This window comes from Rhyacophila brunnea, unplaced genomic scaffold, assembly GCF_057557595.1.
Source record: "Rhyacophila brunnea isolate RB1 unplaced genomic scaffold, BYU_Rbru_1.0 scaffold_4, whole genome shotgun sequence".
NCBI lineage: Eukaryota > Metazoa > Arthropoda > Insecta > Trichoptera > Rhyacophilidae > Rhyacophila > Rhyacophila brunnea.
The window spans coordinates 53,976,196-54,048,284 of record NW_028233068.1 but is presented as its reverse complement, the minus strand read 5'-3'; the positions used below and the strand labels follow the sequence as shown (position 1 = coordinate 54,048,284).

The following is a 72,089-nucleotide window of genomic DNA, read 5'->3' as shown; positions in this document are numbered from 1 at the left end:
AACGCTCGGCGTGACATTATTGGCATTAAAATAAAATTCTGTGCACAAAATTCAAATGTAACGCAAAATGCTACCAACCGAACGGCTGATGGTTCTCGTTCGATCACCGAAGTTAAGCGACATTGCGGGCGGATAGTACTTGGATGGGTAACCGCTGTTGTAACATGCAAAATAACATTTTTACATTTTACTATTAATATGTTAATGCTATAATTCATCGATACCTGCTTAGGCTAAACAATAATTGACGATAAAAAATATTCTTCTAAGTATCTATAAAATATCTAAAATTGTATATGGTTTATTTATGGCATAATTTTAGATATTTTTTCACATGAAAAAATAACGCGCTCGGGTGGGTTCGAACCACCGACTTTTCGGTTAGTTGCCAAACGCCCTGCCTTTGAAACACCAACGGTTGCCGCGGATAAACACAATTTGACGGTATAAATATTAACTGCAAACTTACGCTTTTTTTCGAGAGCTGTCCCCCATATCTTTGATCCATCTATGAGAGGCATATTATCTAATATATAAAAATTAATATTTGTGTGTTTGTGTGTTTGTTTGTTCGTATTTAATGCGCAGCCATACCGTTCATCCGATTGCAATAAAACTTTGTAAACTTATTGCTTGCACTTGCGGGAAGAGTATAGGCTACACTAATATATAAAAATGAATGTCTGTCTGTCTGTATGTCTGTCTGTCTGTGTGTCTGTCCCGTATGCGTTCCTATACCATTCATCCGATTGCAATGAAATTTTGGTAAGTGGTTGCATGCACACCCATGAAGGTTTCTGAATTAGAAAAATCATCATCTTCTTCTTCTTCTTCATTATATTTTCTTTTATTCGTATGGTTCCTATACCATTCATCCGATTGCAATGAAATTTTGGTGAGTGGTTGTATGTACACCCATAAAGGTTTCTAAATTAGAAAAATCATCATCTTCTTCTTCTTCTTCATTCTATCTTCTTTTATTCGTATGGTCCCTATACCATTCATCCGATTGCAATGAAACCTTCGTCAGTTGATGTGGTAACACCCGCAATGGTTTTTGAATTAGTACAACCATCTTCTTCTTCTATTCTATATTCTTCTATTCGTATGCGTTCCTATTCCATTCATCCGATTGCAATAAAATTTTCGTCAGTAATTGTGCCAACACCCGCGAAGGTTTCTGAATTAGTACAACCATCTTCTTCTTCTTCTTTTTCTTCTTCTTCATTCTATCTTCTTTTATTCGTATGGTCCCTATACCATTCATCCGATTGCGATGAAACCTTCGTCAGTTGTTGTGGTAACACTCGCAATGGTTTTTGAATTAGTACAACTATCTTCTTCTTCTTCTATTCGTATGCGTTTCTATTCCATTCATCCGATTGCAATAAAATTTTCGTCAGTAATTATGTCAACACCCGCGAAGGTTTCTGAATTAGTACAACCATCATCTTCTTCTATTCTATCTTCTATTCGTATGCGTTCCTATACCATTCATCCGATTGCAATGAAATTTTGATCAAGTGTTGTGCTCACGCCGCAAAGGTTTCTGAATTGTTACAACTATTTTCTTTTTCTTCTATTCTATCTTCTTCTATTTGTATGCGTTCTTATATCATTCATCAGATTGCGATGAAATTTTGACCAGTTGTTGTGAGTACGCCCGCAAAGAGTTCTGAATTAGTACAACCATCTTCTTCTTCTTCTATTCGTATGCGTTCCTATACCATTCATCCGATTGCAATGAAAATTTGATTAAGTGTTGTGTTCACGCCCGCAAAGGTTTCTGAATCGATACAACCATTTTCTTCTTCTTTTTCTTCTATTCGTATGCGTTCTTATACCATTCATCTAATTGCGATTAAATTTTGACCAGTTGTTGTGCGCAAGCCCGCAAAGGTTTTGAATTAGTACAACTGCCTTCTTCTTCTTCTTCTATTCGTATGCGTTCCTATACCATTCATCCGTTTTTTTGGATCCATCCGGAACTTTGGTGAGTTGTCGTGCGCACGCCTGCAAAGGTTTCTGAATTAGTACAACCATCATCTTCTTCTTCTATTCGAATGCCTACCTACACCATTCATCCGATTTCAATGAAACTTTGGTGAGTTGTCGTGCGCATGCCCACGAAGATTTCTGAATTAGAAAATCATCTTCTACTTCTATTCGTATGCGTTCCTATACCATTCATCCGATTGCAATGACATTTTGATCAAGTGTTGTGCCCTTACCCGCGAAGGTTTTTGAATTAGTACAACCATCTTCTTCTTCTTCTATTCGTATGCGTTCCTATACCATTCATCCGTTTTTTTGGATCCATCCAGAACTTTGGTGAGTTGTCGTGCGCACGCCTGCAAAGGTTTCTGAATTAGTACAACCATCATCTTCTTCTTCTATTCGAATGCCTACCTACACCATTCATCCGATTTCAATGAAACTTTGGTGAGTTGTCGTGCGCATGCCCACGAAGATTTCTGAATTAGAAAATCATCTTCTACTTCTATTCGTATGCGTTCCTATACCATTCATCCGATTGCAATGACATTTTGATCAAGTGTTGTGCCCTTACCCGCGAAGGTTTTTGAATTAGTACAACCATCTTCTTCTTCTTCTATTCGTATGCGTTCCTATACCATTCATCCGTTTTTTTGGATCCATCCGGAACTTTGGTGAGTTGTCGTGCGCACGCCTGCAAAGGTTTCTGAATTAGTACAACCATCATCTTCTTCTTCTATTCGAATGCCTACCTACACCATTCATCCGATTTCAATGAAACTTTGGTGAGTTATCGTGCGCATGCCCACGAAGATTTCTGAATTAGAAAATCATCTTCTACTTCTATTCGTATGCGTTCCTATACCATTCATCCGATTGCAATGACATTTTGATCAAGTGTTGTGCCCTTGCCCGCGAAGGTTTTTGAATTAGTACAACCATCTTCTTCTTCTTCTATTCGTATGCGTTCCTATACCATTAATCCGAATGCAATGAAACTTTGGTGAGTTGTCATGCGCGTGCCCACGAAGATTTCTGATTTAGAAAATCATCTTCTTCTACTATTCGTATGCGTTCCTATACCATTCATCCGATTGCGATGAAACTTTTGTCAGTTGTTGTGCGCACACCTGCGAAGGTGTCTAAATTATTATTATATAAAATACAAAGTTTTTTGTTTGTTTGTTCCATCCAATTTTGATTTTTTTTTTACTACATTTTAATAACATTAATAACGTTTTCATATTTTGGATTCGATTTTAATTTAGTGTTCTTATGTTTGACCTTTACTCCTATTAGAATTATTTTCATATTGCCATATTGTATTACAAAGATATTTTAATATTAAAAAAATAATTACCTATTATTATTTTTCAAATATCTAAGATAAATATAACCACGAAGCGACCCTGTGCGAAGCCGGGTACTTCAGCTAGTATTAAATAAAAAAAACCCGCTTATTAAAAATGACAAACAGGAATGAATTAAATTACCAGTTAATAAGTATTTCCAATTATTAATTGCCATTTGTAATTTTTGGTTTCACAAAAGTCCTTGAAACTTTTCTGAAACATTTACCTACCTACGTCATATTTCATATTATTAATATTTTGGTGGACATTATGAGAAAGGTGACGTTATCATAAAAGCATGTGTGTCGTATGTATTTAAAAAAGACACGTTGAGTACATAACAAATTATTAATTCAGGACGTTCACAACATGACATTTAGAATAAAAAATACAAGTAAATCAATTAGAAGAAAAACAGGGTAAGCTTTGTCAGTCAAACGTATATGTTTTCATTCAAATAATACTTCAATGTGTAGATAGTGTTTAAGCTAGTTTTTTTAAATTTTATTTAATTTTTTAAAATAGTCAAAATGTATTTGTTTATCTATAAAATATCCTACAAATTAATATACTTACAAATAAATCTTAAAAATTAAGCATAGTTCAAATAGAATACGAATACGGGTTTTCAAAATTCAATAAATATAAAGTGGGAAGAATAAAGGTCCTTTGAAATAAATAAGGAATGTTCACATTAACTATAAGTACATAATTGAGATTACATTTAATTGATAGAATTCAATTTTACAGTAATATAATAATAGTTATATTCATTTTCACAAATCACTGTTTAATAATTAGATAAAAAAATTTGTTATCACTCAAAGTTGTGTCCTACCTTTAGTATGCCATGTCCGGAAACTTGTACGTATGCAGTTCGCCGTATCATACTTATCCGTGAAATGTTGTATCGGAAATATATGACCGTCCAACCTCTTTGTGTCGTATAGTAATGGCATAAAATTCATGTTTAAATAAAACACGATTCTTGTCAGTTTACAGAAAGCCAGCAGCAAACAAATGTTGAATATAGCCGATATACTGGATTATTTCTTAGGTTAGGTATTTATTCTTGAATTCATGAATTTTGCCAAAATCCGCTATAAAAATTGAATAAACTTTCATATTGAATCTAATAAAATTGGAGACCCTATATATAGTATACGGTCATCTGTTTCGGCGAAATGTGTCACGGTGAAATGTTTTACGTACAATTTACATGTAACCATTGTATGCATATTACAGTAAGACACAAAATCTTCTTTCGTATCATGTACCTCTAACCGCAGTGTTTTTCACATAGCAATGTATAAAATTAGTGTTATAATACTTTCCATAGTTTATATTATTTTTTTAGGTAGGTACCTTTCATTTTCTGACAATATGTTATCTAACCGAAAAATCTTGAAATATTTTTTTAAATAATTAAAGTAAAATTTTAATATTTAGTTAACTCGAGAGAGTTTGCCTATTTAAGAGGTTTCACTATATTATTATATTATTGGTCGAAATTGTAAAGATGCCTGGTTACAAATCACAATACGTCAACATTATTCACACAGTATTGTGACTCAAGATTTCGAATTTTCCACGGCTGGAAAAATATTTATTTGTACTGGGAACATTTTGTCGTGTGTGGGAGTATTTTGGCGTGACCTTTTCCTTTTCAGCGACCTCTCACCTACTTACAAAATAACTCTTTGTTGGGATTTCCTTCACACTTTGGCACGACTACTTCTACACTTTTCACTGCCTGCCTATGTATTATATATATTCCAGGGGTAACCCACTTTTTAAATTCCGCGGGCATGTCTGAAATTACTTATAAGTGAATAGCAGAATGTCCGTTTCTGAAGCAGTTAATCGCTGGTTCGAGTCCCACGTCTGACAAATTCACATATTGTTTTTTAATTGTGTTGAATGCATGAATCAAATATGTTCAGTTAATGACTGTAGTGGAACAACTTTATCTTGTAGAGTTGCTTCTTCATAACTTTGCACTCCCGGCTCTAGGATGAAAATTATTATGTAAATATTCTAAAAATATTTTTTTCACATATTTTTATCTATTTATTTTCTTATTACTACATTTATTAATACAAGTGAATATCATTTGATCTAATTTTTTGCGAGGTAATTAGGCAAAGAGCTGAATCAGTATAGTAAAAATTGCAAAGTTATAAAACGTATACTCTAATTGCGCACATTGCGATTTCTGCTACTGCGCACGAATGACATGGGGTAAATTTAATATTTTTACAGTTATTATTTCCGACTGTTCTTACATGAAACATATTGCATCATTTTCTCTCGCCCGGCGTCGGTCTAACTACGTCAGATTTGTTGTCAATACTATCGAACATAATGCTTATGTGGTATATTATAACCATGTTCTCCTAAAAACATACGGGAATGGGACGACTGGACTCCGGACAATTGGACGCCGCACCGCCGTAGACACGTATACAGAACGTAGATGAGGTATTTTAATCAGTTTCTATCTACTACTTAGTAATTTTAATTCATTTTACTCTTTACATAATGTATTTTTTATTGCGGATTGAGAATTACCATGCCTAAGGCTTTATATAAAATAAAAACTCTTTTTTTCGTTGGAACTCAAACATATGCACGATTAAATCATTATTTACGTCTGCATATTTGCATTCTCACCAACTATTAAATCATAATATAATCATTTAAATGTAAATAATATTAAATATTTTTTTAAAGTACCTTTAAGTACCTAACGTCTATTTATTTTCGAATTTCGTGGCGTCCAGTTGTCCCGGTGCCAAATCGTCCTAGACCCAAAATACCATGTTAAAAAAAAACTTTCTCGGGAAGCGGCCGAGATCCACATCGATTGGTTGAGTTAACTATAATGATGATGATGATTGTGTTTTTACCAATACCGTATCTGCCAACTACTAACAATTAAAAATGTAATAAAAGACAAACTTTTAACTTATTTTCATGAAATTTCCCAGTATCAGTGGCGTGGCGTGTTACATAATTGTGTAGAGGATGGGGATGGGAAATAATATTATAAGCTTTTCAAAAGTTTTGTTTTTATATGATCACGTCATTTGAGAATGATTTCTCTCACAATTTGACATCAGCTTTTGTTACGGTGTTTGCGTGCAACCATATTTTTTTTGTAAATAATTGTTGAACCTAATGAAAATTGTAAGTGATTTCACAATGTATCACGTGGGCAACTTTACTCATGTCGACGTCTTGGCCACTCCTGAATACGAGTATACCTAACTAAATATATATGTAAGTAGGTATAAATACAGCAATTCATCACTGATCCTATTTTCCTATGAACGGAAAACATTTATGGAACATATAAAAGTGTTCTTAGAAATCTTCAAACGCGCTTAAAAATATGGTTTCCATGTCAACTTGATTCTTCAAAATTCGCCACCATCATCATCCGTTTGCTAACAAATGCCGAATGAAGGAACTCCAAATATAAATCCAGACGTACATATTCCTTTATGTACAGTCGTAATCATAAACTTATACCGTACCTAATCAACACTTGAACTCTGTGTACCAGAAGCCTTGTGTCAACAAAGCTTATAAAAAGTTATTGATGATCGAATTAACTAATTAGTGACAAATACAGAGGCGGATTACCGCTTCTCTTAGCGTGTTCAGGACTAGAACTCAAAATTAAATAGTTTTAGTATGTATATTTAACTATTTTTTTATTCAACGAATAATTCACAAGATTTAAGAATGTAAAATTCTAATTATTGAACATACATAACTTTGAAAACACCAATAGAAAAAAAAGTAAGACACCCCTAGACTATGTGCGTGGGTGCGATACCCGAGAGATGCGGGTTCAATTCCTGCGGGGTGTCTTATCTATTATACTATATTATTTTCTCAGAAGTGTTTTTAAAATTATGTATGCTCAATAATTAGAATGTTACATTCATTGAATAAAAAAAATAGTCAAGTTCAAGTAAGTTACAACAAAAAATCTTGGAGTGATCATTGAAGTCGGTTAGTAATTAAAGAAATACCTACTTTGATTTAAAATACAAAATCCGATAGCCAATAGTAGCTCAATTTGGAAAACGCTTCAGTGAATATTAAAAGCCAATAGTCAAAATTTGTCGCAATTAAGTATGACTCCTTTAGCATCTGGACTATGTGTGTGAGCGCGATACCCGAGAGATGCAGGTTCGATTCCTGTGGGGTGTCTTACTTTTTTCAAAAAGATCTTTTCGATTGGTTATATATTTTCGCAGAAGTGTTTTCACAATTAGTTCAACTTTAGTATATTTTAAGTATACTGGTTATAGTATAGCAATTTCTTTATACTTATATTTTTTTCTAAAACAAAGCATACATGGTTTGAGATAGCGAAAATAATAGGTACTTTTATTACCCCAAACATTTCCTGATAATATTGTTTTAAGGTAAATACTCCTACCTACGAGAGGCGCGTAGCGGAAAATATGAAGCTTGCAATTTGCGACATTTTTTTTAATAAGTTTTTTTACCATATCCGGATCCTAATAACATCATATAGGTCTCCGTATAGTAGAGTTTTGTATTAACATATTTAGTTTCACGATAAATGCATGTTAGCCACTTTCTCTACCTATTAGGTCGATACTCTTAACTCCAAACACAAATTGAAAAATAAAATGAGTATTTGCCAGAACCAAGATTCGCGACCCACGACATTATAAGCCGACGCGTAAGCCGCCCAGGCATCGTGGGCGTTTAAAGTGGTTTAATTAATAAATACGTAGGTTCCTACTTACGTATAAAATATTTTTATGCAATATCAATATATTTACGATTAAAAAATCTTATTATTACATATTATTTTATGGCCATATTAATTTTTATTAAAATTTCATTATTTCATGATTCCAATTGATTTCAACTTAGGTATATATATTTTATTTTTTTTATAAAAAAAACATTAAAACAATTAATTAGATTTTTTTAAACTTTTCAATCCGTTAGAAAAAACATTATTTATTTATTTTTAATTATAAATACGTGTTATAATAATTTAAATTATGAAATGTGGGTTTTTATGTAATTTTTAGGTTAGATTAGGTTACGTTTTAGGTACGTAATAAAATTTTATTTACAGTGGAAATAGATTTATGTGGGCCCTAATTGGTACCTACTGTGAATAGTCTTCCCTCTCTCCTGTAGCTAAATCTCCTAAGCCTGTACAATATTATTATATAAAATTTTATTTTAGGTATGGTCCCGATATTAAAGCTTGATTTGATATAAATAAAAACGATTTCAAGTTATACACATTTATACTTTTATAAAAATCTATGTTTTTTAAAATAAATATAAAAAATATTAAAACGATGAATTAGTCAAAAACCTAAACGTTAAAAAATTTGAAACGTAATAAACTAAATTTTAATAATAAATATGATCATAAAATATAATGTAATAATAAGATGGGACCCTGCAACAAATTCACATTTTATTACATTTTTTTAATTGTAAGTTTATCTTTGACTTACTTTTAAATACAGTTGAAATTGTAAATTATCAAAAAAATGTCTCACATTTCAAGCTTCGTACTTTTCCGCAAGGTGCCTCTGTTGCTATAAGGATCCCCCTTAAAAACTCATAATAAATTAGTATGAATATTTATTCGAAATGAACCCCCATACCATGTTTCTGTTATCTGGTTACGGATAGATGTACGAAGGCTTTCATACTAAATAGATTACTGATGACACAATCATCAAAATATAAGTTATATATAATACTATAATCAAAGCTTTAAAATATTAAACAAGATTACGCATACATAATATATTACAAACACATAATAATTACCTTTTAATTAAACTATTATTTTATTCACCGAAATCACAAGATTTAAACATGTTAATTATGATTTTTTATGTACTTACTAATATATATATATATATATATATATATCATTTGAAATATTTTAGAAACATACCTATTAGAATCTGAGGTTTCCAAATTATGTACATCCATATTTCCAACCTCTGCACTAGACAGTTTAAAATAAAAACATAAATAACAAAGTCGAGCGGTAAATTTTCGAAATTTTCATATGTACAATTCGCCTATGGCGCTTAATAGTTTGGTTTTCATACCGAAAACTTTCATCTATCTTCAAATTAATATCTAATATTATTAGCGATAACGTCGTAGGTACCTACAAAAATAAAAAATACTTCAAAATATCTCAGAGGGCGGGGTTGTCTACAATCTACATAATACAACCGCCTACCTCTGAAGCATATTGGAAAATATGTAGGCGGCGATCACTTGAGTTGTAGATAATATGAAAGGAAAAGTTTCCAAATTATCTTTATATTATTTCCGGTTATGAAGAGAAAGCAATATGTGATCCCAGTCGGGTTTATTTTATTCAATATCCTTGCAATTTAATAAAATATGTATTTATAATAAGTATAAGATAGTCTGGTAGGGTATTACTTCAATATTACAGATTCGGTATCTTTAAGTCAATTTTGTGAATATGTGTATAGTTAATACAATAACCTCATTTATTTGCCAGATTGATAAAATCATTGGTACATATTAATACCTTCCGAGCATTATTGAAACAGATTGCTGTTAACATTATCTTTTAAATTTCTTAAACGGTAGGCTGATACCACAAGAATAGATAATAAATAGAATTCTAGCTAATACCAATACAGTAAATTTTGACGCAGGGTTTTGAATGTGTGAGTGTCCTAAGAAAATTAACCACGCATTATAGACGTGCAATGGTGTGTGTAATACACCAATATGAAAAGAGCGTCAACATATAAACCGAGAGCAGTTGTCAGTATTCGACGTATGACGTATTCTTGACACGTGTTTAAATTTATCCCGTATTCTTCCTTACTCGAGATCGGTTGCCTGCTTCTCCTTACCCCTTAGATATTTCAGTTCTCATTATTTCTGACTTCCCTGGTTGATACATTTTTAGAGACTTTTGTTTAATTGAGACTGAGTCCGTATTCTTTATGCTGGCGTGGCTGGGTCCCCCCCCCCCCCCGCTTCAGCACCAAATCACTGCATTCCCTCTTGTTCCCTCCCATTAAAAACTTGCAACAGTCGAACGCGATGACACAATGCTTTCCGTCCGCGAGCGACGTGACGAGAACGCCAGCATTAATAATAGGGACTCATGTGTATACTATCGTTGACTTTATCCAGCTTTTACAATTTTACGAGTTTTTCCGAATTATTACAGGTGTAAATGAGTACTATACTATGGTACCATTGTTGCTAGTGTTTATACGACATGTGTCCCCGATAATTATTGTATGAAATGAAGATTACCAGTTTTTGTTTCAAAATTTGTATAACTGATTTACCAGTGGTGACGCGAATTCGGATGGGAATAATTTTGTTGAATCACTTTATTTCTAAAATCTTTTTAAATACCCGCCGGTTCAATTTACGTGATTACATTGTTGAATAATAATTTTGGGCATTATTTGGAGGGTTGAAATTCTATAGGGTCTAAGTGCCAAAAAATTTATATAACAAGTTTTTTACTTCAATACAATCTGTACGCAAAGCCTAATGATATTATGAAGGGTCTAAGCTCCTAACTCTACCATTTTTGTCACACAAATTCATTGAAATATGGGCGAGGTCTATGTGCTCCTACATACCCTTCTACATAGAACGTTTCAATATTATCCATGTTTAAATATTTTATACTTGCTTATCTTATCTTTCAAATTATGTATAATAAAAATGTATGTACTGATGTATGGTTTTATTCATCTTTTTTTTGTTATATCTCAGTATCACATTTTTGGCACTTAGACCCTATAGTCTTTCGACTCTTCAGTTGTTCTGTGAATTCTAAATCGTTATTATTAAAAAAAAAAAAAAAAAACATGAATTTGTGAGAACTACGCATCTTTTTTAGAGTTGTGTAAAATTTAATAATTATATGACTGGTTTTAAACATTTGGAACCCCTCTTTTAAATTTTCTGGTGAAATAATTCGGTACGACATTTGCTCCAATGAATATCGCCGCTGTCTCGATCGCTAAAAGTTATTATCGCTACAAATAATACTCCTTTTCGATTATTTCAGATACTCTGGAGAAAACCACCATCAGCATCCGAACATGGACGCCATTATAACTTATCCCGATCTGTTGGCCCCGCCGTCGCGCCGCTCGGCCTCATCGTCCGCCATTATGTGGCAGCGAAACCCATCCGCCATCTTGTCATCGGTGAATGAAGGCCACGGTGAAATGATGCCGCCATCAGCTGTCGACAGAGACAACTCTTTGCTCGTCGACCCGCTGTTTGGATCCGCAGATGAAGATGGACTGTACATTGATCCCTTCACAGGAAACCTGCACGGGGGATTTGGAAGAGGATTCTTTGATACACATGCCATAAGGGTATGTATTTTTTCTCATTTTTAATATAAAAAATATTATATACCAGGAATCATATTATAAGCGTTTAAAATTTTATAAATAAATAAAGCACAGTAAAATAATGAGGCCAATAAAATGCACATCAAATGTGCAATTTGAATGTTCAAGAGGATGAGTCTAACAGAAAATTAAAAACTACTATTTTAGTATCTCGATGATGCGAATTATGAGGACTTAAATTTTTAGGTATTTTTACAGTAAATTAGAAGATGTTTTCACAAGTTACTACAGTGATTCCCAATCGTTTTTGTTTGGCGGAACCAGAGAACATAAAATTAATGGGAACTGGCTTGGGTGTGGTATAACTGCTACTAACTACGGCTGTCGAGTGTAGGATATACTTATACATGTGTTATATAATATGTTATTTTCAATAGTTACATATTTTGTGTTTTATGGCCTGACCATCATAAAAGAACCTTGCTTCAAAACCTTGGACCATAGCGATGGCTTTTATATTTGTATTTATTAATCTGTTCTGTTGGCGGAGCCCTTGAGACATGTAAGACATCAGAGTGATAAATTATTACAAAATGACCGTGCTAAGCAGATAGTCAACCATAAGCAGACTTAAAATGCCGATCTTCACTATTGTAGTCTCAAATCTAAATTTATGACTTACTGCAATTTCTGTATTGCTATCTAGAACATGTATTTTTGTATATGTGTATTATTTGCATTCCTTCTTTAATCTGCCACCCTCTTAGAATTCTTGCCTGTCTACCGGCGGATTGTGTCACTGCCGGTGAGGTTAGTAAATAATAATTAGTAGGTACCTACGTATTAAAAATATATTACTATAACAGTTTATAATACAACTGAATTCCTCAATCTTGTCTTCCTTCATATAGAGGTGTTTAAAAAAATCTCTTCCCAAGTAGAATTCGCTCTAGTCCAATAATATATATGATAATAAGTATATCAAAACCTAAGCAAGCTCAACTTTCCAATACCCCGTTAAAAATGTAGGTCATGTGCTTACTATTTACCTTTCAAAAAAAAGGTTTCAAGGTACACCTACTTTTTTGGGGGGTGCCGGACGAAATCCCGAATGCTGAAATCTCGAATGGCCGAAATCCCGAAAGCCTAAATCCGAAGGCCGAAATAAAATACAAACAGTAATAATTGCGCAATCTTAACACTTATCTTGAATTGTGCAAATTTTACAAGAGAAACAAAAAACCATTTGTTCTACAAAAAAAACGGTTGTCTCTCTTGTAAAATTTGCGCAATTCAAGATAAGTGTTAAGATTGCGCAATTATTACTGTTTGTATTTTATTTATTTTTCGGGATTTCGGCCTTCGGGATTTCGGCCCAAACCCCCTTTTGGGTGAGCTTTTCTGAATTCTCGCGAAGCCCCGGTTGGATAATATACACCTTGGTGATGAATTTGTATGTATTCAATGTAAATTGTTTCTTTTGCGCTCTTGTACCTTTAGATATGTAATATTCATAAACTTGTATTTTACTGTTTGTTCCAGAGATCTGACATGAGCCACGGAATGCAGTTTAATTAAAGTTTAGAATATCGACCTTCTGTGGCGTCGTAACTACACCTGAAACAATAACATGAAGAATGACAATAAACGGAGAGAAAAAATATTAATGCTACCTTTACCCAACTTAACTGAAATTTACAATGCGAACGCCAAAGTTTACTCAACTACCATTAATGTTTTATTGCAGTTGTGGAATTCAAAAAAAAATGAAACAACAGCGTCTGTGTAAATAAATTAATTAATATTATACATACTTAACAGTAATTAATTAAAGGTCAATAACATTGGTTTATATAGTGTAAAGAAAATATTTAAGAATAGATATTATACAACGCCATAATTACATATATATATTTACTTTATTTCAATCTATGTGGGAATCTTACTTTAGGAGTCCATTTATGTTTTACTTATCATTTAATGCAAGAGTGGTTGAATAAAGCCATAAAAATCATAAAAAAATATTGCATATAAATTTTAAAATTATAAAAAATGTGTACCACAAAATATAGGATGGATGTACAAATTTCATGTTTTATCATACATAATAAGCATATTTTTCCGATTTTAAAATCACTATTCACTATACAGAAAAAAACTAGTCTTATTTTAATGTGAGCTTTTTTTTAATTATGTCCGATCCTAAGAAGATTATATTATGAGCCTCCATCGGGTGGAGGTTGTATTAACGGATTTTTGTTCGATGGAGATTAACAGATCCTGCATTCAAATCCGGACCCGCGACATTATACGCTGGCGCGGTAACCGCTCGACCATTGTGGCCGTAAGGTTATTTATTTTACTTTATTTTTAAAAATACCCTCTTTTCATCAACTCTAATGAAAATTTTATTACACTGAATTTTTTTATTCCAGTATCTTTCAAGAAATTATTAACGTACAAGCTTTAACTATAATGCTTCCGATTTTTATATATTATTAAAAAAATGTATATTAGTCACATGAATGACAATAATGTTTACTATAATATGTTGTAAGATTAAAAAAAACAAGTATATCTTGTGATTTGGATGATAATTCTCACATAATTATAAATTTTTAAAAATTGACATGTCACAATAATATAAAAATATACGTAGTATTTAAAATTTTATCTGAAAATTCATATCTAACTTTTGAAACTTGGGCTATTGTATCAATTATTAAACCAAAATCACTTATTTCTCGTCAAAAGAGAAACATATCAATTAAAAAAGTTTATCATGATATTTTGGATATACCATATTTTAAAAGCATACCTTGAACATCATATCACATACAATATCAATATTCCTAAATAATTCACGTATTATTATTATTGTTTAATATTATTTTTAAATTGGTTAAATACATTTTGGCTCGAAATAATATTAACTAAAAGATGGAAGTATTTTTGAATTGTTAAGTGTTATATTATATTATTATCATCCGGGATGGAAAACGTTTTTGGAAGAAGCCAAAACCAAACAATTGGTGGTTTAATTAAATGTATGAATGCACTTTTGGATACAGTGAAAAAAAAATTATTCACTTTAGTAAAAGAAAAAAGCATCTCTATCAATTTTATTACACTTGGCTATTTCTACTTTTATTGCTTCCACTTCTGCTAGCTACAATAATAAGATCTAATACCTATCATACTTCCATGATAATTTATTTTGGCTATATTGATAATTGATTGATTTCATATTTTTAATGATACAATCAAACTGCCATAACGTGTATTATTAATTCAAATTATTTTCTATCCATTTATACTATCATTTAAGGGCATGCTTATAATTTACAACATATTTGTAAAAAAAAAATTAAAAACCAACTTGCTTTAAATTATTATGATAACATTTTAGCTTTAAATAATATATTAAACTGATAATATTATTATATTGAATCAGGAATACATAATATGTCTTAAATCTGACAATAAATTATTAAAAAAATAATCAACATCGACTGAATATTTTAAACTGCACTCGTTGTTTACCCTTGCAAAAATATTTTTGGTTTTTCCATTGATGAAGAGACAGCAAAATTATATTATAATATCATTATTAATTGTTAGTATATTTGAACCCTTATCTAATTATTCTACACTATTTTTATGTATATTGGAAATTATTATAGGGATGTAAAAACAAAAGATGTTTTCAATTATTAGGTACCTATTCTATTATTGAAAATAGACTTAATTAATCATATTATTATAGACTATATCATAATATGTAGAGCTTTTGTAAATTTCTTTCTCCGATCATAAAATTATAATATAATATGTAATTATTAATCACCATTAAATTATTCAAGTCTGGTTTATGAGTTCATAAAAAGTTATTTAATTATTCGCTATTATACAATTGGAAACAGTTATTCCAATAATTTAAATTCAAATGCTCTGGGGTAATAAATTATCATGGAAATTGTTTGAATATCAACAGCTTAGCCATTTTGCAAATCTCTAAAATAATTTCTAAAATTAAAAAATAAGTCTTGATAAAAAATTTAATTATTGAAATATATTGATTAATTTGTTTTTTGCGTACAGAACTATCTATGATTTAAAAGAGGAAGTTATCAGACAAGTAAAAAAAATAATAAACCTGTATATTTTTTTGACAAAGTGATTCTAAAGATTCGAGTAAACCAGACGTTCAATATAATTTATTGTTGCTGTCAATCATAGACAATAATACAAAACCAATAAAGAAGTGTTTTTCACATATGTTTAGTATTAATGACAAAGTGTATAATGATTAATGATATTTTATAATAATTTAAGGAATCTATGAATCTACTTCAATAGATGTTAGTGTATAGTCTTATGTCGCCCGCTACTTCCAAGTGCAGCTAAGTGTGTATTATTATGAACATTGATGTATTATATTTAGGTACCTATTCATAATAGCATGAAATACTAACATTATTAAATTATTAAGACTTGTCAATAAGAGAAAAATGTATTTTTCTGTGAAAGTTTAATCGAGGCAGAAATAAACATTACAATTTAGCCAGATTTTTTGAATCTCTTCATCTCGTAATATCAAAGAATGTTTAGTTTAGTTAATGATCATTTTTAATATTTAATTAAACACCCTTTATGATAAGAAATGCGCGTTGGCCACCGCACTTTCGAAAAAGTAATTTATTATTTATTTGTATAATAATACCATATTAATATAAAAAAAGCATCATTAAATTTTACCATAACTAAGCATAAAGGTAAAAACGTTAGTTACCATATTCGTTACCAATTGAAGCATATGAGCCTCCACCTCCAATTATGAAGAATAATTGTTAGCCATTCGCTCAACCCATTGTGTCCTTGCGCTGGACCATTAAATACACATTAAAACAGAGCATGATTTTTTTTTAACCAGCTACAGGTTCGAACCCATGGTCCACGGTTTCGTATTTATTCATATAGAGACTGTCGCTCTACTAACTAGATCAATATGTGTGCCATAAGCCAAGGCCAAGCATAAGTTATAAGAGATAATATTTTCATTATCATATTATGAGTTTCATAAATAGAAAAATGCTATATCAGAATATCTTTTTTTCTTTCATAGTATGTAGGTACTTATATTAATTATATTAATATTGATTTATAGTTTCATACTAATTCTTTTTTTTTCAAATTTTAATATGAATGCTCTCTAAATAATTTAAGCCCAATATAGTCAACTAGAAAAAATTCCAATACCTGTTAACATTCTTGGATATGGCTTAATTCTGCAACAGGAATTATTTGAAATTTTAAAAAATTTCAAAGAATGACATTTTCAAAATTATGTTTCCTATCCAACACCATACTTTTTTATACCATTCCGTCAATTTGTCACAAATTAATTGAAATACCGTTTAATACTTACTTACTATGCTAGTACTGCACTGTAAGCCTCTGTCAAACTATTATGAGAGTATCCTATCATCTGTTTTCTTTCACGACCTGATTAAAATAAACGATTCCTTTATTTGGGTGTAAGTTTCATTTTCGAATTTAGAATTTGCGTTTACATGTATGTTTTCTCTCACCTTACCACTTTTAATATAACTTCTCCCCGTCATGCTCTCTCCTACATATTATGTACATAATATATTTTCTCTCATGATTACAGACAAACAGACAAAATTAATTACATTGTAATGTCTTGAAATGAGCCTGTCACATTGTTAGGAATGGTGGATCTAGAGCTCTCCATAAAGTTTATGAAGGAAACCCTTTAGGCACTCAGTCCCTAACTTGCATCCGAAGGGGATGGGTGATAACATGAAGATATACACAGAGAGGCTGAGAATGACCGACTTCAAAGAGTAAGCTTGGGATAGAGAATCTGGAGGACAGTTGTGCAGTTTACCATGGACCTGAATGGTCTGTAGCACCAGCTTAATTAAAAAAAAAATTAACAAAAGTTCACTACTAAGCGAAGTATTAGCACAGAATGTAGATTTTATTATCAAACTCTCTTTATGAGGAATGATTATAAGCTATTCGCTCAACCAATTAGGTCATTGCACCGAATCAAACACACATTGAAAATATCATCCATTTTTTTCCGAACCGACGCATCATAAAATCCACAGATCCACAGCTTAGAGACAGCTATTTTATCTACTAGGTCACCGTGGATGCACTTAATATTATCATAAAATATTATTCAATTCTTATTATCAATAAATATTTACTTTCATTGCTTATAGAAAGATATTTTAATTATCAATATGTATCAAAAAATTTAAGAAACATTAAATATATTTTTTAATTCAATGACAATATTTCAATTTTTTATTTACTTACTCGTACATTATAAAATAAGGGTTTATTAAATTCGTGATTGGATATTATAAACATACCACATTAGCATGAGGCTTGATAGTTTTAACATAAAACGAGACATTGTCAGAAGAGTGCCAAGCGCGATACAAAATTGCTGGTTTAAGTGCAGTCGACGTTATTAATTGTGTCAGTAATCAAATTCAATATTCCTTATTTCGTTGTTGAAAAACAAAATATTATTTTTTGATTTCTTTATCAGAAATGCATATTATGAAATGTTCATACATTTTCATTTTAAAATCTTCTAAATCTCTCTGAAAAACTATATAATATTTTTTGTTCCCTTATTTCTTCCACATATTTAACTGAAAATGTAGTTTTTCTTAGCTGGATGACATTGTCAACTGATTCAGTTTATCTTGCGCTGTGATAATATCTCAAATCATCAGAGGTAGAAAAAAATTTGAATTATTGAATCGTATTTGCTATGTAAAAATTATTTAGTTGCGTTATAATAGTTAAAACATAGAATAACCCATTAGGTTATCTGACATAGTCATTTTGAAATGATTCCAAATGATGTGATCAGATATCCTGAGCCCTAATCGGTTAAGTCTATTGTTCATAGATGGCAGGTAACAGCGACTGTACCTACAACACATTAGTATTAGCAATAATTCTTTATAGTAAATTTTCTAACTTACAAGGATGTATAAGTATTAATTTTTCTTATAATAAACTGAAAGAATTAATTGGAACGGTGACTATAATATAGGAATTTTATTATATTATAATAACGATGTTTCATTAAAAGCTAAAATAAAATCAAATTTAAATAGACAGACAGGCATGTAATTAAGTTCATGGATGGCATAAATTATGTCTTGATAAATCCAAAGTCTTGTGAAGTAGTGAGTTTTGGTATTATCGAATCGCAATTTATAATTTCGCTACATTACATTGTAAGGTATATGTGCCGCAGATGCCGTCATGAGATTTTATAACTTTCTTTTTAGACCAAACCAAACCTAACCTAACGTAACCTACCCCAACCTGATATGAACTAACATAATCTTAGTTTGTGATAATGATGCATCAAAATGTATGAAAATTTCAAATTTATTTGATCAAAAAGCCTATGCGCCGACAGTGAAAAGTATTTATCATAATTGTCTACATGAAATAAACTGTTTTCGTAAACAACATATATAAAAGCTCATGATGGCATCTGCGGCACAATTACCCATAGTTAAACAATATTAATTGAACTAACGACTCTTCAAAGGTTTTTTTTTTAATTGAAAGTGTCGACTACTTACCTGATATTGTGTTAATCACCCATTGCAAACCTTTTTGCTACAAGCCAAAAAAATAGTTGTAATTATGGTTGCCGTGGCCATAGCTAATATTGAAAATTTTTATTAGTGTATCTCCTTCCCTCACACCCTTTAAGAGCGTACTTCAGTGAAACGGAAAATAATTTTCAACAGTAGGTGTGATGAAATTTCGCAACTAGTCTCCTATCGGAGACCAACAGTCAAGTGTGCGCACGTCGATTTGTTTTGTCATGGCGTCGGATGAATATATTCTTAAATCGTGTAAAAATGACTAAAAAACTATACGTATGTACTTGAAAAAGAAAACATGTCAAAGAATATTACTATTATTATTAGTAATATAACAATAAACATTACATTAAATGGATGCATGTTTAATTTTTATGACAAATTATATTTCGTTCGGCACGCGTCATTTGCACAATCCGCGCATCGCCTAGTCACGGTCTTTTTACAACTGAAGTATAGCCTTAATATGATATTGGAAATAAAAAAAATATAAAAATAACAATTTCGAATGCAGCGATATTGTAAAATTACAAATTAGGCTGCGATCAACCTGTCAGTGTCATGTTCAATTCTTACTCGTGCCAGCAAAATTTCCACGCATGCCATAGGTTCGTAAACAGTGCAATCAGTTTGCAAATGAATTTTCTATGAAACTATATCTTTTGACTATAATGTAAGTACCTCTTAAAAAAAATAATTTAAAAAATTGAATGATGCTTTTAAAGATATTGATATATTTAATGGATTATTTACTTTTAATTTTATTTTTGTTTAATTGTTTCATATATTTTGTAATAGACATCTCATGATATAAATACAGCTATAAATTTATTTAATCCTTCATTAATGATTTGACTTTAAATATTAAATCAAATTGTTTATCCATTGAATATATTATTGATTAGTGTATACAAACAATATTAGCATTTTTGACCGGAATAAAGAATTATCCATGATAATAATATGTATGTATGAATCAAATTATAATTAAAAATATTATAGTAAGTTGTAAAGTTGGCCTGTATAAATATTGAATATTTTTTCTTCCAAGTGTTTGACACGTAGACAATAATTTTACTCGTAAAGGTGTTGTTATACATAGACAATGTATTTTATCTATGAGAAGCACTTTTGTATGACAATATTGCATTCAGCTTAAAGAAAAAATTGTATTTTTAAAATAGTGGAAAATAACAGCCTTCAAGACGGTTGTATGACCTTTTCACTGTGTGCAAATCAAAACCATTTTATATTTTTTCACATCAATTCATTGAAATTAAAAACAAAATGAAAGTACATAATGATTTCAAAAGACATAATTATTAAATCAACCTCCGGCTATGATAACATAAACTATATCAAACTATTCCAATAATTACATAAATTAGCAATATTTTGTGAAATAATATGGAAGCTATAACATCCATGCGAGTTTATACCAAAATATGAAAATCATAATAAGTGTCCGATACATAAATCCCAAATCCCAAAATTCTGACAAGAGTTATCAATCGTGTACCAAAATTCTATATTTTAAATAAAAATTTTGATCGTTAGAATATCATGCAATCAAATTACTGACAAGATTAATATTAGTAGGTATCCAAGGTGAATCAACTTGTATCTGATACTGGTTTGTGCCATCTTCTATTCCATACAATATGAGGAAAATGTTTTTGATATCATTATGAGCTAGTTTATAATTATTTTTAAACTTTAAAGTTTAAACTTTTTTCAAATAATAATGTTTATTTTATAGTAATAAAATAGTAGCTTACTCTCTGAAAGATAAAATATTTTAAATTCTTTGAAATCAATCCGATTTTATATTGCAAAATTCATTTGCAATATAAGCAAGTTTGTCAGCGGTTACCAATAACTTGTGAATACCTTTCCAGTTTCTACACCAGTTTGGCAACTAATTGATGGTTAAAACTCAGCTCGCTAGCATAGCACCACCACTTAATGAAGATAACTATATCAAAGAGTTTGAACCACTATAATAGTGGGAGCGTAACATTGATTTCAAGTAATTTTTAATATGGTTAAATTAACTATGGAAAATAATTAATATTCTTTCCATTGGTTTTGAAAACATTTGTAAATAAAAAAGACAACGGTGGCCTGCTATATTTGATGTCCTGCTTTTGTCACTTACTTAAGTACATACTATTTTCTTATTTGCGATTTAAGATATTTTTCATTTAAATAATGATGATACATTTTTTAAAAAGAACTACTTTTAGTAGTAAGTTCTTGGTAAGATTCAATAGTTTGTTAGTAAAAGTGAAAGGGGTGCCAAGGGAGACAAGGCAACGTGGCATGCGTGACCTAAACGCAATAATTGGCGATAGCAACCATAGCGCTTGCCCACTTTTGCATGATAATAAAAAATCAAATATTCATGGTTTGACGGTTTTACTATATAAGAAAATTTATTTCCACCATTTTGATTTGCATAACAGTGAATAGTTTACACTTAATTAATGCTTTAATAATTATAATGTACCATTATGTCTTATTCCTATAAGAACAGCTTTATAGAGTTCATATTAACATATTAACTAAAATATGAAAAAACATAGACTACATAACTTGGCTTTAAATATTCTTAATGTTTTTTTTTTGGATGAAGAATTTATTATTGTAATGGGGTAAAATTGTGGTCTATATATTATTATATTATTACATTATATAACTTTATTATTATCTATAATATACATAATGATCTCAAAATAGTTTTGAAAGTCGTATTAAGTGTAATTTTATATGTGTGTTATAAATCATATCAATGTGTAAGTTGTCTATAATATTATTATGTAATTGAGTACAATCATTAACATCGCTTCAAACAATATCTACAGATAACAAACTATAAAAAAAAGTCGGCTTGAATTGACCGAGACTTAATCTTGTGCGAAATCCTTCACATTCAATAATTGATAGCAACCTCGCACACAGCTCACAACATCTCATTGTATCATCTATCAGGTCAATTGTCTGAAACGTTATCATAGACAAAAAGGTATGATCAACTAATATTTAACACCAACAACAATAATTCTGTCTTGTCAGTGGATTAACCGTGATGAAAAAATGTAAAAAAACTTTTATCATGATCATTGTTTTAGCATGTTAAACATTTAAATTCACAGATGGCAGGAAAAATGCTTTTCCCACCATTTTTTGTCCAATCCATTTGAATTTTTTTTAATTTACGGTAGTGGTCTTTTCTGTCATATAAATTGTTGACAATCATTTCACTATTTTGAAGTTCACGACTGATTGATCTTTCTACCTACAAACTTATCTGAAGAATGGGATGGGGGAGCCACTGTCGAAAACTACCAAATCAAGACTCGTGACTGGACAAAATCTGACATTCGAATGAAATTGTCAAAATGGCATCCTATGGTAGTTCGTAGTTCCATTTTTGGCCATTCTACAGATAAGTTTGTAGGTCTGTAACTGACTAACTCTCTGATTCATTCGTTTGTTCGGTGGTCCATCCAAAGAAATCAAAGCATTCGATGCTAACACCACATTTCAAAGGTATTGCACTATCTTGCTTTTAACGCCCATGACTCAACACCGTACAAAACTATGGAGAACAGTAAGTAATGTTTTGACAAATTTAATTTTATGATAATTGAGATCCTGCGACATTTCTATATCATGTTAAGATGACGTGTCATCATCGCCACGAAGGAATGCTTAATGATCCTTTGTTATTATATTTTTACAGGTGACACATTTCCTATCAGCAATCTGTAAACATTCAACACAATATGTAGTGAAATTGGTAAAGAGTGTTACGATAATTGCACGGCTTACAATAATTTCATCATTATCATTATCAGATATTGAATCGAGACATTGACAAAGTACAAAAAAATGACCCTCTCAATGGTGATAATTTTAGCAACTGCCATGAACATACCTCGCAACAGTCAACATTCTTGGCCGGACAAAACATTTTTTTTTCAATAAGAAAATGTATGTGCATCAATACATTAAGTAAGACGACGTGTTAAGTCAACTGTATTTTATGGGTGAAATTGATGATGTGGTTGCATTGAGTTTGTATTGCGAGGTTGCTTATTTACTGACATTCAATGACAAAACTGAGTAACGTGCACTTCAGATAGATGTCGCTAATACAATAGACTTTTCAAATCAAATAAAACTGTCAATCGGTGAAATATTAAATGAACGCAAATATCACAGGCTATATGTTTTCAAAAATATATTATACATACCTGTGTGTACATAAAAATACTTATAACATATTAATTTAGTAGTTATATGACTTAATTTGTATAAAGATAAAATACGAAACAGCTGATTATATTTCAATATATTCTAGTGTGATGAAATGCAATTTCACGAGTATAACAAAAATTGACAATAAACAGTGACAACATTATACATTTTTTTTTTTCATATTATATTAATGAAATGGAATATATATTTTAATATTACATGGAAATTATTTAATTTTATCTGATTTTATATAAAACTAATACGTAAGTACTTACCTATCTAAAAAAAACTTGTGAATCAAGTGTGAATTTTCATAGAAAAATTAACACATTCATACATACAAATTTATTGTAATAATATGGGGAAATCAAACAGGTCGATTCTAGTCAGATTTTTTATAATAAGTAATACCTTTTATCAATGAGTGATATGAATCATTTTTACCTGTGATATGACGATACATAGAGAATGTTTTTTCATTATCTTTGATTCATTCAAAGATTTCAACGCGTGTGTATACATTAATGTTGATGTTATTGCATTATCACATTGGTATATAATTTAATTAATAAATAATACCAATATATAGGTAGATATCACCTTTACAATAATTCTGTCATGAACAGAGTATCATAATTCTGACTAGAATCTAAATGTAATTGATAATACCTACCTTTCCATTGATCAGGACTTCATCTTTGTAATGTACAATTTACAATTATTTTTTTTTCCAGAATTATCAACAACCAAGAGCAATGTAATTTTTGGAATGTGATTTGAGAAAGAAAACATTTTACATTTAGTAATGTGAAGAAAAACAAAAAAAAATGAGTTATTAACTGAATCGGCATGTACTTCAAAGAACCCATTATACTGGTTTAAAAACAAAATAAAAAATCTAGGATAATTAAGTAATCTATATTGCTTATATACAACTGTTTCTGACTCCATAGCCTGAAACAGCTGTCAACATAAATTGGAAACACAATTGAATGTGTGTATAAATTAATTAAGGGGCTAAGTACCAAAAAAATAAAACTGATCTTTTTATAGAAAAATGTTCTATGTACTAACGCCAATAATGTCAACTATGGTCTAAGTTCATCAAGCAAGTCAAAAAAATACAGCAAAATATTTAAATCTGGCGATGTTGTAAGTCCGTTGGCGTGTTTTATTTATAATGGTGTAAGTACCACTGCAGTGGTCAACGACATTCAATATAAAATGGCTGAGACGGTGTGTTGACACTTGCGAGTTCTAAATTCCTAAAATTATGGAAGCTGCCCAGATTGCTTCACACTGTGAAACCACATTTTTCAAAATGTCTGCTTCATGCAATTTTACTGCAATGACTCAGTATTTTGTAACCACAGGCAATACTACTTTTTGGTACTTAGCGCTTTAATATTAATACACATATTTGTTTCGAAACGATTGCAAAAACCATCGTGTTGATCCGAGTACCAGAAACCTTGATAATTAAAGTTGTAATCATACCTATCCAGAAAATATTGTGTCCGGTATGGGTATTTATATAGCCAATAAATTTAAATATTCCTTCAATTGGCCCTGGCGGCATATACCTAATATGAAATACAATAGGGAACTAATATCTTCAACTGACTATTTTTCAAGGTTTGGTTGTAAGCATTAATTAATTTTTGATATATATTATATTTTTTAACATACTACACGCAGGGCCAGCGTTATAAAATGCCGAACCAGATTAAAGTTTGATTTAGCAAGAGCTCCTTCCTAGAAATGATCAAATCAATATAACCCATCTCTCAGTGCTTTAAGATAATTCAACAATCCTATTCAGTTCCTACTCGTGGTCATACACACGTTGGAAAAAACTACATGTGATTTTTGCCAGATGCATAGCTTAAATCCACACCTAGAGTTTCAGAAACTGGTATTATACCGACTATGCCATGATCGGCCACTGACGATAAAAATTATAACACTTCCAAAAAAGCAGATATCTGTTTGTTTGGTCCCCTACCTTTGTCCTTTTTTAAATATTTTCTTTAACATATCTTAAAAAAATATATTTCTGACGTCTCTGCAATTCTTTCGAAAGTATTTTTTGCAGGTGGTCTGATTGGGTGCATTCTACTGGAAATTTTCAACTTTCGATTCTTCGTGGTCGGTTTGAAATGTAAAAAAGCATGGGTGCTGTCAATCTACTTTCAGAAATAATTTACATAAAAACCAAAAAGGATATTATCACTGTACCATATTCGAATTTGACACCTCCATATTTCTCGTAAATGTCTGCCGCAGATTTTACGAGCACATAGCGTGAGACTGGCCCTGGTTACAAGCAAAATATCATCAACATAATATTTTTGTGGCAAACCAAAGAAAACTTTTAGTGAAGTGACATACCCTACTTACTACATTTTTTATTTATTTTTAGACATATCAAATTAATAACAAAGCTGTTTAAACAGTCAGTACCTATTAAACAGGATGACAAAATATTAAATTATGTGTAACGTGAATTGAATAATAATATGAGTCATATCGCTATACCATATAAATATTATATTATCATGAATTGTATTGCTGGTTTTGAGTATAATTAATTTGTATTTTGTTTGTAATTAAATTCGTAGAATGAATGTAATGAACAAGATGTCAATTATTTTGTTTCCACAAAACTGATATCCGTCATTGTAATGAAAATGTTGAAATCTATCTTTTTTTAATGTGGTGTGAATTATTATTACCATCTTACGTTTGTCGAGAAGCAAACATCTTAAAATTATTATTGGTTTAGTTATTATAAAATCAATTATTGAAATTGTCAATTTTTATTTACTGTAATATAAAAATAAGTTATTTATGTAAATACATACAATGTTTTGGTTAATACGTACATGAATAAAGAATTTGCGCCATTTTAAAATGAGACAAGATCATATAATATTTTATTGTAGATTGAAATTTACTGAAATAAATTGAAATCCAAGGCAAATTTTATGTTTCACTGTTATTCTTCTTCTACCAAATCATGCCTAGCCATGATAATACTATATAGGTTGGTACATGGAAGAAACTAATACGTTGTATTTCCATTTCATTCCGCATCACTTTACCACAGCCATACAATTAATGCCACTCCGCCGGAGGAACTCAGAGCATTATCACTGTAATTCTATTATTAACATGTACACTCCAAGGTACCTACCTTAGCTTCTTTGAGGAATCTGAAAAATCTGCTACCCGCAAGCCTTAAAACACACATACTTACCTCAATTCTTCAATGATCGTAAATCGTAGTAAAGTATAAAATTAACAAAAAAGAGATGTGATGTCATGAATAGGGGCACAAATAACAATTATAGTTTAGTCGCTATAGGTACTAACGTGGAACATTTTTTTACAGTTGATATTACCTCGGTAATGATAGGCAATTGTATAAAGTAACCAAGATAATAATAACTCAATAATCCTGGCGCGACACATTCCAATATAGCAATATCCAAAATAGCACCTGTTGACACACACATTCATTTTGTGATAACTGTAGCAATTCATTTTATCCTTACTGCAAGGTGAAATAGATAAGATAGATGGAAGATTATAAATTGGTAAAAGCCACTTAAGGGGAGACGTGCGCCGCGTAGGTCAAAATGGAGCTTTTATGGTATTTTCAAAGCATGATCCTGGACATTCCTTGAACATTGTAGATAATCTATTTATATAATTTTGAAGCCTTATTATCCTTTTTATTTTAAGCATTTGATGACTGCATAAAGTATTTTTATTACATAAAATAGTATTCTTTTAAACCTCTCGATCTAATGTTTTAGAATATAGTCATATTTCAGTACATCCATGTGCAGTGGTGTTAAGATTTTTTACATTTAATTTATAAAACCATTAGTAAAATTTATGTTGACATTATTATAGTGAAATATTTACGATAAAAAATTATATTGATAATCTCTGTGATCCCAAATTTGATAAGAATTTGACATTTTATTATTCAAAAAATGGGCAATATTAACACTTTTGAAGATAATTCTAAAGATACTGATTATAAGCTATGTCTTTGACCATTAAAGTGTAATAAACATCCGACGAATAATGATTGTTTTATAATAATTATTAAACAAAGAATAAGGTAGTTTTTTTGAAATACGCCATTTCTTTTGGCATTTCCCAGTGGTTAAGCTACAACATACGGCCGTAGCCATAAATTGACAAACTATAACTGAAGTAGGGAGTAAAATCATGTTAACGCGCGTGTTTGAACATGTACCTAACTTTTTTTTTTAATGGTACGCTATACGCAAATACGCGCATTAACATGATCTTAGACGTGTTGGTAGTTGCTGCGTGCATAGTTTCTGTGTTGCGTGGTGTAGTACCTACATATTTTTTCCAGTATGTTCACTACTAACGTTCTATTGTGCATGTGCAGATATCATGCAAGTTGCAGCTACCAAATAAAAATTCAAAAGCTGCTAAACATTTTTGATCCATGCATGCAGTCTTGCAACTTTGATGATAATACGTATTTACAGTAATTATATTTTATTGCTATGGTTGCAATAATAATATATAAGTAGAGTCTGTATAAGCTGGCATTCACATCACGTCCTTTGCGGACGGCAAGAATTGTTCCATCGCTTTCGACTGTTGCAAGTTTTCAATGGGAGGGAACGAGAGGGAATGCAATTGCTGAAGCGGGAGGGAAACCGCACGTCAGCTTATAGAAGACAGACTCTACCTACTACCAGCAGTAAATCTATGTACAGTGAAACCCCAATTCTACAGTTTTCAAGGGAGCCTACGAAAAACGATAAATGCGGGATATATAAAAATAAAATTTTAAAAAAAAACTCGTTTTTCTCCTCGATTTTTTTCGACGTCTTGAATTATTTTCCGTTTCTCAGCTAGAGTTCTAGCTTTCTTCATGGGGGGCAATTTAGTTGCGACTTATATAAATTCGTGATATGAGATGCGAGGCAGGGCTGAGCGCCGACCAACCTGTGCAAACAAAGCGATGCGACTGAATGGTTTGCATGTATCATAAACAATTTTATTCTACGATAGCGAAATAAAAAATATTCAACAAAAACAGTCAATCGGGATAATATTTGTGACAGGGCCATAATATTTAGACGATAGATCGAGGGAAACGATAAATTGGGGAACGGTTAATGCGGGATTATCTAACATTGTTTTTATGGGTGATTGACAGGACTTAAAAAAATTAATGATCCGTGCGGGAAAACGATTTATGCGAGAATGGTAGATCGGGGTTCCACTGTACCTACTTGATACTAGCAAATAAAATATAAGAAGAGTTAAATATTAACAATTATGTACCTACTTACCTACTTTTATTAGTGTGGTAACAATTTTGGCATTATATTTTTAATCACTTGCATGTATTAAAATATTTTTTATATTGGGTTTTTTTTACAACTTTTAATGGTTGAAAATTTTTAGATTCTAATTTTCTAATAAAAACAATAAATAATATTATTCTGACGTATTTATTATTCAATAACAAAACTTAATCATGCAGTGTATCATGAAATTTATCGTCTTTTTCTCGAACATCAGTTATACTTTTCCTGTACCGGCAAACCCAGCTACAATAAATTCAAATCCTAAATTTAAATAAAATTTAAAATAATCAACATTTTTTTTACGACTACTATTTTTTTGTGTAAACTGGGCGAGTTATTATTGAATTTTGTCAACTTGTAACATCATTTGTTTATTGACAAATGACAGGCCTCGCGGTAGGCTCGCGGCCATCGGCAAAAACTGAAATGATTTTCCTAAATATGAAGCATTAATCGTCACAAAGTATCGTCCAAAAGTGTAAACATGTGATTATTAAGATGAGCCCCCGATGACGCTATTACGCCCTTACGCCGCAGCGTAACAGCCTTCAATCAACTGTGTAAAATGCATATAAGTTTGACAATCGGGGCCATTTTACTTTCGTTCGTGCATCAGTTTCACTGCGAAAACAAGTTGGAAAACCACAATAAAGGCGCGGATTCTATCGGTAAGTCTCCGAGCGAAGGCGAAAATATCAAAATTTAATCTGATGCGCTTCGTTTCGCCGATATATTTCTTTATTTACGATGCCCACAATGTAATTTGTATCCTACCAAATCTGTCATTCATCATTTCCTCTGCAAGAAATTAATCATCGACAACAAATGTATGTTTCATATCAACAATAGCATCTGTACTAGCACCGGATCAATCCTCTCGATAAGTCGTTTGGAGCTGTAAAAATAATCAAATTAATTATATTTTATAATTTGAATCATCAGACACTATTCATAAACAAGCTACCTCTGTGTCAATTAATTCTTACGTTTGTCAAAATACAACAATGTATAAACATACCGACAATCAATTTCGAATGTAATTAATAAAATAGAAGCTCACCGTTCCCTCTCAGAATGTCAACAGTGTACTAATTATGCGCATCACGCAACTTTTGCACAACTTTTTAGTTTTATTGTTTGTATTGCTTTTGTAATCATTATTTTCCCACGCATATTATACATGCGTAAAGTGAGTCTAAATAACTTGTATAGTTGTTTAGGTTTTCTGTCGTCTCCTGCTAATGTCATTGTGTTAGTATTTCAACAAGTGCCACCCTAATCGATTAAGTGGGTATTCATATTATAATGTAGGTCATTAATAATGCTTATTATAATATCACTTCAATATTATTTTATTACATCTTCTAAATACCTAAATGAGCTCAAAGTACCTAAGTACTTATACTATTCCGGCTATGCCAAAAACAAATACAGTTATATAAGTACTATGCCAACAACCATACTTGGTAAAGTGAGTTCATATATCCATAATATTCTATGTGATACCTATACAGTATTACGCCTCATACTATACTAGGATGAGCGTTGCCAACTTAACGGTTTTCTTGCCAGATCTAGCATTTTTGAATAGAGATCAAGCTTACAAAATTTCCATCTGGTGTATGGTGTTAAATCTAGCATTTTTCGACATTGCAAACAGCCTAAAACTTCTCATAATAAAGCTAGAATATTAACCCATTGTGCCCATATTATACGTTTTCACTTACTTCACGAAAATGTCTCGATGAAATTTGAAAAATACTATTTATTATTTAACCATGAAGTATGGCTTCCAAACAATAAAACATCTACAATGAAATTTAAAAGCAATCGATTTTTCCAAATATAGAAATAAGTCTTCATGGATATTATAATAGTTTTATTGTTTTATTTACACTCTTAACTATTTCTATCCATTTTATCGCCTCTGCGCTGCGAGTAATTCTAAAGTCCCATCAATTATATGTCCATTATAATATTTTATATAACAATTATAAAGGCATAAAAATTGTAATGATATTAGTGATAATTATATATGGTTAGATTAACAACTGAATTGATTATAATATATGAATATGAAAACATGACAGTACAAGAAAAACATTAAAGTTTATTGAGTGACATAAAATATAATATACACGATATGGTAAAACAAATTATTACTTTCATAATATTGGTAGTTATTGTAAATTGAGACTAATGTTTCATTTTAATAAAAAATTTGCCAATTTTAAGTATCATCACACTGTTATTCTCCTTTCATTTTATTTTCATTCATGTGAGTTCGCTTCTGCACCTAAAGCTTGCAAGCTACCAAAAATGCATCTATGAGCAGATAGAGAAAGTTGTCATGAGCTGACTATAAGTTAAGAGTAAAATGCAAGCTAAATAGGGCTTATTCGTCAATATTGCCAGGAGGTTTTTGAGACAAATATTAATTCAGCGTATATTGAGTTTGAGCTGAGATGATATTAAAACAGGAAGTTTCACCACTGCGCCGAGTCGCTGAAAATCAGGTGTCATTTTAAATTGCATATGGTTCATCCAGTAATATAACATCATTGGCAGAAAGAATTAAGTAATTTTGCATGGCTGATCAATTTGTAGCACGATTCACACTTGTGCACTGAGACAAAGCTTCGCATTCGCAAAAAAAATTATCATGAACAATCATGTCAAATCACAAATAATATTATGTAAATAAGTAACCAAAGCAACACATTAATACAGGCCACCATATTCGTCTTGTTTCAATTTATAAACCATTCTGCCAATACAGAGAATATAAACTTTTCCGTAGTCACCTACTCAATCATACTAAAATTGTTCTGTAATCGGTATCAAATATTGTAATAGATACAGAAAGTTCATATGATTCCCTCCAAGTATAGTCAAAACTCTTTGATGATATGTAATTTTGTCCAAAATATCACCGTGTTCGATCCTAAGAGTGGAGTAACAGATTTTTGTTTTTACGAGAAATGGATGTTGGCCACTTGCTCGACCTATAAGGTCCAAACACACATTGAAAAACTACATTTGAATTGGCCAGACCTGGGATTCGAACTCGGAACCCACGACATAACCTGAAACATTACTACTCGGCCATTTTGGGTATCAAAAAACAGTCTTTGTTTTTGAAACAGCTTATGTATTTTTATGTTGCACACAACTTGCAACATTCCATAGTAAGCATGCCATCTGTGAACTGTCTGAAATGTAATCGCAAGCAAATTGTCATCACGGCCGAAAGTAATTATATATACATAATCTGAAAAAGCCTCGGAAACACACCTATTAGAAAACCCTAAAAAAATTACTGATTGGGATTTAAACAAATCTTTCGCTTTCCTGACAACTGTTCTAACCACTGAGCTTTCAACCCAAGTGCCTTCCAAGCGTGTTTAGTCCAATGTGATTCGAGGATGTTTCAAATTCCGCTAAGACTAAAATTTGGAACAATCCAGGTGCCATCTATGAATCAAATTAGTAAGTAAATTATTAGTTATGGTTTGTTATCTGTTAACTAAGGTGCCTTCCACATTAGAGGCTACCCCAACTTCTGAATCTGAACTCAGAAACGCACGCGATCACGGTTTATTGTCTTTGAATCGAAATGTCTAAACCACTTGTATGAAATAAAAAGTTTATTTAGAAAACAGTATTACTGCCAGTGCAACAACATTACATGTTAGCTATACAATGATAATAGTAAAAAAAATAATATAAAATCGATAAAAAGTACTTAATTACCTGTTAATGACAATGAATATAAAAATAATATAATAAAGTATGTACCGTGAAATAGGATTATTCCGCCTCGTTTTTCTACGGTGTGTCGTTAATTTGTATTTTCTGATTTTTTTTTGTACTATGCATCCATTGTTATTTGGTTTTTATGGTTATATATACTTAACTGCAATTATGAAAAATAGTTAATATTATTTATCTACATTCTAAACATGTTATATACCATATAACCCATGTACGTTCATATTTTTTGTGTGCTTTTGTATCGTCAAATTTTTTTAGGCGGAATTACCCATGTTTCACTGAGCCGGCAAATACAAACACAATAAGCGAAAGTGTCATACATACTATGAAAATTTGCATTTTGAGTGTTTTGACAGACCGGCAACGGCAACTTGGTATATTATGATCAGCCAATAGTAACAATCCTATGCTGCGAAACGTTTTCCAATTGCAAATTTGCAAGCGCCATTTTTTTTCCAATCTGCGATATTATGACAGCTCTGTATGCATCAGTGCATTAAGTTACATGTATTTTGTGAATGTCAACTACATCAAATATATAAAGTTGGCGAGATACGGTCGCCTCAAGTTTTCATGCGCGAGGAAGCTAAAGTCATTAAGCTAAAGTCTAAACATCGATTCTCAAAATTCCTTGACCGATGATAGCGGTTGTTTGAGTGTGCTGTGATACAAAGAATCTGCCTAAAAGTCAATGGCTACTAGTTACGTCCAACAACTCTTCATTTAATGACCTACTTAATTATCTAACACGAACTATGCCAAAAATGTTAACATATCTATAATTTCCGATTGAAAAAATTTGTTTAATGTCCCTCTAACCTATTTTTCTGGTGCTACAGCCCTGGGTGGACCTTAACCACTTCAAGCATACGCCTCTGCTTACACTCTCCAGTCGATCACTCTTAGCAGTAGGCACGGTTTTCAATAAAACTGTCCACGTCTGGTTCATCAGAGAACTTATAGAGCTCATGACAAGATTCTACACTTTTAGCACCTGTGGTTTCTAGGCATCACTGACAGTTAATGCCCTCGTCCCTGAACCGTAGTCCAATGCTGGCCTCAACAATGTTTTATTTAGACCGTCATTCATGCTTCTTGACTATCCTGAGGATTTAAGATGTCTTTAGAGACAATTACTGCACCTATTGACGCTTATGATCCTTTTTTAACGTGCAAGGATAAATTTTTCGCCTCCATTCATAAATTTCTTTCGTTTTCTTAGTCCATGTTCACTCTCTATGACACGACACTGAATAACCGTTATTCGACAATCTTCTCATACCATGCCATATACCAGTGGCGAAAGGTAGAGTTAGGTTGTTAAGATTCAACATAAATAGTGCACACTAAACTTTGTCAGCCATATGTATTTGTTTTATTGAACTATGATTACAAATTGCAGATAGTGTCAGTTAGTTTTTAAAATTCAATTAAACCCTGTGTAAACTACGCCATAATAGATAATAGTCAAAAAATATTCATCCATCTACAAAATATCTAAAATTATGTCATTAAATTATACATAGGATATCTTATAGATAGAAGAATATTTTTGTATCTATTACGGTTTGGTTTAGGCATGTTTTTATTGAACTTTAAAAACTAACCTGCATATCCTAATTCTAAATATTAGACAAACTTGGCAACTCACAGTCAGTATACATAGACACCTACTATTCTTGAAGAAGTCACAATCGACACTAATATCCCCCTGATTATATTTTCAGATTGACCTGAAAAATTCTCAGAAATCTTACTTAAATATATTTGGTTTGTCAAATAAAACCTGATTTCCTAAGAATTGAAGAATTATTGATAATATAAATAGTACACCTCTACATATTGTCAGTCTGCTAAGAACAGTCACCAACTTCAAAAACGGAGTAAAAAATCGGCGTGTGTGTACTTATGTACACGCCTTAGAAGTTATACTTTTTTGGTGTAACAAAACAAAAACAAAACTTGTGGTAACCTAGATTCTTCGTCTAGCTCTTAATTATCTTGTTAAATTACACCCTCAAGAAAAAGGGCTGCTTATTGGAGCGCAGTTGGTTTATTTCTATACACTTTAACTATTACTATATTATATCATTATTTTTCATTGTTTTTATTTTTAAAGTAGGAACTGTCACTCTGACGTTTAATCGTTTGTTTACGTAAGGAACGGAACAATTCTACTATCAAACTTGCGTTTGTATACAGCTGACTGATTCGCAGCTAACTTCACACTGTCACGTACTTTTGTAACAATGTGCGCGCGCAGCTCTCAATTTCACTCTACCAAATGCCCCAAAAGAAGTATAACTTCAATAAAAATCTTTTTTCTTATTTCATGAATACTCCTTGAGTGGAAATACTAACATCATATCGAGTCTGCAAGAATCCCTATCCCACGCTTCTTGCGTCTTCCCAGGTCATGCCAGTATTTGTCAGCAATGTCACATCTTCACCTTGGATCCGGATCCATGATTAGTCCGCTATTAATATTAATATATAATATAATATGAAACCGGAGAGAATTATAAACAGAAACAGAGCAAGGACACAACTCTGTCTGACTCCTATCCATTCTGTGGAAGTGTCACCAATTCTGATACAGAATTTGCCACTCTCATGCAGAGAGTTGATTATGACAGGCGTTTTATAACTGGCCTTCTGACTAAAGAAAAGAAATTCGTGATAGAAAAACCTGGTTGAGCCGATCCGCAGGCTCCTTCTGAATCAACCTCAGTAGCGCAGGACTAATTAGCTTACCTCCTTAAAACCAAATGATTAACAGAATAATAGAGATAATTTCATTTAAACTTACTTAATAAATACTTTTCTTTGATATAATATATACCTACATTTTGTTAAACCTCAGAATTTTACCTGACAGAAAGAATCGTAAAAAACAGTTTCAGCGAATGGGATTGAACACACTGTCTGAATAAGTGCTCTTCTCCAGCTATTAGTAGATCCATCTGTCATTATTGAGAATAATGGCTAATAACTTCGAAATCCGACGTTTTCAAATTCCACCCAAGAAATTTAATCACTTGTCTTTGAACATAATTGAAATCATTTTTATTATATAATTTCTCATAATGATAATAATAATAATATATCCAGATGACACTTTTTTATGCAAAACTATTCAAATGCAAAGTTAATTTTTTATAGTTTGTGTGAAAATTACACATCCCTGTTCTGTCATCACTTTCATACTTTTGGGCTCCATCTCTATACAGAAAGGTTTTCTTCTAAGTCTTTGGTGTATTATTCAGTATTAAATAAAAAAATATTTGATTTATATTTGTATTTTTTAAAAATTATATAATTGGAAATAAATAGCATGGATTCATATAGGCATATTTTGTTCATACAAAAATAAATGAACTAACTCTGATTATTCAGTTTGTTAAAAATCACTGATATTTCCAAAATTTAAATTCTACAAAATTGTTAGTTAGTGACTTTTCACAGAAAGTCGACAATATATTATTATCTATAAGTTATACTATCAAGATAACAGTTATCTCTAGCATTGCAAAATAAAAAGTTTATCAAATTTTTATCTATTATACATATATCAGTGACTCAAATTGCAAGCCAATTCCGGCCAGTATTGGTGTCTTTTTATAAGTGAATAGTTAATTTAACACCATCAGTTAAATTTGACCATCTGGTAGGTATCATATAGGCAAAATAGCTTTAGCATTTCTACAGTAAATATTAAACAAGTTATGTCATTACTTTTAATTCATGAAGTTACATTTACTCGTAATTACAAAGAACAACAATCTGAACATTTCGCTGCCTGATTTGCAGGTTGTTCTATATCTCATTTTTAAGCAAAATTACTTTAATGCCATTTTGTTCTATTTCCAGAACTCTGTTTAACCTATTAATCAGAATACAAAAATTATAAATGGATTTGTTGATAATGTTGACAATAAGTTATTCATTTATATGCAGAACAATATATATAATATGTATACATTGGTTGTGCAATTATTTCAATGTGAACTTTCAAATTGCTCTCCTGAGAATTTACTGGAAATCAGGCAGCGATTTAATGTATTTTGAGAATTTATAATTGTTGTTATGAAGTCAGGTATGATTCCAAAAATAATGTTTGAAAAGGGGCAGTTATAAAAACAACTAGAGGCTTGACGGGACAACAACTTCAAATGTAATCTAAAGCCGCGTATCCACTACGTTTGCAAACCAGTAGCATTCCGCGAACCTGTAACAGCTCAAAAAGAGACGCGCTTTACAAACACAGTCACTCCGCAGTGTTTGTCTGAATGTTAAGCGAACATGTCGTCTGAATTATTGGCAAGTGCTGCTTTCATAATATCCATTCATTATTTGGTAGAAGATTGTAAAATGCCTCCTCGTTTTTCGCGAGCTGATTTCTACAACAGGGATAATGATGTTTTATGACCTATCTCAAGAATCAAGTGGGCATTACAGAAATTTTATGCGAATGTCTCGTCAAATTTTGAATATCTGCTCAGTTTGGTAGCACCATCAACCTGAAGAAAAGATACTGGATTCCGAAAGGCAATATATAGTCTCAAGATAAGCTGGTTTTAACCCTAAAAATGTTTAGCCACCGGTGATAGTTTTACAGTCTACAATATCAGTTTAAAATTTCGAAGCAAGCAATCACACTATGTACGCTGTGGAGGTCCGACATAAATAATGTATACTAAACTTTGTCAGTCATACTTATTTGTTCAGACCACAATATTCATCTACTTATTTTTTATCTTTTTGACAGTTCCTTCGGCCCCTTTGAACCTGACTGTAAGAAAAAGGACATCGACAGAAATCCACCTGACATGGGCTAAGCCCCTGGAAGTCATTATCAGACAGCCGGCCCAAGCACAATCCTTACACCACCACGGCGTCAGCAAAGAGACTCTCCTCAAATCCAACGACGTCCTCGCCAACAAGGACACGGCTCTCGTCGGCCTCCTCAAAGATTCCTCCCCAAAGCGTGTGAGGGAACCCGACGGCGGCCGAATCGCAGGCGACGCTAGCAAGTTTCAGGAAACCTCCGATCCAAACGATGAGCCGTGGGGGGAGTCCATAGAAGGCAGAGTATTCCGCAGACGCAAACGACGGAGAGACCTGACGGGAACTTCGTCTGACGCCTCTGGCGCCCCCCTAGAGACTGCATCCGACGAGGAAGTGACAGAAGTGCTGAAAGATGAAGCGCGGGAGCGGTCCACTGAGAAGCCGGACGACATGATTGTCGACACCGCCGGAGAAGACATCGACCCCACCCGAGAGTACCGAGGCCAGAACATCAATTACATTCTCTACTACGAGGAAGGTCTGCCGGGGGGACCACTCGCATTTACCAAAGACGACGAGCCTTCCGAGAGGAACAAGATCAGGGATGTCCTGCTGGAGCACCAGAACGGCAAAGACGGCCTCAAGGGAGTCAAGTTTGTGCTTCGCGAACTGAGTGAGTGTCTAATTGCATTTGTTAATAATTTAGATTTTTTCTCGGTGATATGGCAAGTTGTGGTACAAAAGCTAAGGAATTTTGGTGGTACAAATTATCCTTTGGTCAACATGTGCATTGTACATTTAATTTAATGTTCTCTCTCTCATGGGCATTTTTTATTAAATTAAGTCTCAATAAAACTCAGTTAAAGCACATTTGAGTACGTGGCAACCTCATTCTTGGGCACCTGCTTCTAAGATATTCCCAGGCGTGAACAATTCCCTATACTTTACATTGAAACGTAGGGCCTCATGATACGCTCGATTAAGACCCAGTGTGGTGCAGGGCGGGTTGGTTTGGAGGGAACTATTAGGTAGTAAAATATATTCAGCAAAAATTTCCTTTGTATTTTGCAAATGACTCGTAACTTTGGACAAATTGTTCTGAGTTTGCCATTTATTTTATAATATATATGAAGGTTCATTTTTTATTTTCAGTAAATGCTACCCAAATCTTTTTGGCTTTAATATGGCACATGGCTCTTTAAAGCTTGTTTAAATAAGGCCAAGCCAAACACGTTGATAAAATAGCATGTGATTGTTGCCCGACGAGATATTGACGCTCGCAGCTTATGCCAAGCGAGCTCTGTCTCTCCTCTGCATCGGGGAAGCGTAATAATCCTGTGATATATCATAATATTGATCAAACAACGTTTATTTTTAAAATGTGACAATTTTGGATCAATATTTTTTTTCTGATACTTAAAATACTCACCAAATTTAATGTCATTGATTATCGACACTCGAAAGGTCATTTACATAGCTTTTTTGAAATATTGTTCGGTGCTGGTTCGTAAAATGTCCACACAATAGAAAAACCAGCATGGCAGCACGGAATGATTATTTTGTAGCGTAGTTTCTTCGATATTTTTTAAAAAAATAACTGATTCTAATGAAAAATATGTTTTTTAATGATTTCAATATAAAAGAAATTGAACTGCATTAAAAATTCAATTTTGCCAAAAATAGAGTTTCGACAATATGTTAATTATTTTGATTAATTGATTATTAAATAAATTTGATTTCAATTAATTTCGAGCATGTTTAAATGTCCATCGCAACATAGACTCAATTCGTTTAAGCATGTTTACATGCTCAGAATGCTTACATTTTTTTTTTAAATTACTTCAGTATAAAAATCAGTACAGCCTTGGTTTAATAATCAAAAAATACTCACCAACGGATAACATTGTTTATAACCTTTTTATCATTAATTATTAAAATTTTTACAACAAAACACTTTTTTAAACACTTTTACTCAGGGCTTCAAGCCGTTATTTTTTTCGTTTCAATTTTTGTTCCGGTCCATGTAAAAAAATATGGTTCAGTTCCGGTTTTCGTTCCGACAAAAATAACGGTTTTTTCCGGTTTCCGGTTCAAAGCCCTACTTTTACTCGTACTGTTAATGTAGAAATTGCACTTTAGATTGATACTCGTTAATTTCTTCAATGATGCCATTTAAAATTTTGGTTTGCATTATTTTTCATTTGATTCAACAATTTTGAATTTCACAAGTATTTGATTAAATTTTAGTATTTCATTTATACCTATAAAAACTATGTTAAACTCGACTGCTGCAAATGTAAAATGATAATTATAAATGAAACATGATGATAAATTTTAAAGGAAATTGAATCATCTCTACTGTGTACAAGAAATATTTATATTTAGTTGGTTATCTATGACAAGCTTTTCATTTTATTGTTCAACTGCACTAAACGATATGCGCATGTTCTGAAAACTATAGGTTGTCCTTAGACACATATCTATGCGTTGAACCATTTTGTATGTTGGCAGTATTTCTAAAAAAAATGCCATTATTGATATTCTGTGTTCGATCTTCAGTAAAAGTGTGGCCTTGAATGAAGATTCATCCAGAGTTCAAAAATCTTCTTAAATCTTAAGATATATTTATTGGAAAATTCTTTCATAAACAGATATATACTTAGCGTGTCCAGAACCATATCACATCTCTGCAAAACATTGCAGTGGAGTTCACCTTGTCATTTACGGCGGGTCTTCTTGATTGCATATGACCTCGATACGAGGCTAGACTGACATATGACTGGTGTCCTACACCTCACCACACTGACATGATAACATGTTCTCACTGATTAATATTATGCCCTACCTATTCGTATTTGTCTTGCATTTTGGGACACCGATTCTTAGGCTAGTCAATGCCTTGCGTTCTGGTGAGAGTAGGTACTGATGAATGTAGTTAAAAAATGAAATATTGAATGATTATTGAAAATTTTCGTTCATTTCTTCAACTTATTCTGCTAATATGTCCATTTTAATATTGAGATTTTGAATATTATTTATTGCAAATGAATCTTTTTCAGAGCCGTACACCCACTATCGCATCTGGGTGCGGGCCTTTTTTGCGCCGCCTTCTTCCGAACTGTCACCGCCGCCCCCGGAGGCACTGGGCCCCGCCTCCGAGAACGTTTCAACGCTGACGGACGTGCCGCCTCCGTCGCCACCACTAGTGAGGTCGCTGGCCTGCCACCAGCCGCCCGGCACGATCATCTTGGAGTGGTCCAGGCCCGAGTGGTGGAGCGGGGGACTTGACGCGTACGTAGTAGCGCTCAAGCGGGTCGGCACAGGGGGCATCGAGCAGCGCATCAAGCTAGACACGCACGCCGACCATATTGACACCGTCATCAGCTTGGTGAGGATCTCCCGCTTCATTATTGTAATTTTTTATACTAATTATCTTGAGCTGCAGGACACTTCGTATTGTTTGTATCTGTAGTATTTGTAGTAGCAAATTTGACACTCGAGATTTATTTACCAGGGTTTTACTAAAATAAATGCCGGGGTGGGGTGGGGTTTATAGAATCGGAATAATGATTTGTGCAAAATGGGAGTTATTAGAAATTGACTGAATTTCAGTAATTTAGGTTCATTATAGGCATTTTATAATATTCTATCCATACATGGGAGGGTGAACCCTCTCCAACTTACAGTACTGCCTAACTTAATGGCACCTAAAACAACTCATATATTCGAGTAGGTATCATTTTTCACAGTGTACTATAATATAGAAAAAAATTGTTTGCACACCAGTATTATATAATATTCCACATAATATTGATTTTGATTTTGTATAAGTATAGATAATAAAATACTATAATATATAACTATTTTTTTCTACTTTATAAGTAAATTTATGTTGCTAAATATATGGTTTACTAGAATTAGTCGTTAACAATTCATTAAACCCATCGTAATTTTATCCACTACTCGAGTGTGGGTGCAAATAATCATCATCGTGCTTAGGACACAATCCAAATTCATAATTAGGTATAACAAATCCTCTTTTGAAATATTCATGAAAAATCATGTTTTCGTTTTAGGTTCTAGATAAAACTAAAAAATAATTTTACTCTGCAGATTCATTCATCACTATCCTCCTATGACAGTAAAGGAAATGGAAATCACTTGCTGATAATTTAATTGTATTTTTATTTAAATTATACAATTATTGTTGTGTATGAGTAAACCTTTTATCGTTACATAAATGACTATATTGGATAAGAAAAACAGTGTCATACGTGAGTGATACGTGTCCGCAGCTTTAATGTAACGCAAACCATTTTTTTCCATATTGGGTGTATTATAAATGGAATCTATGAGAGATAGTTAAACCAGCCGTATTCTATGCCAAAAATAACTATGAGTTAAACCAAACAGTGTTAGTGAACATTCTGTTAAAAAATAGTGCTGTTAAAAATAAAACAGCGTTAGTGAACATTCTGCTAAAAAATAATGTTATCACTTTTAATGTCTATCTATGGTGTACCCAGTATACTTGATAAATTAAAAATACAAAAATTGCAATCCGTAGCTTTGTTTCTTACCATAGTAATGCCAATGTAACGAACAGAAATATGTACTTATTTAGTTTACTGATATGTTCTTCTGTGTCAGCCGGTAGACATTTTCAATAACGTCTCATACTACGAGGTGACTCTACAAGCCGCGACCAGATCGATTGTTGACCCTGACCGCCTCATTAATGGATCCACAACCGACCGTTACCAGGTAAATGTGAATTCATTACTATATTACTCTATCGTTGATTACTTTGACTACTACTAGAATAAATCTAATATTTTTTTTTTATCATGCTTCAGGTAACAATGACAGCGAACTGTGCGCCGCACTCCGACAGTACGTCAGTTGGCTCGGTAAACCCCGACCAGAACCAGAACGTGGGCTCCTTGTTGGGCCCTCTCCTGGGAGTGGTGGTATTGCTCATCGCCGGCACTGCCACGCTCATTGCCCTGCTCGTGCTCTACAGAAGAGGCTGCACGTGAGTCCTCTCGAACCAACTATTGATAAATATGTATACAGATTGGTCGCGAGGGATACCTTAACTTTTTATATACCACGTTTTTAAATTTTCTGTTGAATCATATAAACTTGACAATTCTATGTATGGTACAAGTCGGTTATGTGGAATACAGTGGCAAACACATTTTGAAAATTGATATACTGGATTATTTGTTAGGTTAACCTAACCAAACCTAACCCAACCTAACCTAACCTAGACTAACCCAAACTAACAAATAATCCAGTATATCGGTATTTTCAAAATGTGTTTGCCGCTGTATTCCAGATAACCGACTTGTACCATACATAGAATTGTCAAGTTTATATGATTCAACAGAAAATTACCCTATGTATTAATAAATACTTTTTTTTGTACTTGATTGAAATACCGAATAAATTAATATAGAATACTGAAATGTCATTTTGACATTTCATATTGATTTCCATAGTAACGCACGTATATATTAATAATTTAGTTGCTAGGACCACCCACTTAGCTACCAATAATAGTAGATTATATTACGGATTTCTTCCGAAATAACTTTCCATACAAAACAGAATTAACTGAAAATGAATTCAATTCTGCTTAAAGATGGCTAAAAGTATTAAAAGAATGCATTGTCATCTTGTTCTGATATATTCTAAAAGTATCAAATGTGTAGCTAGTCGAGAAGTTAGTTAAAACAAGATATGTTCAAATGGTACAATGGCGCTTTTTTAACTTGGAGAAATAAGTTTAGTCAGTTCACTAATTTCGTTTGCCTATATGGTCATTTCGGCTTGGAACTGTTCATTTATTTTGATCCGATAATTTTTATGAATTTCAGGAGCGTTTTCAAGAGATGTTTCCCCATGTCATCTCTGCTGCTGAGGGAGGGGGCAGCATCGGACGGCAGCGAAGGCTGTGGAGAAGGGGGCACCCCCGGAAAAGCCGACCATGCCGGCTACAGTAAAAAAATTGGTCAATACCTATACTATTTTAATTAAGACATGCTTAACTTCCATAACATGAGATGACAAAAAAACGCACTCGGCAACTTTTATTTATAACTTAAATTTGACACTCTCCATACCTCTCCCATTGCCTGGACTTCACTTGGATAGACTTCTACATTAATTAGTGTACCAGTTATAATTCAAATCACTCGTCTTTGTTTACTATAGAATACAAGTTTATTTTAGATACTCGGCTTCCCTCTCTACTTCTACGGCCGTCTTCCCTTTCGCACAGTGCCTTTCACTTGCACAGCCGCAGAACTAAACAATGAATCAGCGCCAAGTAACATCACTCACCTGTGTCTATCTAGAACCATACTCTTTAGCTTTTTCAATTCGTATTTTCAATTTGTAATATTAAAACATTGTAAGCCTATTATGTACTCCTATAGTTCCTTCTTCCTACACAAAATCGGTTTTACCTCTTTCCTCTAATGTCTGCGAACAAATTATAATACCCAATTTACACGTTCATGGATTCACTGTTGACAGTACGTATTATCGCGACCATAACAAGAAAATACACGTGTAAGTGTAAACACATATTATCGTGCAAGTTGCAAGTTCTGCAGCTTCCGATTTTTCACGCAACAGTTGGAGCTTGCCCCTGCGCAGTAGAACGTAAGTGGCAAACCTGCTAGAAAAAAATGAACCGCACCGCGCATAGCATTTTTGACGTTTACCAATTATCACAACCAGTCAAATAGCACTATAAAACAATAACGTGTCTCGCTTATGCTTGAAGAATGAAATTGGCGAGACAGTCAGCACTTTTATGTGTAAACAGGTGTGATTATCACGATAGTTGAATTTACACATTAGTACCAGTAAATCCATGCATGTGTACAGGCACTATAAAGCTGGGTGGAGTTGGCTAGTTTGGCATTCGATTTTCAGACCTCGAAGACACCGGACTACCCCATCTACTCTTACTTATTATACTGTGATGGTCATCTTATGTGGAATCCCTTCTTCACAAGACATGCTTTTCATTAACAAGAACCTTGCTATACCGCATTCCGATGATGGTTTCCTGGAGAACCATATCAATACGAAAGCTAAATTTTGATTAAACCTTGCATTGAACTGTTGCATTTGTATATTACAGTGAGCCCCGCCCACACAGTGGTGTTCTGGGGAGGCGGGGACGGTTCAGGAGGGGGAGGGGGATCCCCGACGGGCCGTGAGCTGCTATGGGACGAGGCACACCCGCCTGTCACCAGCGACAACTTCCTTGCTCACACTGCCGCCCTGCATGCCGATGGGGACATCGGATTTGGGTTCGTACAATTTGCTCGTATCTCAATACGGTTAATACAATCTATCATTAAAGGTTCTCTATTGGATTTCATTTTGACATACAAAAAGGACACAGCGTTTACTGTTAAAGCCTAGTCGACATTTATATTCATCTATCATCAAACAAGTTACATAATTGTTTTTAAACTTTTGCCCCTACACAAAATAGCCTGTTACTTGAAATTCGGTGCATGTCCAAACCCGCTGTCAAATTAAAGGTAGTTTGAACAATCCACATCATTTAAATATAGGTGTTTGTATAAAATCATTTAAACAGTTTTTATATACTTGTTTGCGGGCAAATCTATGTATTCGACTTAAATTATATCTGACAGTTCAGGTTCAGATAGGAACTTTACAGGAGAGTGGTTTAAAGAAACAAAAGCTTGGTGTAAGTCAACCTTTTGATCGTTTTGCACCAAATCTGGGACATTCATTGTCAATTATAAATTGATTTGTTTTGCATTGAAGTATATCTAATACTTTTTGTGGATTATATGAAAATGCTGATACAATATTATACGACAGAAAAGAATTCATTCTAAATAATATTCTATAAAGCACATACAATAGTAAAGTTTACGGTGGGACCTCTTACATACATGCATTTAGTTGTATGTGATTCTTACTGTCATTTACGTCGACGTGTTTTTGGTGAAATATATTGTATATTGTTGTTTACATTGCAAAATTGTATATCTGCAAAATCTTTTTTATAAAATTTTATTAAAAAGTATTTCCTTGCATTTATATATCAGTTATACATTTTTGCACACATTTTTTCTGCTGAAAGTTCACAGCGGTAGCGCTGCACGACTTCCCATCCGAAGTGAAGTATAGTTATACATTTTTGCACACATTTTTTCTGCTGAAAGTTCACAGCGGTAGCGGTGCACGACTTCCCATCCGAAGTGAAGTATCGCAACTGGCACTTACGTTACTCCCGCGTCTAGTGTTGCTAAATATGTTACCATTCTTTGCATTGTCAAAATTTATCACGTATAATACGAATTTTGAAATTCTGTAAATGGCATCATAAATAATATTATGTAAATAGTGAAAAACATTATTTTGTTGCTTACAATACTTTACGTAGGTGTCAATCTATAACTCATGCGTAGTTTCTTCGTGGATAGAAAATTGTTCATTCTATTATTCTTTCCTTATTCCTAAAACTTAACAGTGATACGGTATCAAACGAGGACAATAAATATTCCAAAGAAATTTTTCAATTTACCCATACCAGCGATTGGCAATCCAAATCTATGTGAAAAACTGAAATATAAGCTTGTCGATACATCATGTTGGTATGCTGAGTGTGGTTTATTTTCTGTAAAAATATATTTGACACTTGAAAAAAAAAATATCGCTTCTCATATAAGGTTCTTCTGTCTCAAAAGTTTGCCAACCTGTGACTATCCTACAGAAAAATTCTATACTTATCTCGCTAACTAGTATGTCATTATATTTTCAGTAAGGAGTACGATCTGATCCAGTCCAAGTCAGCGATGCTGGGCTACACTTCCAATCACAGCCAGCATCCGGACAATCGCCATAAAAATCGATACCTTAATATAACCGCATGTAAGTTTGTCACGATATTTACAATATTTACATGATCACAATGTTTACCATGTCATATTGGTGCATACAAATACTATTGTAATTGGTTTTTATATTAATCTGTGATTTACCTGCAACCATAAAAGAAATACCTACTTACTTATCATTACAAAATTTACATTTATTATCAGTCTTAATTCCAAAGATGTTTAAAAACTTTACATGAAAATATAAATAGCAAAGGTTACTTTCTATCCACAGAAAAAAGTATTCAACCTAATAAAACATGTCAATAAATTATTTTAATAGACTATTGAGCTAAGTTGGTGACGTTTTCTGTTGACAACTCTACACACAAAGGAAAAAATGGCAACAGCTTCTTTTCCATCAAGACGACCTGTGCTATCAATTGTTTTATGTTCTCGACTTGAGTCACGCCACCACTTACAGTCAATGATTAAATTACATGCAAGTCATTTCACATCGCTATAGTGCTTTGCATTAGTGATGCAAGCCTAAAAGAAGTTTTGTATGCAATGAACTTATCATTATTCAGCATTTCCAACATAGAGAATGAGAACTCTTGTAGTTATCAATTCAACCATACTAAAAAATTTCAGGAATCGTTATTAAAGGTCATAATGCAGAAAAATTGTTAGGTTCTTTCTGTATCTGTTAAACTTTTGGTCATTGCAGATGATCATTCCCGAGTGTGCTTGCTTCCCTCGTCGTGCTGTTCGTGCGAGCCGGGTAAAGAGCACCGCAAGTCATGCGCGTCATCACGGCCCGTTTCGGGGCAGCAGCCGCCGGAGCCTGTCTCGCAGCACGGTGACTATGTCAACGCCAACTTCATCGACGGCATCGTGGCCGACCTCTCCCCTGACATCTCCCAGTTCATCGTCAGCCAGAACGAACGTCGCAAAGCCGCTGACAGAAAGAAACTCCAAATAAACACCGTGGACTCTGGCATAGTCCAGGACAGCTCCGACGAGGATGCCAAAAAACGAGGTACAGCTCTCGATGAGACGGATAAGACCCGTGCCGTCGCCGGTAGACTAGTCATGGACAACAGCATAGAGTCTAAAATTCCACCGGGCTTCGAGACCGTAGATCCAATGGTCTCCATGGCCGTGTTCGATACAAAGATGCCCGTCAGCACGAGTGTCAACAAAGACAAATTGTCACTGGATCTTAGTGTCGACAGGAAACCGGTGGACGTGTCCAATAACACCTGTCGCCTCTCCATCAATCTAGACAGGAAAGAGGAGAAGCATGACGATGTGAAGAGTGAAAAGAGTGTCAGGATCGGTAAGGGAGAACAGTCTGTCTCTGTGGTGAATGTTGTAGAATGTAGAATGCTGTAGTTTGTTTTTTGTTGAATGTTATAGATCCGATTGTGGACTGTTATTATTGACCTACCTCCTCTGCATGTTAATGGAAAACAGGCTCACCAAGACCAGCTCGCTTTATATTGATTTTGCTGAATTCTGAAACTCGTATGCATCATAGATATTGTCTGAATGTAAAGAATGCTTTAGTTATTAAAATTTCAGCCATATTCTTACTTTGATTAAATATACATAGCAATACTTCTCTGTTTGTGTCGGTATTGATGACTATGTCATTTTTTATCATTAACTAAGAAAGAGGCAAACAGTACAGATATCACATAACATTATTTTTGAAAATCACAATTGGAGAAGTGTGGCTGCCTTAATTGTGAGCTGTTGGAACCCCCAATTTGTTTAATGGCTCGGTTCCATCAATTCAAAAACCTTAACCGGTTCGCTTTTTGTATAATATATAAATTAATATTTTTTTTTTTGAATAACTGACTCCAGTATAAACGAATGATGACCAAAAAATAATACAATACAAATTTTACAAATTTTAAAAACAATGTAACCTCCAGAAACCTGACTTTTTTCAGAGGTTTCCAAAATTCGGAATCTAGGATTCTGGTTTCATTTTCAGCTCTGGTTATCAGTTATATTTGAGTATGAGTTATTTAACACTCATTCAATATTTGTAGTCAATCAATATAAATATATAATTATAGCTTTTTTCGATGACTTAATGTGAACCGACATTATTTTAAGTATTTGTTAATTAGGCCAGTACCACCGATTTGGCATGTCACGCTATGTGCTCATATTTTTTTTCATTTGGCTCTACAATTCAATATGGATTTGGCCGCCGTATAAAGAGATTTTGTAACAGTTTTTTTTTACATGAAATGAACATTAGCCACTTACTCAACCTATTGGGTGCGTACTGTGGGTCCAAACATACATTGAAAAATACTGTGTGAATTTTGTCAGTCCCAGGATTCCAACTCGGAAACCTCGACTTTCCGAGCGGATATACGTTACCACTCGGCCATCGTAACCTATAAATAAACCAAAACCTAACAACCTATTATATAAGCAAGTACTTGCCCAAACTTATGATAGGTTACGGTAGGTTTCAACCACACGGCTTGATGCCAAACCTAACTTTTCAGCTTAATTGACAAGTACCTATTTTATTCATTACCTATTTATATATGGCGCATGCACTTATAAACAAGTAGTATCTCTTTGATACTTGTAGTTTTATTAAACATACACAACACCTTGTTTGTATAGACTACTCTGTCTCTATTGATTTTTATTCTGTATGTGATTATACGAAGCACTGTACATTCTTTGATATAATTTGACACTTTATGCCGAATTGACTCCTTTATTTTGTACCCTCTATAGTCTATATCTATATCGTTCATACTATCTAAAATTGAGATGTCTAAGGTCGCGGTGAATGAGCATGAATATGAATAATGGTTATGATTAAAAATAGCTTTTTACAGTACCTATTTCATCATTTAAGTACGTATTATATATTAGATATTATATCTTGGATATTATAAACAATTTATTATGTAAATGTATGTCATTATATTTTTATATTCTTCTTAGAAAACTTTGACTTTATTAAATTATTTCATCATAATATTTAGATACATGTACCTACATTATTATGTATTATTCATCTTTTGCTCTCAGGTTGTTATGAAGTTTTAATTTGTATAACTTCTATTAATTGACGCATGACAACATCAAATGAAACCATCAGAAGCCTCCACTCTTGTCATACGTAATATAAGGTTGAGAACAATAGAATAAATCAGTAATGAATTGACCTAACATCACACATATTTAAAAATGGTTTTATTTCACCAAGCAGCCTTAAAAATATCAAACTGTATGCTAAGCAAGATGTTTAAGTGATGTTTTGATATTTCCGTGTATGGTGAGATCATAGATCGAAAATCATCAATTGTCAAGGCAGCTATTTTTAAGTTTGGTTTTCACACTATACACAGATTAAATTATCGAAAAATATTATTATTTATGGCAATTACATCCGCAAAAAAATGCAGAACTTATTTCAAAACATTACTTTTGCACTCCTACAATCAAAGTAACTACCAACATAATTAATATATTGTGTAGAAACATGTGTTATTAGACGTAAAGTATTTAAATCCCCATATCTCTGACATTGGCAAAAGTGGAATAGGTCAGTTCGCCGCCAAGGTGATGTTATCTGCCAAAATGATATGATTGTTTATTATATCCATAAATTTATATATACATCAGGCAAAAAGCGGTCAACGTCAGCGGATACTCGGGACATAGTGGTGGACAAGAAGAGCGGCAGTCGGGGGCACAGCAAGAACTCGTCTGTGGTGGTGAACATCAGCCAGGACAGTCCACTGGGGGGCGCCCCCAAAATCGAAGGGGCCTTCCTCAACATCGAGTTCTCAGGTATCGTGGACTCAGAGAGGGAGCTGCAGAAAGCGCGGGAGGCGGAGAGGCTCGAGGAAGCAAACCGTCTAGCTAAAGAGGCCGCCCAGGAGACTATGGATGACCTGGATCAACTCTATGTCCAGATCGGTACGTGTTATTGCATAACATCTCCCTCATGAAGAATATTATGAATTACTATGATATTATGACCTATGATGCCAATTAATGTCAAATGATTTTTTATTAAATATTATGGTAAAGACAATATTACACCATTATTTTTAATACGCTAATGAGTACCAGATAAACGTTACATTCTCGTCAACATTTATTTCATTAGTCCACAGGTTTTCACTTGATCGTTTTACGGCACCCTTTGAAAACCCTTGCTTTGCACGATATCGCTCATATCTACCGACATCTTCTAATAGAAAAACATGTAAATTTTACAATATTGTTCACAAAGTACTTTAGTATTTTCGCTACTGAACATGTATAATATAGTCATTCGCTCAACAAATTGGTTATTTTACATACATTGATAAAAATGTACATTTTCCAAACATGGGATTTGAACCCGCAACCCACAGTTTTTTGAGCAGACACTCTTTATCACTATTTACCCATGTGTACAGTATTGGGTGAATTTTCAATATTGAGTGAATAATTGTAAATGTTATGCTCTTGGTTTGACAGATGGTTCGCCCCAGCGCGTGAAGTCATCGTGGCTTCTGGACCGCAGGCGTTACATAGGCACCCAAGGTCCCACCCCCGGCACTCTGCCCGCCTTCTGGAGGATGGTGTGGGATCACCACGTCGCCGTCATCGTCATGATCACCAACCTTGTCGAAAGAGGAAGGGTAAAAATTATGCTTACCACAATATTGTGTATCATTCATGTTCTTTTTTCCATGTTTCTATTGGGACTAAATACCGGTGGCAGAGACTAATTAATTGATTCGTGAAGAAATGTGTTCAGTGATGATGGTGTTACTGACATGTAAATAATTGCAGACAAAGGAATCTGTATTATTACAAGCATAAATTATTATTCATGAATTAAAAATGTATGGAAATCGACAGTGACATCATAAAAAAATCTCTCTGCTGTATAGAAAAACTAATTGCTTGTACCATATTACACAGAGAAATTAAAACCATATTAAAATAACAGTCTGGTGGAGGCAGTTTTATTCTTCTGCTATAAACATTTGTTTTGAAATTCAGCTCTTAATTATTTAAAATAAAATTAGAAGGTACAGTAAAACCTCGTTAGTAAGAACACTGACAATTCGAAATTCGCTCTAATTCGAAATTTTCGCAAAAAAAAAATTCATACAAAACAACTTTTTGTGTTTTTTTTGTTAGGTCAGGTATTTCTGGGACTACCCTTGTAGTATTAATATAATATCGATTTTATTGGGTGAAGTCTTTCCACAAGTGATATACAGTAAAACCTCGTTAGTAAGAACACTGATAATTCGAAATTCGTCGTAATTCGAAATTTTCCCGAAAAAAAAGTCCCTTGGACATTATTTTCATATAAAACCATACTTTTAATTAGAATTTCGAAATGATCTCAGAGTCCTGGCATATAAAAATATACAATAAATCGTAATAAAGTATGAGCCAGTCATTGAAAATTGTGACAGACTTTTCTTAAAACATCAAAAATTAATTATTTTATGAAGGTAATAAAAATGATCCTGACATTTTATGAGCCATTGACACACACAGCGGTATGTCATCAGAGGCACAACTGCACTCCACTCAAAGGAAAAACAATAACTCACATGTTTCAGGGCTGTGGGTATTCAATTGTTGATTGTTTATTGGATTTTCACATAGTTTTATTAGAGACCCACCCAATGCCAAACACTTGTATTGACAAATTGAAAAAATAAAAAATATTTCGTATTTTTCTATAATTCTAGCTACTTGGTAACTTCAAAATTTAAATATTTTTCCCCCATGGAATTCCTATTAACGAGGTTTTACTGTACTGCTAAGTGTGCACTTTTTCAGTTACCCTACATTATTTACCACCATCCGAAGACACTTTTTATCACTGCTAAACACTGACTGCTCTTCTCGAAATGACTCTTGCATTGATTGTCGTGTTGGAAAGGATGTAATAGCCGATCATAGAAGCTGTCATTAATTTTACTTCAAATGTATTCACTCGTCTATTTGTTCTGACAGAGAAAATGTGACATGTACTGGCCTAAGGAGGGAACGGAAACATACGGAGCTATCCAAGTGAGCACACTTCACGAGGACGTCATGGCCACTTACACCGTTCGGATGTTCCAGATCAGGAATACCAAGGTTTGTATTTAAACGCAAAAAGTAAATTACCATATTCATTCTTTAGCAGAGCATAATAATATGAGCCTCCATAGAGTAAAGGTCATATTATTAACTTTTTTACGAGGAATGTTTTTTACCAATGTCCAACCAATTGGGTAAAAACCAACAAGATAAAATTCACATTAAAAACAACATACATTTTCTTTGATTGAACCCGAAACCCATGGTTTCAGCAACGGGCACTATACCAACTAGCCCACCATCAGTGCGAATGCTTAAAGGTATCCTTACAATAATAAGTGTTACAGGATTTAAATAGATTTGATGTTTGCAAATGATAAGATTCAAATTATTATCAGTCAATATTTTCCTCAAATTGCATTAGAAAATGGTAAGTCTTGTTTCTAATTCCAGTCTAACACGAGGCGGTCAGTGGTGCAATACCATTACACTGTGTGGCCGGACCATGGGACTCCTGAGCATCCGCTGGCTGTGCTGCGGTTCCGAGAGGCTGCCAGGAGGGCCGCCCCGCCACAGGCCGGAGCGGTCTTGGTTCATTGCAGGTATGTGATGCTACTATCTTTATATGTTGTCAACGGGTTCCTAATATTAGCATCATTATTATCGGTAAACCTGATATGAGATAATCTATTTAATGAGGGTACCCTCTGATTTCAGCGCGGGAGTGGGTCGCACAGGCACATATATCGTGCTGGACGCGATGCTCAACCACCTGCGACTGACGGGCTCCCTCAATGTTTTCGGCTTCCTCTGTCATGTGCGGTCTCAGAGGAACTTCCTCGTACAGACAGAGGAGCAGTACGTATTCATTCACGACGCGCTACTAGAGGCCATACAGTCCGGGGACACGGAGGTCCCCGCTGACCGGGCCAAGGAATACCTAAAGAAACTACTGGAACCCTTCCCTGAAGGGCACCGCCCCGACGGCAGTGGCGCCCCTGACCGGAAACTCGGCCTCTATGGAGCCCCGCTCGCTGACTCCCGGGAACCTGTTCCCTCCGATCAGCCGCAGGACTCCAGAGTTCAGCTACCTCCCCCCGATGATGGCTTCGGGCTGTGGAGTGCAGATGTCGGCGGAGAGACGTTTGGGGACGACAGGACTCTGGACGAATGTCGGAACGAACTGGTGAGCGCTTCCTTACGGAAGAGAAATGATCAAAGTTCGCTCAGTCCTGAGTGCAATGGTGACGCCTCTGACTCGAGAGATTCAGGCGAGGAGAGCACGGCTGGAGAAAAGGGACGCAAGAGCCAGGTCATCGTTCGTCGCGATTCCGATGACTGTAACGGAAAAAAAGAGGGGATGATCGATTTCGGGGACAGTTCAACGGGTAAAAATAAGAAAGAATTGAATGGATCCGCGGTCATCACGGGTAGTGAAAAGAATGATGATTCAATATCGACAAATTCAATGAATGCTGTGAAATCGGACCACTCCACTAGCTATGAGAAATTGAACGGAACGAAGGAGAAGGCCGCCTCTGTATCCGACGAGGAGGCAGATCTGTTGCCCGAGGGTGCTCGGGCCGACGCCCACTCCAAGAGCGGCGAGGAGGCAGAGAACGGAAACCGGTCGGGCGGTGGTGATACTGACACCGTCACCAGCAGCATCAGCTCGGACACCAACCGCCTCAACAACCTGTCCAGTCTCAGAGACCGACCAGTCTACTCACCCACTGTCACCACCCAGGATGGCGCCGAGGTCTTCCGAAAGGAGAGAAACGCTAGGTCAGTCAAATTTCCGGTGGATACAATAATAATTACTACCGATGGTTATTCAATTTGATATCGGAACATACTTATAACTATTATTAACCCTTTTACTCCCACGGGGCCGATATTTCGGCCCACCATACCTATGCGAAAACTCCATCTGGGCCGATCCATCGGCCGAAAGTTTGGAACCAAATTTACGATTTATTCCAAATTTTTTCCCGTCATATTTCGTTCATGTAGACGAAGCATTATATTCACTGTGTGTTGGGTGGTGCGTAACATTTATTTTAGTGTCGGCATTGTTTATAATTATGCCATACCCTAATAACTCACAAGTCATAATTGCTCTGCTGTCGAACTTGAGACCAAAGAGGGTCATAAAAATAATAAAACATTATTTTTATGACACATTTTAAATTCTGATATTTCTTTTAGTTGTTTTATGATTCTTATATCACATTACAAAATGAAATTTGTAATTTTTGAACTAACAATGGATGCCACTGTATTTTTGGTAAGATGGTGAAAAAATACATGAATATAAATATTATTATTAGACACCGGACATCTGGAGTCCTTTTTTTTTTGGGACGGACTCGAATATTACAACATTTTTTAATTAAAAAATGCGTTAATAATTTATGGAACCTATGTTTTTCAGAAAAATAAGTTGTACGATGTAGTAGGTACAATGAAATATGAAATAAATGATATTGATAATATGTGCAAGAGACTTTATCGATACTTAATTATATAGAAACGCTGCTATTAGTAGATATACTATACTATTTAGAGAAATTAATGAAGCGCTTATGTATAGAGTGGATGAATTAGTTGTTAATAGTAATATCTATAATATTTAATAATATTCCACTTTTTATATACCTATTATTGAAATCAAAGTTTAAAATTTCTACTAAACTACTTTTATTTTCACTATCAAATAACAAATCACACTTGCTCCCATAATGAGAAGGACCTGACAGCTAGTGTATTATTAAAATCGTACCAAATCTGAATGATTTCGTATATTATGTTGATACTACGAAAATATATAATATGAAAACATAATATTATATTATATGGATTTATGGATAGGTAAAATGGGGAATATCGGACCTACGTGGTTAATGAAACCCTTTAGAAAAAGTTTCGTACGAAAGATACTTCAAATCGTACTTTTGTGTTTCAAGCAAGTGGTTGGACATATGAGATATTCAATTTTAATATATAGGTAGGTACTGATGTTGTAATGTTTTTTTTGACATTTTTATAGGCCATTTTCAAACACTTTATATTCATCATGCAAAATATGTAAGTACATGCGTTTTCTGTTAATTGCTACTCCCTAATACTATAAATTATATATCATAGTATTATTTCAATGAAATATATAAACCCGATATAATTATTTATTTCGGAAGTTATCAAAATGATACAATCATAATTAGTCGACATTGATACATTGTGTATATATAGTACCTAATACCATTGATAATAAATTATTTTATCAAGAAAATATTAGATATAAATAGGTATAACACAGTTGCAGTGCCTACCATTTGCCTTAACAAGTTGACCTTGGTTCTAATAGTTCATTGCTTTATCCAATCTGGGAGTTCACACATGAAACTATAATTTGATGTTATAGTAATGTGGTAGAAAAAACAAAAAAAACTTAACCTGCGCGTTTGTTAACTGATCTACGTATTTTCTTAAAATCCGAGATCACTTCAGTTTTGACGATTATGGATTATAACTTAAAATTGTTTATTTGTTTTTATTTAGTGAGTAGGTATATTTCGTGATATTTCACATTAGCTGGTTCCATTGTTTACGGGAAATGACGTTTTAACGGGCTTACCTATTGAATGTATTAATAGTATGTAATATATTCATTACGGGTTTTCACAAACACTTCAGATAATCAAAATTTGTTTTTTACTTGATCCTTTACTAGGTAAGAAGGTTTTAACAATCTTTTATTATGTCAATGTGCATTTACGATCGGTGATGCGCATAGTGCACGAAGAAGCCAGAAGGCATAACCCGGTCGTAAATAATGACTAATAGAATACCTAGTACAAAACATAAATCAATTAGAATTTATTGATTAATATTTTTGCCACTCGTACCCGTTAGATATAGGGACCATTATACCACTTTCCTCTAGAAGGTATATAAGGTACTTTTAAACACTTTGTACATTTTGCATTTTTGTTTATTGTTATTAAATCTTAGTTGATATTATTCTTTTGACTTATTAACTTAAAAATAACAACAATGGATGAAATATAATATTAATAAATATTATAATATGTCACATATATAATATTGTGTAAGTATATAATATATAATTATCAAGCCTCAATAGCGAAGGCTGCGTGACTAGCAAATGCACTTACGACCTATGTAAACCTGCCGTTCATATTGTTTTAAAAGCACATTGCAAAGATTATCCTTTGCTTTGTAATTTTATTCTTGTAAATCCACGGTATTATAGATGGTTGCACTATTATATCTAAAATGTAAACATAAATTTATATACAATATTGGTATATACTACAGCTGATGATGATGCATACTATCGTATGGAAAATAATTCATTTTTAAGTTGTGGACTTCTTGTACGTATCATGCAACAAAAGCAATAAAATCGTCTTCAAGTTTTTGTCATTGGTCGGGAACCTTTTTTGATACATACACCTATGTGGAATTTTAAACACAGCAAATTTTTCACAGTTTTGAAGTTACGCTATTTCTTAATGTATATAAATCAGTCATTTAATAAATAAGGACAAATATCACCAACAAGTTAGTTCAAGTAAACAATCGACTCCCACGTCCTCTATACTTAATTGACTTTTTATGCAATAATATGTACCTACCTATATTTTGTACTGTTATTCAATTGAAAATGTCCATTAGGATAAAATCGGTTGAATATCAACATTATGGAATAAATGTGGAAAAAGTACGAAAGTACATATAAAGTGTTTTAATGAAATATGTATCTAGATTCTAGGTACTAGTCGTTTTATGTGATGAATAGTTCTCTACACTTTATAATATGTAAGTATTTAAATCAAATACATAATATAATCATATATCAGATAATTACTTTTTAATAACAACATTTAAATATAATGCTAATTATGTCGAATGGCCACCTAATCGGCGCGCCTTTAGCGTACAATGAATTAAATGGGATGGCGGGACTTTTTTTAACATTACACACCTACAAACTTACCTGTAGAATTGCCAAAATGGAACTACGAATTACCATAGGACGCCATTTTGAAAATTTCATTCGAATGTCAGATTTTGTCCAGTTACTAGTCTTGATTGGGTAGTTTTCGACAATGGCTCCATTTTTTTTTTTAGTACATATTCCACTTTTAATCAATAAATTAGGACCGGTTTCGTCCGCCTCAGAGGGACATTTTCAACTGAATCTTCCCTTGTTCAGTTGAAAATATCCCTCTGATGCGAACGAAACCGGTCCTAATTTATTGATTAAAAGTGGAATAAGTACTACAAAAAAATGCGTTTTTTTAATTAAACAACAATAAATATTAACGCAATACAATCACTAAGTGAAAATCTGAAGTATTAAATGGGACGGCGGGACTTTTTTTTAACATTACACACCTACAAACTTACCTGTAGAATGGCCAAAAATGGAACTACGAACTACCATAGGACGCCATTTTGAAAATTGGTCAAAATTTGAAAAATGTCAGATTTTGTCCAATTACGAGTCTTGATTGGGTAGTTTTCAACAATGGCTCCCCCATCCCATTCTTCAGATAAGTTTGTAGGTCTGTAACATGCATTTTATCTACTCAAGGTCTTATAACTAATTTAATCACGGTGAGTAGTTTAGTGTGTGGCATTGCGGATTAGTAGCTCTGGAATATTCTAAATCTAAATATATTAACGTAATACGTAATATTTATAATAAACCTATTCAATAAGTGAAAATCTGAAGTAATATTATACTGCAAACCTTTTAGAAAAATGCAATTACGGCTTATGCAATACACAATATTATAATAGTAGGTATTTTAATTATTCAAACGAATATTTCCAGGGATGTTTCGCATCTACATATGTATTCTATAGACCGTACGCCACTGGTATTTTGAAGAGGAAATTTCTTACGATCAATTTGATGAAAATCTTCAATGTCAATAGTTTATAATCAAATAGACCAGATTGGGCAGAGCATCCTCAAAATACTTAAATATCTAAATAAATAAATAAGTATATGACTTTTTTATCGATATGTAGGTATTGTTGTTTAATTTAATAAAACGCATTTTTTTGTAGTACTTATTCCATTTTTAATCAATAAATTAGGACCGGTTTCGTCCGCCTCAGAGGGACATTTTCAACTGAAGGCATAAAGGCTGAACTCATTTCCCTCTGAGGCGGACGAAACCGGTCCTAATTTATTTATTAAAAGTGGTACAAGTACTACAAAAAATTGCGTTTTATTAAATTAAACAATTATACAATGCAGTTCCACCATGAATTAACAGTTAACAAAATAAAAGATATGTAGGTACTTTTGCGATATCGGTATTGTCACTTGGTAATACTAATAGGTATCAATATGATACATTTAGAACATAAAACGGGTCAGCGGACAAAATCTTTCAATATTTGTATTTATATTAATGGTAGGTACGCAAAAGCTATTCGATATTTAATTATGAAAAACATATTCTACACGCAGTTTATAAAAATGGTTTACCATTACTTACCTGCAATAAAACAAAACATCAATTTTGTAATGCGATCTTTTTAATTGCGATTTGCGAATTTGAATTCGTTTGAAGTGGCCACACTTCGCATTATAATATTGGCAAGACGATTATTTTAATTACAATAATTATCATCGCACCTGAGCTGCCAGAAAAAACAACTGACTAATTGTAGAAATCCATACTAAGAATCATTTGGGCAAAAGTCTCCTTAGGATATTGGATTCGTCCACCATTTTAATGTGTTTTTTTATGGGTTGACGGTTAAAGACTCGAAAGATCCGGCCTTTAATTATTATAAATGATTTAGTGCTTTGAGACTTATTTTTTGAAATTACTTCATTCCATATCAGTTAGTCGTCGATACTGTATCGAATTCTCTTGCGATTTCGTGAATTGAATAATATTCTTGAATACCTTGACACTATACGATTTTTTTTGATTACTTTATAAAAATTCTATTTCATAGAGAAATAATAATATGTTTATTTTTTTTTCTGTTACTACATAAGGATAGATTATATTATAAAATTTGATATATCAATTATAAATAAAAAAATGTTGTCACACTTGTTTTGTTGTTCAAACATAGTTTTATCCGTTCATTTCTAAATAAATATTTATACATTATTTTTTTCTTTTGTTTTATTGATGTAAACTATCAATATTATTACTTATTATTGCTTTATACACCATTGAGAACACACAAAAAAAGTTTCAAATTTTTAAAACATGTGTAGAATTAGTTATTTAAAAAAAACTAAATCGACGATTTGTTGTCAAAAAACGCTTGGGAGTTTTCGCATATGCTAGGCTAAATCAGCTGGGAGTAAAAGAGTTAATATTTTATTATAGAATTCAATAGGCATGAAACATATTTCATGTTTACATAGTTAAAACTTTGTAACACTGCTGATATTGTATGGATGAACTGTGACAAATTCCGATATGAAAATATATAGGTACTACATAATAAGATTTGAGTATCTAAGTGGACTGCAGAAAATTTGGTCTCAATATAGTAATGATATTTATTATCTAGTATCAAAATACGAATTTTAAATCTGTTAAATTTTCATATTCACCAGTTAATACTTGTATGTATTTAGTGAATCAACAAATTTCGGAGATGAAAGGCAATCTATCTACCTACCTAATTTGTTTTACAACTTATCCAGAGGGAAAGGCGAGGACAATTACGAGGCCCTGGGAGGCGGCAACAGGGTGGGAGGGGGCGGTCCAGACTCTTGTTTCGCTGGAGGACACCGCTTCGCTTGCCAACGGAGAGACTCCGGGGGTAAAAAGGCCAGGAATCTCTTGGAGCATCAGTTTAACGTGAGTCTCTTCCTTGCCAGATTTGGCAACATCATAAATAAGCACCAGATTTATCAGCATATAAAATAAAATTTCATTCTTTCGAAGTAAAATTTGTAGTAACTGTTACGCTTCAATATTATCCATGTGTATCACAATACCAATCTTCAGTATGTTAAGGGGCCAGGTGTGTACAAGATTTTTGTGTTTTCCTTCAAAGTAGCATCTACGAAAATTATTATTGAACTGCATTTCAAAATGAAAACGATATTATTTTACATCCTGTTTATACTTGCTAACATCATATAACAAAAATGTTGTCTCCCTCTCTTGCATTGCATTGTCAGAAAAAAAGAATCCACATGAATGCGCATATTTTTTTGTTGATTATCATGTTTTAAAAATCGATTTTTAAATATCAGATATATTTGATAAAATGCACAGATTTTTATAACACTGAAAATCAAACAAATCAGACTAACATTATTTGTAAGCTGAAATTCTTCCACCATCTTGTTTCGTCGCCCCAAAAGCAAAGAGGCACTTGTGCAACAATAGAGTTTTGGAGAAAAACGCATTTTAAGTTTTTTTTGTGGAAGTTATTTCTTAACCCGATCGCCGCGGATGGGACATATGTTGTTTTCTACATAAGCTCTGATACTGGGCGGATGTCACAACTGTTGATATCGAAAATTGAAATGTCGGTAAAGTAGGAAATACTTCATGCATAGTATTGATTTTTGTATTGAAAGATGCTCTGATTCGTGTTCGTACCGCCATATCAATAACTTTGTCAAACATATGTTGTTTTAATTTCATAAACATCGATCTTTCGAACCCCCTCGATCTATTGAGATTCGCCGGTACGATTGCATCAGTTCAAATCTACGCGGTATTTTTCGCGGCTGCGCAGTAGGTATACAAAATATATTTCATTTGAGTTGAGTGTGCGCCGAGTATTTACCGTGTAAAGTTGAATTCACCGCGATTTTTACATCATGTGCGGGAATACGAAAAAGACAACCAAAAAACGAAAAGAAATTTGTCGTCATATTTCTAAAAATGTACTTGAACTTGTGTTCTGGATTATGTCATTTATTACTCATGTGTCTCCTCAATTGTTTCAAAGTCATAAATCGAGCTCATTATTGAAAGTCGTAAATATTTAGTAAAGATGCGTCCACACGGAATGAAAAAATATATATTATTATATTTTAGAGGATTGCAAGTTTTACCAATAAATTACGAATTACTATGAAGGAATATATAAAACGTATAAATTTTTGATAAAAAACACACACGGGTAGGTATACAATATAATATAAAATATAAATCATGGAATATTGACTTTTCAACTATATTACATATTATCTTCGCGTACAATTTAATGCTTGTAAATTTTTAAAACCTTACCCAAAAAAAAGTTTTTATAGCACTTGGAAAAATTTACGCAATTTAAAAAATAAATATTTTTTTTTACAAAACATAAAATGACAATCACTAACATAACACAATGCTCAATAAAACTGAAAAGTAATCTACAAAATCCAAGTTTCACTAAAAAAAAAAATAACAAAAAAATTATTAAGTATAATATTTACAACCAGTGTGGACTCACTTTAACGCTTAAATTAGAATGGCCCATAAAACATGTAAAATGCTGACACAATCTATGCCACGAAATAAAACTGGGGACTACCATCCAATTTAAAGGATTTGTCATCAATAAAACTTACACTAATTAACAATAATTCATAAGTCATCAATAAAAGCTATTATTTTCAATAATTTTTATGGCATTTTTAAGTGTTTTTAACATGAGTAAAATAAAATTAGTCAGTGATTAATTGTCTTCATCGGCCCACTTGTTTTGAAGTCGAGTGTTATGTCATCGAAAATGGCTACAGAGTTTATCGGAACAAAGCAATACGGTAGTTTTGTTAAAGTAAACACAGCTAAATTCAACACTCCATTATGTGTTTTAGTGTGGCACTTGGATCCTTATGTATCTAGGCATGATAACAGTTGTAGCCACAATTTTTAACTGCCGTATTTATTATAATACAGCGAAGAATAATATTTCGAAAAACCGACCGCGGACAGTACATCTTTTGTATGGAAACTTTACGCGCCGATCGGGTTAATACAGGCGAACTCGGTTATTACGAGGAAGATGGGACCGACTGAATTTGCTCGTTAAAAGCGTTACTCGTTACATCAGAGAATAGGTATTTTTAAATGAGCGGTTACATAACACAAAAAGTCGCTATCCAAACAAAAATACATAATTAGAATTCTGCTCCGAAACAAGCATGGCATTCATAGACTACAAATGAACGCTGGTAGTTACCTAGTTACTTCACAAACCTTGGATTTTTTTTTCAACCATATGCGTGGATACTTTTTCAATCTAGTTGGCGAAAAAACCAATTAGGTAGGTACTTAGACACTTAACCAGTGTCATAAACGTAATTCGAACCCGGCGGCATCCTGTCCGTCGAATTTTATTGCTTAGGGTCGAAATGTTTTTAAACGATCCACACATTAACGGTTTTAAGAACATTTTTGACGATATTTTAGCTCGGTATATCCAATAAGGAGCTCGTTATAAAAGTGAATGTATGGAGAAAATCATAAACTAAAATGTCAACGAATGTTTCCTCATTACATCCGAGATCATAATATCTGAGCTCGACTGTATTTTGAAATACAATTCAGAGCACAGGTGAATTATTGCACAAAGATTGAAATACAATTTTTTTGAATAGGTAATAGAATAGCCACTGAACAATAGAAAAGTGATTTTGATTATTTGTCTTTTTTGTCGGTCGAACAGTTGGTGTGCGCATTTGAGCCGAGTAAATTCCACACTGTGAGTGCAGACAAGCAGGTGAACTCCGTCAAGAACCGAAAAGGTGCCGTGCTACCAGTCGAGAGTGGGAGAGTCCATCTCATACCCAAGCCTGGGGAGGAAGGTTTGTCATTCCATTTATTTATGCCTAAAATAGATGCATATCGGTGATGAAAATTTTTAATACCACTACCATCTGTATTACGGTAAAACCTCGTTAATACGAATTCCATGGGACCGAAAATCGAAAAAAAATTCGAAATATGAAATGTATGGGGGGGAAATATTAAAATTTTGAAAAAACAATTTTTTTTTGATTTTCATTAATTTTATTTCCTATCATAGATGTGTCTACCAAATTGGGTCATAAAATGTCAGGATTATTTTTATTTCCTTCATAAAATAAGTAATTTTTGATGTTTTAAGAAAAGTCTGTCACAGTTTTCAATGACTGGCGCATGAAATAGTGTACTTTATTTCGATTTATTGAATATTTTTATATGCCAGGATTCTGTAATCATTTCGAAATTCGAATTAAAGGTATGATTTTATATGAAAATAATGTTCAAGGGACTTTTTTTTCGGGAAAATTTCGAATTACGGCGAATTTCGAATTATCAGTGTTCTTACTAACGAGGTTTTACTGTATATCACTTGTGGAAAGACTTCACTGTCACCCAATAAAATCGATATTATATTAAAACTACGAGGGTAGTCCCAGAAGTACCTGACCTAACAAAAAAAACACAAAAAATTTGGGGGAAAATATCTTTATTTCTCTACATAGTCTCCTTTTAGGTCGATACACTTTTCCCAGCGATGTTCAATAGCTTCGATACCCTGTTTATAGTGAGAATCGTCGAGTTCCTCAAAATAGCCATCAACCGATGACTTCACCTCTTCATTGTTGGCACATCTTTTACCACCGAGCCGTTTTTTCAAGTTTAGAAACAGAAAATAATCCGAGGGGGCTAAATCTGGCGAATAGGGTGCGTGAGGAAGCAATTCGAACTTTGACTCATTGATTTTGGCCATCGCGATAATGGATGTGTGAACTGCTGCATTGTCCTGATAAAACGAAACTTTCTTTTTCGCCGAATGCGGTTGTTTTTTTTTGATTTCATCACTCAAACGCTGCAATAAGTTTGCATAATACACCCGTTGATTGATTTTCCTCTCTGAAGATTATCAATGAAAATTACCCCATGCACATCCCAAAAAACTGACGCCATGACCTTGCCTGCAGATGGAACTGTCTTTGCCTTCTTTGGAGCCGATTCTCCCCTTTCAGTTCATTTTTTTGACTGTTCCTTTGTATCAGGTGTGAAGTGGTGGACCCATATTTCATCCATGGTTATGAATAGACGCAAAAACTCTGCTTTATTGCTGTGAAACTTCGCCAAACACTTGATTGAAACATCCTAACAATGCTGTTTTTGTTCCATTGTGAGTAATCGCGGCACCCACCTTGCGCACAGCTTTCTCATCTACAAATTTTCAGTCAATATATTATGATGTACAGCACATTTTGAAATGCCTACCATGTCTGCTAGCTCGCGCAATTTCAATCGACGTTCATCCAATACCATTTTATGGATTTTCGTCACCATTTCTGGCGTGGTCACCTCATTTGGTCGACCACTGCGATGTTCGTCTTGGCAGCTCGTACGGCCCCGTTTAATCTCTTCCACCCAATATTTAACTGTTGGAAACAAAGGAGCAGACACCCCCAGAGTAGAATCTAACGCCACTTTGATATTGGTTGGACGGAAGCGTTTCAAATGAAAGTATTGTATCACATTACAATGACCAATTTTGTCCATGTTTACAAATTCACTGAGCGTTCACTGTTGATAGCTGACAATCAATTACTGAACAACGTAGCGTCGTCAAACTTAAGCTTTATAAGGTTGGTACTTTCTACCATGGTCATTATTTTCAAACAACAACTGCCATCTATACGTCAGGTCGGGTACTTCTGGGACCACCCGGTATGTGAGAGCATCCAAAATCATGCACTGTAATAAGTCAGTCCTATGTGATTATCCACCGCAATATCGGTGGAAGTTTAATGTGAAATAACCGGAAAAGTCCTTGACCTGAAGAAAATGAAACCAACATTAATGATTACATATTTTTTTGCTTAAGGTTGTACCTCAGTTGAGGCACGGTCTAAAAAGATCGTGGCTAGGCGATGCGCGGATTGCAGGTCGCGGGTGCAAATGACACATGCCAAACGAAATATAATTTGTCATATAAATCCAACATACTTCCATTTTATGTTCTGTTTATTGTTCTATTAGTAACAATAATAATATATCCATTGACATGTTTTCTTTTTAAAGTAAATGGGTAACGTTTTTAGTCATCTTTACACGATTTAAGAATTAATACGCCCGTCGCCATCACGAAACAAAGTGACGTGTTTCCAGCTCGACGTTCTCTCTCAGAATGCGAGCAAGTCCAAAATTTCGTCGTGCCTATAGTTGAAAATTATTTGCCGTTTTACTGATGTATCACCTTAAGCGATAAAAATAAAAATATAAAAAGAGAACATAATATAAACATACAATAGCAGTGAAAATACAATTATACATCTATAGAAGCTCAAAAAAGTACACCGAGTTTGCTAAGGAGACCCTATTTTAATAATTTATAAAATAGCGTCCACCTAAACTCACCCTCACGCAAGTGGTATACATCAACACCCGAACCAATTTGGTTGAACGTAGTTATCGCCCTCCCAATAATTGGTATTACTAGGGGCAGGTTGGTCCTGCACCTTGGGAGAATAAACAACTGATGCTCTCTATTTCTAAGATAGTTCTCAGGGGGACACAGGTCAACACTGCCCATAATGGCAGAGTTCTCATTTATACCTCGTATAAGGAGTTCTAAGTAGTAATCTTTTTAGGATCAGACATGGTAAAAAAAAAAAATTAATAAACACATTATGTCGACATGACAATTTTATTATAAAACAAATGGGCGATATGGCAAGGATAATTTCTAAAAACCTTTGTCGTACAAATGAACTAAAACATTATTTATGAATATGACAATTAAATTTATGTGTCTTTGACGAGCTATAGTAGGTTGGATTTTTATATGTTTGGTTAGCAAATTGACGTTTGAATAAAGGTGTTGCTGTCATTAAGTTGCTGAATATTGAATTAATTTTAGGTACTGGCAACGCTAATTATTTGTTGAAAATCGCATTCTCGCAAGTTTTCTGTCAAACCACTTATGTCTAACGAAGGTTGGTTTGATTTGCTGGAACAAACCTTTTAACTATTTATGAAGATTTCATTTCATTCATTCAGATTCATTATTAGAAGCGAGATATGTGAATCAGCCCCTGATATCTAATTCCATATGATTCAGTGAAATAAATTGCGTTCATCATCATTTTATTAACAATTCCAGGCAGTGACTACATAAACGCCACGTGGCTTCAGGGACACCGCTCCCTGCGGGAGTATGTCGTGACGCAACACCCACTGTCCAACACGGTGGACGACCTTTACCGCCTCCTGTGGGACCACTCCTGTCAGCTGCTCGTCATTCTCACCGACTGCGACGAAGATCCGGTAAGGAAACATTCCCTCATTTTATTATCTACTTCCATATATCATTTTTCATTCAATTCTTCTATTTAATGTGTTCTAATTTCTATAATGTTTTTTCTCTACTAGGAATGCGATACGTTCTGGCCGACGGAAGAAAATCAAGAGGTCAAAGCTTACAATTACTGCATCAGGTTTATGTCACAGGAGAGACATTTAGCCAAGAGAAAACCTCCGGCTGAAGACGTTCCCCCCGGCTCTGTTCACAAAGGCGGTCTATTGACGACAGCAAATCGATCATCCCCGCTGCAGAGCCCGTCGTCCGGAAGCTGCAATAAGAGTTTTGCTCTCAAGCCAACCGGAGGCCCACAGAAGGCAATGCCCGGCTCTCCCGATTCCGACAAGCGCTCCGCTGCCGATTCGCACGCCTCAAAGTCCGATGACTCTGTCAAACAGAACAATGCCGGATTCTACCGGAGGCAGTCGTCTGCCGACAATCAAGACGAAGAGAGGCTGATACCCAAGTCCGACGAGCCGCCCAGTCTCGAAGGGCCGGAGGAGCTGAAGAAGCTCAATTCCGACGAAACGAAGAGCGACGGTTACACGTTTGATCGCTCAGAATTATTACGCATTGACACTTCGACCGGGGAGAGTTGTCCTTCGCCCAAAGTGAGTCCAAACAAACGGCAAATGCTGAACGGAGACGTCTGCACTGGGGACGAGAACATGAGTAAAAAGCAGACCAAGAGCCCTTCGAAGATTTCGTTGAAAAGTTTGCGGCTTCATAGCCCCGTTTTAAAATCGCCCACCAAGTTCAAATTCGATTTTGGGGGCCGAGCCGGAAACAAGGCCGATGATCAGGGTGCTCTGAAGGAAGTCCCATGCGAGGGGCAAGGGTTTGAGCCCAAATTTGAAATGACAGAGTATAAAGACTCCACCCAGTTGAGAGATGGCGGTCATGAAATCGGCAGGGACTGCATCATCACGACAACGCACATGACGATGAACAGCATACAAGACGATTATGAGTTGAAGGTGAGTCTATATTGTGATTACGCATATATTAGGTACAAATAATATTGCCTGTTTATTATTAATTATTCGACCATATCCGATCTTAATAAGATCATATGGGCCTCCACAGAGTAGAGGTTTTGTATTAACAGATTTTTGTTTTTACGAGAAATGGATGTCAGCCACTTGCTCAACCTATTTGGTCCATTTGGTTGAAATGACGATATTTATATTAAATTGTACAGATTGACTTATTAATTGCTAGTCACCTATTAATCACCAAATTATGAATACTACAAAAATAAACAATTTGTTTCTGCTTAAGTAAAATATCAACACCCTGAATTTGAAATTGAGGACTGAGAACGAAAATTGAAAAAAAATTAGGACCATTAAATCGTCATACAAACTCTCAGGATTACCTTGTTGTTTGTTTCTACCATTAGTGTTGCCATCTTTTTCTATGCTGATTATAGTACAAAGGCGTAAAAAATATAGTATTTCGAAAAAATATATAGTACAGGAACATTTTTCGTCTTGAATCCTTTAAAATTATAGTATTTTTGTATATTTGGCGTAAAATTATAGTATTTTACATTTTTCGCGGAATCAAAATTATAGTATTGTACTATAATTATAGTACGGTTGGCATCACTGTCTACCATACATAAATAATGGCACTTCTGTCAAACTGAAATTGCCTTCACCAATTTTTATAGTGAAACCACAGAAGATTTGTATTACAAATTTCATTGTTCTTTTACAATACAAATTTTTCGATTCTCATTAAATATATTATAATTTTTTGATGATTTATTAATTTTAAGTTGTTTTAATAAATATTATTTGAGTATTTGAGTATGCTTGACTAACTGATACGTAATCAGTTTTTCCATTTTTAAATGAAGTAGAGGTTTTCAATGGCCAAATAAAGTACACTGTAATATGAATAATTTTGTGGTGCAGGTGTGTCTGATCCAGTGTCCCAAATGGTTGGCGGATCTGGACTACGACGAGAACTCTGACACGGATGAGGGCTCCGACGAGGATGAATTCGAGATGGAGGCGAAGGCACTTGACTTTGTGATGGAGCGGCGACTGAAAGCCTACCGCGGTGTCTTCGGCCTGCCCGAGTATCTCGTCAAGTGCCAGGACGACTTCAAGAACAGCCCCGTAGTCGTTATCGATAAGTGAGTGAGATATCTGACGAAAACACAGTTATGAAATTTTATTTTAATCGGATCCATTATGTCGAATAAAATTGTTCACGGTGAAGTATATCGCTATAGTTATTGGGTTAACCAAATGTATAATGACAAATGTCTGTTAAGACGGAAGCGTAAGACATAGTCTGAAATAAAGGGTTAGGAGTTAAGCCTCAAATAGCGTTACAGAATATCGAAAGCTGACTTTTATCTGGTGGAGTAAAGAATATGAATACTGTACAATGTAATTTTAAACTGGTTAATATTGCACTACCCTAATCGAGTTACATCATAATATTATTATAACAGGTATTTGACAATCTCATTCATCTCTATCATTTGACCAATGCTTTGCTCGCTAGTAAACTACTGATCATTTCGCAATAATTAGTGTTTTAGTCATAGTTAGATTAATACACATAAACATTGTGGTGCAGGCTATTTGAATTGTAGCAGTAAAGACATACATTATAAACCTGATGTTTTCCCAAATAGGAATGGAGGAGCGCGGGCGGCATCCCTGTGCACGCTGAGCGGTGCGATCCGCAGGCCGACGAGAGACGTTTACTCGCTGGCCAAGCTGCATCACGGGCGGCGAGCCGGCGCATGGCGACGCCCGTCCGACCTGAGGGCACTCTACGAAGCCCTGGCTGCCTACCAAGATCACAATTGAGCTTCTCTGGTATATATCTCTCACATTATTAAATTATTATTATTCCATGCAGATTGGACCGATCGAAAGAAATTTCCACCTCTAAAGTCATTAAAAACGAATTTTTTGATGTTCAGCAAAATCAGGAAGTTTGAAGAATTCTAGCTTAGCTTACCCACTTTGCAAACCCTGAAACACCAGGTATCTCTAATCCACAAGTAAAATTCTCCTTATATGCCAAATTTCAGTTTTCTACTTTGTTTATGGGGTTTTCTTCAATTTTAAATTTTGGGCCTTCCTTTACTGACTGGCCTATAAAATATTACAATTATCATTATCGTTAAGCATGAAGTTACCATATTTTTATAGTTTGACTGACTGACAAATTTGCGTTTGTGAAATCTGACTTGCGCAGGGTGGAGAATTTACTATGAACGAATGTTGTTTGTATTCGAAAAACTCGAGTATAAGTAGTAAGTGCGAAGCTAGCGGTTTGTTTTATTTAATATATTGTAATACAATGGGGGCGCATGCTGAATTCCCACACTGAAGGCGTTGAACTCAGGTGGGTTCATTTCGTTTACAATCTAATCTATCCATGAATGAACTCTATTCAGGGTGAACCTCGCACATTACAAACATATGTGAAATGCTAATTCTACTGATTTAGAGTTACTGTGGCACGAATTTCTTGTGAGATTCGAATTGCACACAATAATGATACATATTGTTTTCGTAATTTGCTATTGTTTCACCTTTTAAAATAATAAAAGTTGCAATTATACATTGTGAATAATATTTTAGGTATTTCTGCTAGACTGTGTTGTTAGGTAAAGTCCGATTTCTATAAGCTGGCGTACACGTCATCACGGTTCTTTTATGAACTAATGGAACTAAATTCCTAAATTCCCCCCGCTTCAGCATCTTAACACTGCATTACGTCCGCCCTCCGCCAAATCCATCGTCAATGCGACCAAATGCAACGCTAGCGACGCGATAACATGTACGCCAGCTTATAGAAATCGGAGTCTAGGGTGTTCAACCCTACACTGTAATTTCATAAGGTTTACCCCTTGTTACCGTCAATCTCTTTAACTTGTAATATTATCGATAGTAAAGTTAAGCAAAATAATTATGTTGTTGCAGGTTGAGGTATCTATTGGAAATAGCCGTTCCTGTCGACTGTAACCACGCACACGGTGTCCCGCCCGCGGGAGCCGACCAGTGGAAATGTATCAAATATATTGTATAGTATACATGTAACGACCCAACTGTTAATTAATATATTAATAACAATGTGTTTTTTACAAGTTTTACACTATTGACATTTTTTATATTCCGACGGCATTGTTTGATGACAAAGTCTTGTTATTTCTAGAATAATATCATCATCGAGGCTTTAAAATATGGTTTTTTTTATTTAGTAAAACTGATGAATTTTTAACTTCATGAGTATATAAAAAAGAAATCAAAATTCGCGTAAGTTTTTGTTCCTCATTCCATGCTGAAAAAATGTTGTCGATGTCATTTTTATATTCACAATGCTCCGTTTCAATGTAAGGTGTCGCTGTTTTATATGAACTTACAATTTTATTAAAGTTGGCGTAAAGCCACTGGATTGTTTTAATCTGTTTTGCATCCTTGTGTTGGACGGATGCGTCCTTAATGTAACGGGGTTAAATATTTATTGTAAATTATAATAATATTAACAAATCTTTCGTACGTTCTCTTTGATCGCCAATAATAATTATTGTCTATGAAATCAATTTTTCTCAGGATATTTTGTCTTCAAACTGATATGAGATTGTCGAATATAATGTCTGATAATATTGTATAATAATTTAATTTAAATATCTTAATCATTTTTATTTAAAATACGATGGGTCACCTGGCTCAGAATTTTGTTAATTCGTAAGTCACTGACCCGTCAAACGTGAAGTGAGTGTCTTCTGCACATTGCATTATTGTGTGTCCACGTAGTAGTGATCTCATTGAAGACCGTTGAGATTCTTTACCAAAACATTTTTTGGCACCTTGAAGAAAACAAATACAGGAGTGACACATAACCATTTATCAAGTGTTACTGGAAATAAATATAGACAATATCGCGTTGTGTATCGTGTGAAACAGTCCTTAGATAAATGAGTTACAATGTACTAAATCCGTGATAGACTACGGACGATTATATATATATATAAATTTTTTAAATGGAGATTATTAAATTTATCTCTTAAGATTTTTTATTTAATTTTTTCTATGTATAGTTTAATTTATTTAATAGACTGAATTTTGTTTTTATCACTTATCCGACCAATATATAATAATAAATTAGAAAT

At 33.6% G+C, this 72,089-nt stretch overlaps 2 protein-coding genes across 2 annotated transcripts; both read left to right on the top strand.

The window, feature by feature from the left end:
* The first annotated feature begins 11,472 nt into the window (after window positions 1-11,472).
* Window positions 11,473-13,525, top strand: LOC147067530 (uncharacterized). The gene is made up of 2 exons (XM_085954270.1): window positions 11,473-11,779; window positions 13,301-13,525. The coding sequence occupies exons 1-2, from the start codon at window positions 11,498-11,500 to the stop codon at window positions 13,334-13,336; spliced, it is 318 nt and encodes a 105-aa protein (XP_085810396.1). The 5' UTR covers window positions 11,473-11,497; the 3' UTR covers window positions 13,337-13,525.
* A 15,904-nt stretch (window positions 13,526-29,429) lies between these two features.
* Window positions 29,430-71,260, top strand: LOC147067529 (uncharacterized). The gene is made up of 21 exons (XM_085953989.1): window positions 29,430-29,740; window positions 37,615-38,307; window positions 40,694-41,022; window positions 42,285-42,398; window positions 42,491-42,669; window positions 43,517-43,650; window positions 44,794-44,965; window positions 46,459-46,568; window positions 47,244-47,555; window positions 50,189-50,485; window positions 51,035-51,198; window positions 52,541-52,666; window positions 53,063-53,211; window positions 53,327-54,394; window positions 60,330-60,486; window positions 63,302-63,440; window positions 66,743-66,906; window positions 67,012-67,917; window positions 68,863-69,086; window positions 69,597-69,783; window positions 70,900-71,260. The coding sequence occupies exons 1-20, from the start codon at window positions 29,638-29,640 to the stop codon at window positions 69,772-69,774; spliced, it is 5,718 nt and encodes a 1,905-aa protein (XP_085810115.1). The 5' UTR covers window positions 29,430-29,637; the 3' UTR covers window positions 69,775-69,783; window positions 70,900-71,260.
* Window positions 71,261-72,089: the final 829 nt, after the last annotated feature.

Coding starts and splice junctions, on each gene's coding strand:
- LOC147067530 (XM_085954270.1), top strand. CDS start 11,498: ATGGACGCCATTATAACTTATCCCGATCTGTTGGCCCCGCCGTCGCGC. Junction 11,780..13,300: donor TTGATACACATGCCATAAGG/GTATGTATTTTT, acceptor TGTTTGTTCCAG/AGATCTGACATGAGCCACGG.
- LOC147067529 (XM_085953989.1), top strand. CDS start 29,638: ATGCATATAAGTTTGACAATCGGGGCCATTTTACTTTCGTTCGTGCAT. Junction 29,741..37,614: donor TAAAGGCGCGGATTCTATCG/GTAAGTCTCCGA, acceptor TCTTTTTGACAG/TTCCTTCGGCCCCTTTGAAC. Junction 38,308..40,693: donor GTTTGTGCTTCGCGAACTGA/GTGAGTGTCTAA, acceptor AATCTTTTTCAG/AGCCGTACACCCACTATCGC.